We start from the raw sequence: 68033 nt of genomic DNA, 5'->3' as shown, positions 1-68033 counted from the left end.
TGTTTATTCACGTGGGCTTTTTGTTTTGAATTCTACGCTGATACACGCAAGGCGCCTTTTGGCGAGACCATTCCTACCAAAAAGAATTTAATTAAAAACAACCAATGCTAGTATGTAATTATTCTTCATGCTCCCTCATTAAATTTGGCCTTGAGATTTTGTCCTGTATTTGAATGTATTAAATTACAAGCCTGGGTTTCTCCGGATATTGTCACCTATTCCCCACTTTTACATTTCATTCCCGTTTTATAACTGAAATTTTCTTGAAACCAGTGACAGTCTATGACATTTCTCTTCGTGTCTGACCATGATTTTGACAAGTATGGTTTTTGGTAGAGAGTATAAAGTCAGTGAACAGAAATACTGTTCTTTCTATATGTTTTGTTACTTTATATATATAATGGAAGTAATTCTTACCTTGAAAACATTTCAGCTCGTTTGAAAGCAAGCTGTTTGGTGAGGAACACCTCTGAATTTTACACAGGTAAAAATACTTTCCATCCATTTAATTCCCTTAAACTATACCATTTACAAGAGCAATGTACTATTGGGTGGTTGAATTCATCCCACACATTAATGGTGGATACTCAGGGGAGATAATTCATCTTAGACTATACATACATGTTGAGAGTGTGGAAAACAACCACTGATTGAGGTCAGTTTTACGCACATTATTTATGTTTTATTTCTTGGAATACATGCTGTTTAGTGTCGTATTCACAGAAAAAGGACTTAATCTGGACTATGGAAAAAGCTTTACATTCGTTCTTCTTCTTCGGATAGGTACACTTTCTACATCTACATTAAACAAATGTGCTGTGTATATGGTTAATGTATAAAACTAATTATAATTAAATCATTGATCGGCATATTTAACAGCCAAAAAGTCGCTCCTGTGTGCGTCCAGGTACTCGATATTTTGCTTGGTTTGTCGTCTGGCTTAGTCTTTTGTAAAGAGAACATCCTGTCCCTATCTGCACTAGATAACTGTCCTATAGTAGGTAATATGTTATACCAGGGCGATGTTTGCACAAATTTCTTCTCTTGTGTAGAGAAAACGTTTGAACTTCTCGGCAGGGAGAAGGTCGATCAGTATGATGGGACGTTCTGACTGCAACTTGTTTCTTTAAGAGCGTCGCCCGATGCGCCTGACCCATGCTAAAGACCATCTTAATACAAGAATATTTTGACGTATTGAACTGAAGATAGTGTATCAGAATTTGAATCGACCTGTTACATTGTTCCATCAGGAGACCTGATCCAGCCTAGCGGATCACACAGGGTTACGACAATCATATCAAATACCTCTTTTCATATGAAAAATGTCAAATATTAAACATTATGCCACCCCGAAATAAAGCGTTTTTAGCACAGTGTACGTTTTGTCATGTTCTTTAAAAGATAGTGTTTGAACAGAAACAGTTTAATCATTAGACTTTCATATGACTACCCACTGACAAACTGGAACAAATGTTTTTTGTTTATGTAGCTTCTTTTTTGTTCTTCCAAAATGGTTGGACTACGTCTTGCTTGGGGGCTGCTTTGTTTAACAAGTCACCTGATTAGGATCACTTTCAGTATGGACGATCAATGAGAATCCCGAGCTTCATGTACACGCTAAAATTGTCTGTTATCAACTTAAAGCTGCTCATAATCCAATTCCACCGACGGATAAATTCACGTTAGACGGATCAAGCTGTGCTAGTGAATGGCATCTGTACAGCGCTACTGCAACGCTGTTGTTCTGGATATAAGAGATAACTTCAGGGAGATGTGCATCTTTAAACATTTGACGACCAGAGCTGCTACTGACGAAAGCAGCGCTATCTTCTTTCAAGAAGCTGTTGAGAAGGGAGTATTGATGTGCGATGCCTGGCTTGTGTCCTACATCTGGTGATCGATGGCATTAGCGGCCAGATGGGGATGACAACATCAGGAACGCCTTGTGGCTATATCGTTAAATTAACCTGCGTTAGAACGACTTCGGCTGCCTCATTTTCCCAGCGGAAATGCGACTAGATAAAAACAGGGGTCATCTCCGAGCAGTTTAACACATATTCACAGAAACGATTGAAGCAATTACGTGTTGCACATCAGAGAGAACGCCAAAACGATGTGCAGAGAGCACAGAATCCGAGTATATCACTTGGTGCCAAGGAGACATGGATATGTTATATCCAGCTGGGGAGATGAAATAAAGAAGCATTGCAAATACATAGAAAGTACATTTTATTGTGTTACACACATAATGGCCGTGTTACACTGTCAGATGTAGACCTCTTAGACACAAAATTTATAGATTTTCTGTCACGTTCACCGCTTATGGGGCCTTACGTGACAATTAGCTGTCGAGAGCGCTTGCGCCGTCTTACGGCCATTGAAAACCATTTGTCTTCCACCAATACCGCGAGCATACAGCTATAGGTAACACCTGAACAATTTTGACAGTAACTAGCTAAAGGGCTAAAGGTTTCCTCCTATATATTTAAACCGCAACTAAATGAATGGATCAGATAAACACAGATTAAGTAAGACTCATGGTGTTAGGGCTTCCGGTATAAGATTCTCCGTATCTGTCTCTCTACCACGCAGACAACACCCACGTGACTTGCCCTAGACGAAGCCTTTTCGTGTTGAAGCCTACTCTTCAGGCGGTAAAGATTTATAGCATCAGCGTTACGCACACGTAAATGTACGGTTTTCCTTCACCTCCAAGAAATAATCTTGGAACTAATATGTAAAAGCCATTTTATTCACGATTAAAATTAAGATGATATGGGTGTTTTAACCTAGTCGCGTAAGCCATGCAATCTCATCAACCATAGCGGTACAAATTCCTGCGCCTTTATATAGGCCTACAGAAATGGTGGACACATCCTGGATGGTGACTGTAGTCAAAACAGCCGGGCCACATTGTTTGTTTTCTATTCTAAAAATGTATTAAATTCTATGGATCTGTTAAAATATTTATCGTCATGTGACTTTTGCGGACTTTCTTTCCTAATGTGTCGATACAATCCTCTGTAAGGACGAAAATGCCATTATGATTTACTGAACATTTGATACTTATGCGAGATGATGTTGAATCACTGCAGCCACCATTATATATATATATATGTATATATATATATATATATATATATATATATATATATATATATATATATATATATATATATATATATATATATATATATATATATATATATATCCCCATGAGGAAATTAATGTCGCTTATTATCATCAGTACTTTCTGTCATTCAAGTCCTGGAGACGTCTGTGGCCTATTGGTCAGTGTGGCCTAGTCATTAGCATAGAGACCAGTAGCCTCTCACCACTGTGTTCGTTGTAAGTCCAAACCCAGCTCATGCTGACTTCTTCTTGGTGCGTTCGTTGGAAGGTCTGCAGCAACCTGTGGATGGTTGTGGGTTTCTCCACACGGTTAATCTTCTGATTTTGAAAAGCTCCATTTGAAAAGCTGATGCGTATGCTTTGGTAGCTAGACAATGCGTTTGAGACATATATTACCCGTTAAATACGTCGTCTCGGCATCTTGCTGCCTCACGTATGGGGGGCCTCCGTGGCTCAGTCGGTTAGCGCGCTAGTGCAGCGCAATAACCCGGGGCCTCTCACCAATGCGGTCGCTGTGAGTTCAAGTCCAGCTCGCGCTGGCTTCCTCACCGTTCGTAAGTTGGAAAGTCTGTCAGCAACCTGCGGATGGTCGTGGGTTTCCCCCGGGCTCTGCCCGGTTTCCTCCCACCATAACGCTGGCCACCGTCTTAAAAGTGAAATATTCTTGAGTACGGCGTAAAACACCAATCAAATAAATAAATCATGTACCCCTTTTTCCATATATACCTCTTCATCTGTTGGCCTTTTGACTACAAGCCGAGCGGAAATTACAGATTCTTTGGTGGCGCTGTACCGCTGTGAGCGGCTGTACTGCCACTGTGGACATATTTCACCACGGCATGCACATGTGCAATGTAAGTGAACCAGGTTTGCAGATGGCGCGAGCTCTGATCCTTGGGCAAACAAAATTTTGCAACACCTAACGTCAGAGTAATCTAGGATTAACGATTGATAGTCATGAGACTAGTGAGGTTGGTCATATCGGTGGGGCCTGATCAGGGTTATATTGCACGGAAGACCCAATATGCTGAATTAATTACTTTTATTTCTTCGGAATATGCAACCAGCTGTTTTTCGGCTTATGTAAGTAAACACTGATCCAGGCCTGAAGATCAGTCCTTCTCATTTACATAACAAACCACCAGCAAACCACCAGTGTAATGAATGCCGCTAAACAATTAAGCTGTAGCAATGCATGGTGCAAAAAAGATGATGTGTGAACAATAATCAAGTTAGTGATGGGTTAAGAAATTCCAGCGTAACCAATTTCAAGCCTAGGCAGGTTGATGGGTCAGTCTCGCTGAGAGATCACAGCAAGAATCTCTAAATGGCCAGAATGCAGGGAGAAGTGTAGTTATAGAGAAAAGGACGGCCAACATGCCTGCTTTGTTGCATCAGTTGGGAGAGTACGTTTCCCTCAGTCGTAACGTCACCTTGTGTATAGAACAGCCTATCTCGGCTAAAAAAAACCAAGAAAGAAAAATGGCGCGGGCCCTTGCTAAAGGCGGTTGCATTTTGGATAAATATTTCACAGAATAAGATATGAAACCATTTTGCTGCTGTGTATTTACGAGATTTTTGGTGAGTTCATTTTATATTGTTTTTTTCTCAGAAATAAAGAAATAGATTTTCACTAGTCACGAAAGCAAAGCAATATTTTATAGGATGGCAAGGACTTTTATTATTGTCTTAAAACCACATTTTGCTTCAGTTTTGGAAAGTGTTGTCTGCTTTTTTTTTAAGATACAGAGAGAATATATATTTGGTATTTTCTCCCTGTACTTACACATTTCCAAGCCTGCACCGTGACAGACAGGGGTCAAACCATTTTCTAGCCCACTCCTTGTCCTCAAAAGGGCCAGATATCTGTTTCGTTCTGGGTGACAAATCTATGCCTTCAGATCTTTTTTTTTATTTTTGGAAAACTATAGGGTAACTAGTGAACAACAATTTAACATCAGCATGTACGTGCTTAAAATCTCGTGATCAGATAAGAATGACGCGAACTTCCACTGAACAGATAGATCAGTCTGCAGAAATGTTGCCAATTCTGGTTGCACACCACAATTATCAATCCAGAGTTCGGAAGGATTAAAGTCTACAGTTATGGGGACCTGTTTTAGCCTGGAACCCTCACCACCCAACATGTCTCAAAGATCTATCTCCAATTGCCTATGATGCATGCAGTTTTGGGTTGGTAAATTTTACTGATTGCTCTGTGGGACTGAACGTTAACATGTACAAGTAAATGAAAAATTAATATTGCTTTGAGGTCATCTGGCCTGTTCCGAAAATCATACAAACGTATACAACCAGAGTAGGGAGCCTGCTTTCAGAGAAGTCACGATAGTGTTATAGTTAGCAAATAATCAGATGTAAGCGGTGAAATCCGGCCATTTGTCAATTTTCCTCAGTCAGGATTTTTTCCCAACTCTTCAAATATCAGGTCTTAAAGTGTTGCAAAGAATCGGGTTAAAAAATGTGCATTGGCGTTGATTAATGCCGTGGGTAAACCAGTCGAAGTCTCCTTTGCCATAATTATTTAAACGAACGACACATATGCAGTCTGTTCACTCAGTGCGATACAAATAATCTGAACTTTGCTACATGTACACCATACCTCTCTAATGAGTTCCTGAGATCTGGATCTATGATTGTACATAAACCATCAATTTGAATAATGTTATCTTCAAATTTTGTCAAAGTTTCCAGACAGTAAATTCTGACAGTCACCAGAACTTTCCATGGCAAAAACAATTGTCGAGTGTTAAATTTCAATTTCATCACGTGAAGGGTATGAAGAATATTGTCAGGTAACTTTGTGTTTTCGAGAAGCGTAAATCATCGGTCTTGTTTTATCTTGCAAACTGAGGTCTCAGGGTTACTTTCTTTTCACAATCCTTACAATGTATTCATCTGAAAAAATGTAGATGTGATCAGTGTAGTCCAAGGAGTTTTAAAGTGAAATTCCCTAATCGAAAGTAGAAATACCGAATCAAATATGGTGCTCCTTTTATTTCTCTGGTATGGTGAGATGCTTCGGGGATGTGGGGGGGGGGGGGACATGTTCACTGTATAGGAGATATGAAACAAAATGCGACTTCAATCTTGAAAAAACCAAAATAATGAAAAATTAACATACTAACACGTTTACAATCACAAAGAGTATAATGTTTAACCAAGTGCGTGCGAATGAGGTTTTAACTGATGTAAGTTGGCAGAAGGCCTTGTTTCATCGGTTACGTGTGACCACTTACCAATTACTACACTGTCGTCTCTACCTTGGTGTTACTCTCTAAGTTGGAAGTCTTTTATTAGATTATATGCCTGCATAAACCAGGATGCTGCTGCTGCTGAATGCTGTTACATTCACAAAGTCTAGTCCCTTTGTGTTGTTTTATTTATTTATTGGATTGGTGTTTTACGCCGTACTCAAGAATATTTCACTTATGCGACGGTGGCCAGCATTATGGTGGGAAACCTACGACTACGGTTGCTGGCAGACCTTCCCACGTATGGCCGGAGAAGAAGCCAGCATGAGCTAGTCTTGAACTCACAGCGACCGCATTGGTGAGAGGCTTCTGGGTTTAATGCTATCGTATGTTATATGTGATTACAACACAGTATTTTGAGTTATTCTAGACCAGGAACGTCTAAGAAATTGCAATTAACACCACTGAATGGTGCTAGAAGGCGGGTAATTTGCGAATATGTAAGCATTTACATGAACAGTTAGAATAAAACCCAAACTAAGGTAAGTTGACAAGGGGCTGTATTCCATCAGTTACGTGTGACCATTTGCCAGCTACAACACTGTCGTCGCTGAACGATTTTGCTCTCGATTACGCTGTAAGTATTTATTTTATTTTAAAAGATTTTCACTTGTGATTTTAGACTTGACCTTTACAATTGCCAGAGCTTGCAAAAACCACATAATAAGTTAAGTTTGGTAAGAGAAGAAAAAACTATTACCCAGCTACCAAAGGAGATTAACAACATTGAATTTATTATTTTAACACTAGTCTGCTGCAGTTGAGTTAACCTAATTGCATATATCGGCTATAATATATGAACACTTGTCACAGAATTACTGCTGATGTCAATATAGAACGGAACAAAGTCTTGGCAGTGAAAACCGCTTCCGGCTATAGGATTCCCAAAATAAGACATGCCAGGTTTGCAAACAGGAACTCGGTAAGGCAAACGGTCTGTTTGTGTCCGTAGTTCATGACATTTCAATTTGGTATAGCGGAAAACAAGAGGAAAACAAATATAGCCGGGGCAAGCATTTTTCTCATGATTCTTAACAAAGTTGTTCGTGTGTTGCCTTATACGCGTTGTGTCTCATTCCAGTGGAAAACAGTGTAACTCTCAGAATAGTTCTGACCTTTGCTCATATTTGAGTTGGCCATCAGAAGTGTAATTTGCCGCCATTTGGGCATTGGTATGAACAGTAGAAAAAAAAACCCTAACTGTAGCATACTGACAAGAGTCCGTATTTCATATGTCACAGATGAAATATGTTTATATGTTGTGATCATTTGCCAACTATCATATTGTCGTCGCTATACTCTGGTTTTAGCCCCTATGCTGTAAGTCGGTTTTTATCAGATCATGATTGGTTAAAAAAAAACATTCCAAAATAAATGGTGAATAAACATTTACCTTTACAATGCAACTATGTCAATCATCATACATAAAATGTTGTGAACGGTCTGTAGTTTCCTTCAAATCCCAAGATGGTGAATATACTATCATTAAAGCATTTGCTATATGCATGTTATTTAGAGTTATTGAGAATATCACCCACGTATCGTTTATCTGTAAATTAGTACGATCGATCTTAGTAAAGATTACTCTTTAATGACTGTCGCATATGCATAATCCTAGATTACCAGATTGTTTTGTCATAGTGCAACAGTACTTTTTCCAAAATGACAATGTCTTGCTTTCTGTGCTTCCATAAAACACATGCAGTTGCCGTAAAGATTCGTGATTCCTGGATTCTCAAATCGTGCACAGAGTAAAGTACAAATCCTCTAAGTGCTTAAAGCACAGTCTTCTGCTTAGTTTTCGTATTTAAGCTTCTCAGCCCTCTTATCTCCAAACCCACCTATCACTTAATCACCATCTCGAGAGCTAATGCATAACAGCACGAATGTACATTTATTTAATGATGTTAGATCTAGGTTTAAAGAGGTTTTTGATAACTATTCATTCTAACATTCATACAAATATATCAATGCTACATTACTGCATTTTTCACCAATCTTTCTCAGTATATCCTGACTGGGGTAAACCAAAATTAATCTTGAAACAGGACGCCATTGAACTTGCATCTCTTGCTCACAGTGGCCTGCTATTGAGGCTTGGTGATCAAAATCTTCGTTGGATGTAACAGAATTTGAGTCTATAGTCAGGTTAGGCTAAAATTGGGTGCAGTAATGAGAAATGTATAAATAATTATCACGTCTGAAAACCTGCAAATACATGCGCTTTGTTATTTAAAATATGTCCATATTTGGATGTGTGGTGTATACATGTATAACGCGATCACATGATCAGATGTATGGCTGAATATAGACAACAAAAATGTACAAAAAAAAGTACAATAGAAGTCTGTATACAGCGTGGAACATGAAAGAAAACATAATTTGTTTGGGAATCTGCTGTAAAAGGATAAAAATTTTAGTAATGAAATACGAATACATATGAAATCAGGGGAGTGACCTTTTAACACTGACCTTTCTATGTGATATAAAAATTGCGACTATCTGTACTAATTTACAGATAAACGATATGTGGATGATATTCTCAATAACTCTAAATGTGTCAGTTGTATACTTCCCATGATGTCAAGTACATGTCCTAAACGTATTGCTGTATTGAAAATAGACGTGAATAAATCAAGGATACCCCCCCCCCCCACCCCACCCAAATGCATACCACAAGCGAGACAAGCTGATGAAAATTTACCCGTTTGAAATTTATGGAGTCAGTCGTTGCTTGAGTTTGTTTCGCAGACAGGCAGGGATTTTTAATTCTACCAGGTATATCAAACAGGTGGAGTCTACATTATTACAGCAGGGAACAGTCGACTTGTGTTATGTCAGAAATGTTGAAAATATTGGCGCAATATGATTTGTCATTAACTGCGACACGACCATTTACGTAAGATTGTTATTATATACATGAGGTTGCTATCGCAAACTAACCTGTGATAAATTTACTAAGCTTAATATTGTGTGAAATACAACATACGCCAAATTAGCACTATTATCTTAAATTCATTACTGAACTCGAACTTATCGTAATAATCTACGAGATCAAGTTTCAACCAAAAATCTTTAAAAGTAAGGAGAAAAGTGCGGAAAACTTAAGCTGAGACTGACAGACTGACAGAAGAAGCAAATGCGTTGTCCTCTCGGCTACTACCAATAGGGAAGTAATGAAGCACACTTCCCACAATGCAAAAATATTTATCATGTGATGCAAGTAAAATAAATAATACACGAAGAAAAAAATCAAGCAAATCTAATCGAGTTTAGTAGACTCAAAATGGCATATGCCCCATGATATTCACGGGATGGGTATGCACGCTATAGTTTGACTGATGAGCGTGTTACGATAGCACAGTGACTCAGTAAAAAGGAATGGCTGTGAGTTCAAGTCAGCTCACGTTGGCTTCCTCTACAGTCGTACGTGGGAAGGTCTCCCACCAACTTACAGATGGTTGTGGCTTTCTTACCACTATAATGTTGGGCTCTGTCGTATAAATGAATAGTACGGCGTGAAACACAATAAATCAGATAAGTAAATCAGAATGTGTGTGAAAAGTACTCTTATCGCTGTGGTGTTATATTATGATTAAATTCTACACTTAAGTAACATTTGCAGTGTTTCTTACTGCCAGAGTGCTGTAAAAAGTAAAACATGTTCAGCTCCAAGCAGCTGCCATTATCCAGCAGTTGTCAGTGATCGCAATCTTGCGTACACCGGCTAAAACGAGTGCCCCAGGCTGCTCCCTGTCACAAGGCCGTTCTCCGCCCGTCTCTCATTAATATGGCGTCCTACACAGAACGCCGTCATACAAGCTAAAGTATGGCGATATACAGCGATGAAGTAATAAGTAAAGCTGACACGTGGAGTAAGTTATCTCCGAAAGCTTTTGAGTAAGTAGTGATGCAGTACAAAGTGTATTATTTATCAATATTACACAAAATATCACAGAGCTGTAGCTGTCAACAACATCCGTTTGGTTTCGTAACTTGATTTACAGCTGGGGAACGCGACCACATGGATATGCACCTTTGACAAGTTGTCCTTTACTAAGAGCTCAGTTCAAAACTCTTGAGTGAGCACATTAGTTTGTTCGCTTACTCTTCTTCATTCTTCTACATGAATTTCAGATATTTCTATTTTAGTTATTGTGTGTTCTTCCTCACTGTGATACAACAACAACAGTTCAAATGTCTCTGCACTGATCAATCCCTGACATGAGTACGGATTAATGGTGATAGTCGTCAGGTCACTTACATTTGATAGAAAGTGGGATAAAATATTGGTGAAATATCCCTGGGAATTTCTAAATGTGAATGTATTGTTTCACAATTAGTGAATACAAGGTGAAAAACAGGCATTTACATGATATCTGTTGCGAGTGGTGCCTCAGTACCCAAGTGCCTAATCTGTCATAGGTGCGATAAACAAAAGCACAAGGTCATTTATGGACATGCTAGAACATTTCAGTCCTCGGCGATAGCCCAGAATTCCACTCCAATCCAATTTTCTTAAAATGCATTTTTCTAAATTTTCGACTTGAAACTGTCCTCGAACCCATGTAAAGTCTTAGATGTCACAAAGAGCAGAATAAAAGACAAGAATTTTACCGAACTGTGTGTGAGTACCGAGGGTCATAATGCTTTAATATGGTCACGAGGATTTGTTTGTCCCACAGCGATGAAATCTCGATAATGCGCACAGGAAACAGCTATCCAGCTTACAGAAGTACAAAGTCAGGAGACCTGGGAGCAAGCACGGAGCGGCTCATACCATGGACCAGTTGTTTTTTGCTTCGTTTGGGGCTTTGCGGTGAGAGGCCAGAGCAAGGAAACAGAACTGGTTGACCCGGTGTCAGTATAATGTGACTGGATGGGGTGTCATGTCGGGTGTCTTCGGCAAGATACTTCAGTTGCGGAAGCACTTTGTTGACATGGACTCGCCCTGCCCAAAGAAGACACAGTATATGCACACATACCTAATGACTACTCGTCATCATATGACGGGAAAATTGTTAACTACGACGTTAAACCCTAAACATACCTATACAAACATGCAACTGAAATAAGTTAGAATTTAGATGTATACTTGTTTCATATGCTTGCTATTCATGCTTGCTATTGATTAAGGCCATAGTACACTGCACATGTTTTCCAGAACAGTGAGAAGTGTCTGAAATAAAAGAAACCAGTTGATTCACCACAAACATAAAACACTTTGTTGTGAAAAATATCAGTTGAATGCAAGTTTGAGTAAAAATCACTTCAACTATTTCCATAGAATCATTATCTTTGCTTTAGGGTAAGCACTGTAAAGTTATACTGACGTCATGTCCTGAATCTTGTCAAACAAAGCGGTGAATAAGGGACTGGTTTTCCATTGTGTAAGTCCGTCTGCTTAAAATCTCAAGAATAACCTTATCAGCTTATGCCATTTTAGCCGTTGTGACCGTGATTGGATGGCAGAAAGATAAGGGAAATCCTTTTTTGCTCATGACGGAGCTATTGTGCTGCCAGTGGAGGACGAGCCGTTGTCTGAGCTGACTATCAGACACAGTCGTGATGTTTCCTCAATCATCTTGTCGGTTCCTCAGCGTGTGGTCTGCTCATGCACTCATAGGGTTTGCTCGCTCTTATCGTGTTCTTCTTTGTATTCTTTTATCATAGGCTGCTCAACTGAAATAGGATTTGTGTGAGCTGACTGATGATCGAGGTCGTGATACACAGCTCTCCGCAAAAATATCACCGTGTAGAAACAGAATTTTACCGTGAACAGTTTTTCAGATTGTAGATGTAGATGTAGATTCTTTCTTTTTCTTTAATTCAAATGCAACTATCAGACCCGTGACCTATGAGTTCGGGTATTCAGATACAGGAACAACTGTGGCATTATGTCAGATGTTTTATTAGCACAGGTCGGTGCTTTACGAGCACCCGTAAAACTGACTGCCGTGCTATCAGATCGGTGCTTTGTGAGCATCCGTGAACCTAAATGCCGTGTTATAAGGTCGGTGCTTTACGAGCACCCGTGAACCTGAATGCCTTATTATAAGGTCGGTGCTTTACGAGCAACTATGAAACTGACTGCCCTGTTATAAGAGTCGGTGCTTGACGAGCACCCGTGAACCTGAATGCCGTGTTATAAGGTCGGTGCTTTACGAGCACCCTTGAACCTGACTGCCGTGTTATAAGATTGGTGCTTTGCGAGCCGTGTTATAAAGGAAAATTCTGGAGTAAAACGTTAAACACAGTCAACCAAATAAATTTGTTTACTGGAACCGTGCAGCATGCTTCAAACGGCTCTAAACCGCAAGAAACAGGTAACTTGCTACAGGAGCTACATCAAATAACATCGTAACCATACACAGGCATAGACTAGCCCAGATTTATCGACTTTATATCCACACGGAGACGAAGATCTTGAACATTGTTGGTTAACACATAAAGCATAATACACTATTCTGGTCAAGGAATTCATTTCTTTCTGACGCATAAAAACAGAAAATACACTCTTTGCTCTAGATGTTTAAAACATTACATTACAATTTTTGTTTATTTATAAAGGTCTGTGTTTGTGACTGTCAGGTGGTTTACACTTCTGCAATCAGGCGCAATAAAACAGGAGCTTCCCACCAATGCGGTCACCGTGAGTTCAAGTCCGGATCTTGCTGGCATCCTCTCCGGCCGTACGTGAAAAGGTCTGCAGCAACCTGCGCACTTGTTCTTGTAGCGACATGTTGTCTTATCACCATCTTTACACACTACTACATATTTTAGGATATCACTATCACAGAGGTGAAACTGTAAATAAATTCAAGTCTCATACAGTGATAACCCTCACACAAGAGGAAACAACTAAACATAAGTACTTCCAGATAATTCAATACATACCATTGTATAATTAAACCCAAACAGTACAACATATATAAAGTATACGAAACAATGTAAAAAACAACAGAATACAGTTTCTTACAGAGATTACAACAGATACAATTTCGGTCCAAGCACACGGTGTATCAAAGGCAAGTCTCAGTTCACGAAAATACATTTGTTGTCAGCTATTGTGGAAGGCATACTTTACACTTTGAATACTTTATACTATTTATGATTCAAATCCGCAGCATGACTAAGTATGAATTAAAGACACGTCCGTCCTTTCGAGTGAAAGAATTTGCCACGCAGCAACGAGAATATGAAATCTGTCATGAAGGAAAACAGAACAAACCGAGATGGGTTCTTCTGGTATAGCTCCAAACACTAACTCGTCACGAAAATGTTGCACGCATTATACGCTGCCCCCATTCAGTACGCGGGTTAACTAAGCCACATTTCATCTAAATACAATATAAAGAACGTATAACGAGTGTTGTATTCGGATCACGAAGAACACAGCTGGCACGGGTGCGGTATTTGGATCACAAAGAACATAGCTGGCACCGGATGCGGTATTTGGATCACAAAGAACACAGCTGGCACGGGTGCGGTATTTGGATCACAAAGAGCATAGCTGGCACCGGATGCGGTATTTGGATCACAAAGAGCATAGCTAGCATGGGATGCGGTATCCGTATCACAAAAATGAAACTAGCACTGAGTGCGGTATTCGGGTCTCAAAGAATGTGACTAACATTGGGTGCTGTATAGTCCTATAGCTAGCAGAGGGTAAGGTCTTCGGATCACAAAGAATCCACAGTGGATACATGTAGCACGAAGTGTGATATACGGATAATTAAACATGTGTAGCTAGTACTGGGTACGGCATTCGTGTCATTGCATAGCTACAGTAATGGGATCGGTATTCGGATCGTACACTGTATCTAGCACTGGATACGATATTTGGATCACAAAGAAAATAGCTAACACTGGGTGTGGTATACGGATTACAGAAGATTGCAGCTAGCTCCGGATTCACTATCTGAATCCAGAATGATGTAGTTAGCGTGATATTTGGATATCAAATAAAGTATAGCTGGCACTGCGTGTCGCATTCGGATCACAATCAACGTCATCAGCACAGGGTGACATATTCCGACCTTAAAGAACATATACATGCACTTGTAGACGATAACCAGATGACGTAGAACATAGCTTTAACGGGTGACGTAATCATATCACAAACAAAAAAACCTTTATAGCCAATAATGGGAGAGGCATTCAGATAAAAAGAACGTTACTATAGTCTATATCTTTTAGCCAGCCTGTAAGGGCACCACTACCAAAGAGTAAAGATGAGAATCAACTGGTTTGTTTAACTCTCAGATCAGCGATAGACCTTACACAAGATCAAGGAAAGAAACACGAAGACGTTTGAATGAGCTCAATACAAAGTAACAAAACAGACAGATAATACAACTGACAACAATATACAAAAAATGCAAATAATGACAAATATATATATATATATATATATATATATATATATATATATATATATATATATATATAGTATCTTGCAGCGTCAAAATCCGGATGGAATATTCCGGCTTCCAACGGCGAGTCAGTCCACGTAAATACAGAATGCACAATTAAGTTGAATTCCTCAATCTACGGATGACAGTCCGATAAGTGGCATATTCCCCAATTACATGCGAACGTGTAACTTCTCCGGGCGGACGGATTGACAGTAGCGTCCCTGATACCGAGCTGTCGATGCATGTTTCGTCGGAAATATACATAAAGTCACTTTCACGGTAAACTGAGATAAAATGTACACAAAGAAACAATGAGCGATACAAGCTCCAAAAATAACGTCTCCAAAAAATAGCAAGTGGCGAAACACAAGCTCACAAAGTGCTCTGTACAGAAAATGGATTACAAATGACGAACGTCGAATGTCGTGAAAGCCGATATCTCCAAACCCAGCAGAATCCTTCACAGTGAATGACACTAAATATGACTGCTCTCAAATGGACTCGAGGCTCGTAACAAACCTCCTGTTTTCAGCTACTCGTAAAATCAGTCATTCTTGCTGCCAAAATTGCATTTCGTTAGTGACACGTCTCCAGGCTGTACGCATTGATATTTTGTGCTTCTATATTATTCCAAGGAAATAGTTTTTCTATTTCATAACGTTAATCTCCATAAACCTGGTTTCAACACCTTATGCTGAACTGCCTTGGGTGGCCACATAATTATTCAAAAGCAAGTGGCAAGCTGGGCAACAGGCGTGAAGAGTAATTTGCATTACAAAAGATTCACCGCCTTGCGGTTAGAACAAACCACGCAGTAACACAGTCTACACTACTGGCTCAGCGAATAGACTGCATTTTTTTCTCTTTATAACAAAATTTCCTAACATCTAACTATAAAACCATACTGCTAAAACGTGCGAGCAATGTTAAATATGGCAGGATCAGAAACAGGGCTCATGTTAAATTCGATAGCAGCTTAGGTAACTGATGTCGACCTATGTCAAAGCATATTGAACTCTGGCCAATATCCAGCATGCCACTGGTTTTTGAATACATGTAATTATGACGACACTCGAGGCAATGAGTTCTTGGTGTTGAAACCGAGCTTGTGCACTTTAACATTATGAATGAGAAAACTTCATTTTCTGTGTAAGAATATAGACTTCCAACAAATCCATGTGTAGAGCTTGTCTTGTTGCGTGTCACTGACTAAAGGTAATTTTGGTAGGGAGTATTACTAACTTTACAGATAACCGCTGTAGGAGACTGCTTAAAGAGACTATAGCACTGGGATCGGTATGCCTATTTTGATCATAAAATAACGTACTGTAACTAGGACTGAGATTCGGATCAAAAAGAACATAGATGTATGTAACACTGAGTGTGATATTTGGATCACAAAAATGTATAGCTAGAGCTGGGTGCGGTAGTCTGGGCACAAGAAATTATTTATGCAATAATACGCAGTATATGCGCACACCTAATGATGTTAAACCCCAACCATTCATTCGTTCATTATAATTCCAATATTTGGTGCAGTATTGGCATCACTAGACTCCGTGAATGTTTCAATACTGCTAAATAATACGGTAATGCACGTAATTCGAATACTATGTGATTAAAGCACGGGCACAAAATCCAGAGCTACATGCACGTTAACTGTTACTGCAATAGTCGTATCGAAACTATAGCGAGCCTACCAAATCTCTGTCACTGGGGACATTTGTATGGGTTGGTTGCTTCGGTGAGACAAATCGCTCCACATGTATGACTTTCGTTAATCCCGTACCGGTATTACAGTCTATATCGATATGCCGAAGTTATCGCAGATAAGTCAAGAAAATGTGACTATGCTGATCCGCAGTTCACTGATAACTGACACATACTTCAGAGATGCAGTAGCTCTCGCGGTTAAAAACAGAATTGAGATAGGCAGAACATGCTGACGTCCAAACATGCGTGAATACTCAATACTAAAACCCACTGACGTCTTCGAGCTCAGTCTTGTTTGCAAATCGGCAGAAATCTAATTATGCAAATGATTCTGTCTATAACCCTTCCCGCCTTTGATATCTGAATTAACCTTGACCTGTATATGTCTGTGTTCGGTGTTCAGTAGCCTGATGTGAAGAATGTTAAAGGTGGTGAAAACATAAAAATGACATAAAGTTCAGATGAAAGAGTGCGAAAAGTTATTCCTAAATGTGGTCTTCAATATTTTTTTCCGATTTTTCCTTAAGAAGAAAAAGACGCTTGAAAATAATTTTTGTATGGTGGGTATTTGGGACCACCTTTTGGTATTTATAGTCTTTGTTTAATAATGTCAGAAATGAGGATGCAACACAGGTTTAATAAATATTTTTTCACTGTTCTTTTCAGCTAACAAATGTATTAAACCTCAATTGGGATCATATTTATATTTTTAATATGTTCATAAATATTATCATAATGTAGGTTAAATGCATATGTTCCGATATAGACAAAAAATTTACATTAAAATAAATTTATTAAACAAGCATCACATCCCTATTTAGAACATTATTATGCAACAACGATAAATAGCAAAAGTTTGTCCCAAATACCCACCATACAAAAATATTTTCAAATACCCTTTTCTCTTGAAAAAAAAAAGCCCCAAAACTATTCCACATCATATTTGCAAATAAGTTTTGACGCTCTCTCATTTGATTTTGGCAGGATTTTTACGTTTTCTTCTCCTTTAAAGATTAAGATTCATCGGAACGGTTACAGTCAGCCCTAAACAACTCTCCCTATCACACTGGCCTGTTGTGACTCAAGTACAAAGAAACACAGGTATGAAAGTTGGATGAGGACATCTCGCCCCGCGGGCGCGACGCGTGGAGGGTGCAAATCGCGCGAGAATGGTGTCGTCCTCGTCCCTTCGTCACCTCGCCCCGTGAGTCGCGAGCCACGGTACGGGGACAGTAGAATTGGCGTGCGATTTGCTCTCCCGTCGTCCCGGCTGTCCTTATCCGGCTTCCATACACAAGGGCTCATGAATGCGAATATGGTAGGTTGATTGAAAGCTACACGGACACCGAATGGAACATACAGAAGAAAGAACCAGGCAACATGCTCCTATTTTCCGTACATCGATCATATGACAACGGAGAAAGGAGTACTTATTTATGTATTACCTTCATTACCGCCTTGGTTCTAAAGAGACAGAGTGATGTTATATATTGCCATCATTGCATGAATGCCTCCACATAAAACAATAAATAAATCAGTTTATACGGATTTGTATATCTACCTGTCTTTCATTTTGGAAGAATGTACTCCATGATTCTTCTAGGTTGATGGTGAGTTTTATAATGAGTTTTATGGTGAGTAGAAATTATTATGGAAATTATTCAGGAATTTAAATAATGTTCCATGGAAGTACTGAACGGAGATCACCAAACAGGTCTTGGCAACGATATTAATTGTTTAAACGAACCTCCCTGTGTTGTATCCGCCTACATGAGTTCACTTAAAGAGAATGCTATCTCTATGGATATAAGTATATCCCAGACTATATTTGAGTACATTTTTATGCTATACATAAAGGATAAGAACACCGCATGTGGGCATGGAGTCCCTTCACCAAACTGGTGATAACGCAACCAAGCCTGTTTTGTCCGGGTTATTTATCACTACACGCCAAAGTAAGTATTTCCTTTTTATTTCTGTTACAGTTTAGAAAAGCGTCTTGGTGTTTGTTCATAAAAAACTGTGTTTGGAAACTAAAGATACCTGTAAACTAGTAATGTGGTGGATACTTTCCATACACACAAATAGACTAGTATAGTAAGCATGACTTAGCCGATAAACATGTAAACGTGTTTACTTTAATAAATATGTGAGATGTTTACATAGTAAACATGTGGCATTTGCCATGAGTGGTACTGAGTAAAAGTGGGACTTGCATGGCGAGACTGAAATACATTACTAGTATATTCAGCTTGTAAATGGCTTCATTTCGTGCAAATCTGGAATGTCTAGACGCTATTAGGCTGTGAAATATCGAATCAGGAGCTTTCGTATAACCCATAAATTTCATTCTTGCTGGACATTGGTGACGTCGTCTGGTTTTGTGTGCAATTCATATTCTACAAGAATTTAGCGAGTAGTAGGTTTCTGCTGTTGAAACTGAAACCCACATATCAGCAAGATTGTCATAATTCCGTATTAGCTATCGCCGTGTCTGTGCAATTATTACATTTTTTAATTTAAATGTTCGTTATCATTTAAATGACTATTTTGAAAGTATTCACGACTTGTCATCTAAGTTTGGTGGTATTCATCTCTAAATTTCTCCCACAGATGCTATACTTCTAGATTTTTTCCCTATTGTTAATTTTTCGCCAATGATATGGTGCAATTGAATTAAGCAAGAACACTGATATAATTCATACAAGCATTCATGAAAATAATTCTGGTTGACGGCAATCGTTATTAAGTATCTATCGACAGAGTACTGTCTTCTGAACTTCAAACTATTCATCAGATTGACTCGAAAAAAGCTTTGACACTACATGGATGTCGGAAATAATAAGGGACCTTTCATACTCTGGACTGCTGGAGAGTGGAATCCTATATATTCAAATCACCATGTTTATCATACTTTTACGGTACAGCATACTCATCATGAATCATCATGAAGGACATAGCTGTAGCTCAAGAAACCGTTTTATTTTTAACATGTTTTGAACGACTATTTTGCGCATGTATTACGTGTAAGATAAATAGTCTCATCAAAGTATTAGCTTATGGTGTTAAGGGTTTGCATTATGCTCGTGACGTTGCGATGCAACCAGAATAAATGCGAATATTTCGGAAAATGAAAGTTTATACCTGTAGGTTTATCAACCATCATCACGTACCACAGAGGGATAAATCTTGCCATCCAGCACGTCATGAAAAAATTAAATTTAATCAAAATCTCTATGTCGGTTTTGTATCCATCACGTACAGGCAAATTCTCTATAAAGTCTTAACGGCATACCTACATGTAGCTTTGGTATCGTTGATAAACAACGTACCTTGGGCGTTGGGATCACCAACTTCTCCAGTTTACTATCTTGGTCTTATCCGACGCCCAAAATAATATCTGATTAAAGAGAGCATCAAAAACTGTGATTACCAAACCTATAATAATACAGCACACACCGCGGAAATTGAACCAGAATGCCTTGATTAGGTATTTATATGTAATAATGGATCGACGGATGGATTGGGGTAAGATTAGGTATGTTTCTGTGTTTAAACAGCAATTAGATTCTCCTTCCATCTTCATCATTCCGTATAACCCTGCACCCGGGGTTTTTCTGATAGCAGCCCCCCCCCCCCCCCCCCCACCTCCTTTATTATTTGCAGGAATCAGGAATTATAATGCCACAAAGTCATATTAATTGAAGATCGTCTCAAACTGCGGAGGGAGACCAGTTTCTTCTTCATGGTTAATCCCCAAAGGAATTTGAGAACAAACAGTGTTGGACTGGAAAGCTAGGTCACCCCGAATCTCTATGCTACACACGGATCTGAAGCCTTAATCCCATTTGACAGGCGAAATGAATCCGCAATTCGATAATCAAATGTATGACATTCAGCTTGTAATTGCCTTCAATTGCCACACATGTGGATGTCTGGACGTGATCAAGTTGTCAGTACGAGATGTCCGGGCACACACTCTTTTTCTGACTCATTATTTTATTCTTCCTATGAAAAGAGTTCATGATTCTGAAGTTAGTTTCGGTAGCAAAAATTTTCACGTATATTTTATATATCCAGTTGTTTGACAGCATTGCTGACCATGTTGTCATCAACTATTTAACTCTCTGAAGATTTAACTTTAAAATATTAATGGGAAATTTTTCAATTCTTTAAGGAATGGTTTCAAAGCCTTTAACTAATGTTTGTTTGATATGAATAAGCATTTTTACCACTACACTTAATTGTTGCATGGAATTGGTATCATGTATTCATCACAACATGAAACAACATAAATAACATTTAGTTCTTACCAATACACAATTACTGGGTAATATTTCTTTTAACGAAAAGTCAAATATATCTATATGAATAAATCTTCAGGGCAGTTCGCGACTGTCCTCATATTACTTTCGTGATAATCTTTTTTATTTTGGAAAAAAGTGCTTGCAAACATCGATTTCCAAACATTCAAGGGGATTTAGTGAATTAGTGCCCTTAATTATCCCGAATGTGTTGAGGATTTCTTCTGTCACCATCATACCTTGTAAATGGCTCCATTGCTGGTATAGACTATTTCTTGTCCCATGCTTTTCTTGCCAAATGTCCTCCAGGAACGTGATTTCGGTTCACATATATAACCGGGGGCAATTACTAAAGTAGATCCGGGACACCTTTATCAGTTGTAACCCTTCAGACAGGACTATTTCCGGTAGACGTACTTCTCGTTAAAATAATACCATAAATCACGGGCGTAATAGCATTAGGTGAAGACTGACATGAGTTGATTATAGGCAGCGTGAGTTCTGTTCAGACGGTCGACATATGGACCATTAAACAGCCATGGTCCCGCTATCAACTGAGGTTATCCACACCTTAACAGCCAAGAGGCCCCCCAACCACATATCATGGATTAGTACGAGTAAGCCCAGTTACTTGGGACTGCTATGACCGATATGATCCACCGGGCGGCGAACTCTGGGGTGTTGAGACCTCAGCACTCTCTAGAGCACATATCCTGGTATCAGATATTTGTCGCGGGCATTCGGTAGAAGTATTGTCCGTCTTTATCGGTTATGTTAATCGTTCCTTCAGAAGAATGCTATTTTATTATAGTAAAAATCATCAAGATTTACTACCGTTTTTAAGCTAACAAACATCAAATTAAAACATGTCACGCATTAATCTATCTCCCATCAGGTAGTTATAGTCTATTTCTTTTAGCCATTCGCCTATTTTCAGTGTTCTGTAAAATCACTTCTACTCATTACCAAAACTGCATCTCGTTAGTGACACCTAACACCACAAGTTTGACATATTGATCTTCTGTAGGCCTATATTATTGCAAGGAAGTCAGAATACTTTTTCTTATTCATTTTGTTAAACTCCATAAAGCCCCGTTCATGCTACCCAAAACCACTCAACTTTTGTTGACTCAACAAGGGTCAACTTCAAGTTGAGTCGACAAGTTGAGTGTGTTGAGTAGGCTGGACTTTTATTCAACTCTGTTGAACGAGACTCAACACCATGTAGCTTTGTTGAATCGCATATGTGCATGTGTATTTTTTATTGTCAACAAGCTGAGTCAAGTTGAATGAATATAGCCAATCAAAGGGCGTGTAGAAATAAAGTGACCGTCTTAAGGCACGTGACCTGGGCAAAATGGCGGTGCCAGAGGCGAAAGAGAGAAACTGGTCTCACGATGAGACAATTTCGTTGATACTGGAGTATGGCCATGGCAACAAGAGCAGCGGATAACCCACGACAACCATTCTTCCGGCTGCTCGTCATTGTGTCCCATGCATTGTTGAGAAAGATGAAAATTCTCTCCTATTTACAGAAAGTTTAAAAGTTAAAAAAAAAACACAGTTTATAACACACGACTACAGTGTTGGACAATGTTGACGTATCTGATTTGTAGTGTGGACGGACACTCAACTTACCTCAACAGCATTCAACTTGCAGTTGCAGATAAAACATGGAAACTGTTAACAGTGGAAGTTTCCTCTTGTTTAGTACATATGACAACAATCACAGGGTAGTCGTGTGGTTTTTCAGTTTGATTTTCACCCTGCTGCCTTATTAATATTTTATTCTCGTGAGTTAATGGATTTGTGAAGATGGTAAATATTTTGTGGCTTATGTACATATATATTTTGGGTGTCCCATGTCGTAAAGCAGCAGTCAAAAAAAAAAAGAAAACAAATAAATAAATACATATATGTATATTTTCATCAGCGTTGAACCACTTATTGCAATGAAGTTTTTATTTTGTACGTATCATCGTGCCATCGCTCCGTACCATCGCACTATTGCTATCGTGGAACGGTTTTGTACTGTGAAGTAATCGATTAATTTCATAGAGCCATCGCTTCTTGTTACTGCGCCATTGAGTCTTACCATCCTATCACCGGTATCTAGATAGCCAGCACGTTACTCGTGCATCATGCTATATTACTTTAGTTCCGCTTCATCTATTAAACTGATTCGATTTAGCAAGTTTGGGGAAAATGAATGGTTAATCTTTCAACCAATAAACAACCGCAACTGAACATGCATTAAGTGAACGTTGCTAGACCTGATATGTTAATGGAGAAATGGAGGTAACTGCAGACCGAGCAGCTGAGCTAATGTGTATCCTCAGATTTATTTCCCTTGTTCAGGAAAAACAGTAGCGTGTCAGAGAGATAGTGATCGTTCACTGATTTTTCGGAAATTGTTTAAACTGTGCCATGTTGCGGGGTGGGGGGGGGGGGGGGGGGGCGCTAAGTGGTCGAGAAATTTGATGATGGCCAGAATTTAATGTTCAGGTACGAAATATAATCACTGTAAATAAGACGACATATTTTCTATTTATTAATTTCAATCTTTTGCTAAATACGCATGTAATCAATGACCATGAATTCCACTAATGTGTGTATAGACTTTTTAACTTGTGGCGTCACATGGGGGAGACAGCCATAACCCAAGCCAAGCACTTCAGGCCCGGCAGAAATGCTGCTGGGTTATCAAAAGGCAGCTTGTACCGCTCTCTCTCTCTATATGATTGAGGTCACTGGCGTGAGAAATCAAATCACGCGATTTTTCACTCGAATGATAGCCTAGGCATTCGGGAAGTCATGGCATAATCAACATTTCGGATTTTCCTGCTACAGAAAGGAATCTACAGACTACCAGTTCGAGCCTTTTCACGAGTCTGAGATAGACTGCCGTCATATCAATAATGAGGTCGGCAATTGCAATGACTCACAGACCACTAAAATTATTAGACTTTGCCACATACATGTACATATTCTGAGTATTTTTTTTCCAGCAAAAAAAAGTATATTTTCCAGCAACACAGAACTACTTAAAGGAGTGTTTTTTTTATCAAAAATAATATCGGCCTATACCGTGGCTCAGGGCCTCTGCATGTAGCTTACAGGCTGTATTTTCACTGCATTTCTTCGTCCTTTTCAATGGGAGACGCGGTGACGAACTACACATACGTAGTTCAAATGGCAGTAGAATTTGTTATTCTGTTACGTTACAGTGCGTGTGTACTTTATGTATGTTTTATGAGCACATGCACATTGATAATTGTGACGTAATAAAAGAAAGTACAAATGAGTTCACAGCTTTGGACCGTCTTGATACGGGCGTGAAGAAGTTTTACTTGTCCCCGCCCCCCATTGATTATGATAGATATTATTTTCTATTGTGAACAGTTAGCAGCACACCTGATCTACATTTAATGCAATCGTAAACACTGGTTGGTACAGTAGACACGAGAAGAAAAGTGGCTAATTAATAAATGGTAGTAATTGCCCAAAAGAATATATTTTCTAAATTCAGCTGGACTTCACGTAATAACTCCTAACGCATGTTCATGCTGCAATTGATATTTAGCCAAAAACATCACGATTGCGTTCCACTAAAACTTCATCAACACTGTAGAACTCATTATATTAAACCGGTGCTCTAAAAGATTATTGCGTACCGGTATGTTATTTTGTCGGCCTGTATAAACCACCGATACCCGATTTCATGGGAAAATAACATTGCAAAATGAATATTTTTGTTTGATATGTGAAGGATGGTGGAAGTAAGTTTTGACTAAATGGGTAGTTCACGGGCTCTTTATATTCACCACCATCAGCTGCTCAAACGATACACGTGTGAAAACGGGGAATGCCTGGTATTTTGGTCACGGTTACAGGTTTCCATTTACTATTAACTGTTAAACACACTCTCCTTTTAATTCAGAGGTTTTTAGAGCCTACATTAAGGATGTATTAATGCTGGGTAGTTATTTTCTTCTGGGCAAGAAGGTCTAAGCAGTGTCTCGGTCTGAGCTCGGGTCGAAATTGCTCTGATATCGAGTGTACAATATCACGAAAGCGTCCAGTCCTGAGGGGCTGGGTTGGCCCATTGATGGAGGATCACTTGGTGTATTTTGATATGCCAGTAGACATAGAAGTTAGTGTCGTCAGCTTTAGACCTTTTCAGCATTCTCTTAGCAGTGCCAACATATTTCTCAGCTAGGTCTCTCTTTGTGGTACATGTTAAAGTACAGGAGCTATTCGTGTTGTGTTTGGATCTCCATTTATTCATTTAGTTGGTTCATCTGTTGATTTATTACGTTCATGGACTGCACGAGCTGAATGCATGAAAAGAGAGATGACCATACTGTAGATTAGGCCACTCTGAAAATTGTTATTTCTCTCTCCGTGGTGCAGGGAAATCGGTGTACAAATAACAAAGTGTCATTACTCAGTGTATAACTATATACAGAGAATAAGGTTACTCCACATGAATAGTGCAACCATATTGTGTGGTATTAGGGTGCGCATGGCAGATCTCGTGGACACACCCATCTGATCTGATTCACAATTGAGTTTAGAACTGCCGGTGGCCGATTGGTTAAGAGGCTTGCCGATCAATCACTAGGACACACCACGTGCTGGTTCAATGCCGGTTTTGAATAGACAATTTTTAGATTCTTCTCTCTCACTGTATGCTCAAGCGACCATGGTGACAGTAAGTTTATTTCACCAACATGGTGTATACAATCTCGGTACATATTTTGGGCCTAGCCTATTTGAAGGACAGCACAATTTTCTTATTCCCAAGTCAAGGTAAATCCGAGTGCCTACACGCATTACCATACCACAGAATTTGTACATACTAATCATAACGCCTTTGATACCGTCGGCTCTAAAAGACTTAATTTGACACACATAAGTAATGTACCAAACGAGGCAGAGCAACGCTTTGAATCGGTAGGTGTCGAAAAATTTGGAAAAAAATTCTCTGGTTTCCTTGGAGTACCGACCCTTGGCGGGCTCGGCATTATGACGTCATTCGTTTTTTAGTCTTTGATACAGCTAAAACTATGTATAGGAGAGCAATGCGGGTTGCACCGTTCGATTTCTCGTCACAAAATACGTAGGATGAGCTCCTTTCAAATCGCATTTCAATCATTTTTTGCCTTTGAATGTGATGTGTGAGAAAGTGACTGTTCGTTTGTATGTTACACGTTTCCCTGTAAGCAATTTGCCGTACAGTATCCCAGAGCATGTGAAATCGTTGGCCTTTGTCAATTTGAATGACGGAGAAAGTTTTTTACCTCCAAGTCAAAGTAAATCCTAGTGCCGACATGTATTGCCATACAACAGATTTTGTATATAGGAAGTATAAGGCATTTGGTACTGTTGGTTCTTAAAGATATGATTTACCACTTAATCTCATAAAAAAGGTACTAAGCGATGCGGAGCATCGCACTGAATCAGCAGGTATCGAAAAATTGCAAAAACAATTCTGCTGTTTCCAAGGAGCGAGGACTGTTGCCGGGCACAATATTATAACATCATTTATGTTTTACTCTTTGCTAGAGCTAAAACTATGGATCGGAGAGCAGTAGAATTGCACCATTCGATTTCTTGTCACAAAATACGTCGGATGACCTCCTTTCAAATCGCACTTTAACAATTTTACTCACTATTTATGTTTTAATGAAGTTGGTGATTAACATAAAATACATGGTGGTGCAATGCCTTTAGAAGTGATGTTTAAGAACGCGACTGGCTGTTTTTACGTAACATTCCTGTAAGTAATATGCCGTTCAGTAGCCCAGTACATATGAAATCATTAGGCCGAGCTTATTTGAAGGACAGAGCAATTTTGTTATTTCCAAGTCAAAGTAAAACTCATTTCCGACATTTATTACCATAGCACAGATCTTGTAAATAGCCGCCATAAGGCATTCAATATCGTCGGCGCTAAAAGACTTAATTTAACACTCAACCACATAAACAATGAACCAAACAATGCGGAGCAACGAATTGAATTGGTACAACAGCTAAAACAATTGATCGGAGAATTTCTCTCGTTTCCAAGGAGCAACGCAAGGAATTTGCACATAAGCTGGAAAAGTATCCCTGGTTTTCAAGGAGTACGGACCGTTGCCGCACACTCCATTATGACGTTATCCATGTTTTAATCTCCGTTACTGCTTAACCTACTGGTCGGGGGGTAATACCGTTTCCATCATTCCATTTATTGTTACAAAAATACGTCGGGTGAGCTCCTTTCAAATCGTGCTTTTATGATTTAACCTACTACGAATGTTTGAATAATTTGGTGATTGACATAAACTACAGCGTGATGCAATAGTTTGATATATAGTGTATAAAAAAGCGTCTTCTTTGTGTGTTAAACGTTCCTCTATGAGTAATATGCCCTTTTGTAGCCCAGAATATGTGAAATCTTTGGACCAAGCCTATTTAAATGACCGAGCAGTTTTGTTACTTCCAAGTCAAAGTAAAAGTGAAGGCTTTCCTGTACGTATGAACCAACATTGTATGATGTTAAATTCAAGACAACAACTCGGGAACATCGCGTTAATAAACAAAGAAGTTGTTATCTAAGGTATGATTTTGACCCTGTTTATCATCAACAGAACTTATAATTGTCATTGACAGAAATGATTTAATTTTATTTCTTTCGATGAGAGTTTATATTATATATTCTAGGTTTTCCCTACCATACATCTGTTACCTCCAGGGACGAAATTTGTATAAATTTTTTGTTACCATTGCGTTTAATATCCCTGTCTTTTGTGTTTGCCACTTATGTTATAGAACAAGCCCACATGGGGTTCACGTGGCACTCAATAACATGTTACTTATGCCTGTACTACGGCGGCCAGCATTATGGTGGGAGGAAATCGGGAGACACCCGGAAACTTTCGATATGATATTGTAAATATTTTATTGAATAAAAGTTTAAGTGAGTTTTTTAACATTTTATTTGTTTTTAACCACGTGGTCAAGAATTTTATACTTATATGACGACAATCATGCAGGTTTATAGTTGAAGAAAACCGGATTTTTTGGATACATAAATAAAGTGACATGAAAGGCTCTCCTAAAAATGTTCGTGAATTTTTTTGTTTTTTGTTTTGCTGGAGTAAGATCGCCAGAGTTGGTCAAGCTTGTCAGATTTTGAATAGGCACAAAAACTCATGTTGTGTATAATCGGTAGTCCCACGGGCTCAGTGATCAGACAATGCCACAAAATGGTGCTCATGTTTGCCTCCCCAGCAGTGGTATATCACAGGAATGAAAGAGTCTCAGATCTCTGGAGAAACATTGACGTAAAATGTGACTAGCATATACATCCATCGCGTGTTAGTTCCAATATTAACGTGTTTAAAAATATCCCTGCTTTTAGAAGTTAACAAGAAATTCGCGCCTCCCATTATGTTGGAATCTTACAGAGACATTTTCATCCAGTTCTTTTTTTTTTTACTACGTGGTACATGGAAGACTCTTTATATACAAGTATCTTTGTTATGTCTTCTACTGGTATTTCTTCCACATATTGCTTTCAGTATACTTCGCCCAGACATCCTCCAATTCTTGTCTGATTTAGATTTTGTACTGGACACTTGGCCAGCCTTACTGGTAGTATCTGCATCCAAAATTAAGGCATTGACCTTAAGAAAGGCAAGTAAAGGCCATTCATGAAAGGTAAAAGGGGTTAAAAAGGTAAAATCTGGGATATGGACTTGTTGAATGATAAACTGGTCTTTCCTTATACAAAACACCAAATCTGGTCATGTTCGGTCAGCAATACTCGGAGACAGCTTACCGTGTCTTCGCTTTTTCCGCGTAGACCTACGTATGGGGTAACGCGAGAAGTGGAATCAGGGCCCCATGAGCAGTTCCGTTTCTCGAGAAGTAATTCTGTGCATTTTAGAGTGCGAAGTCTTTTTCGCTGCCAGCGTGCCATCTTTGGTGTACTGGTGTATACTTTGTATCAAAATGATGGAAATTCTCTAAGATTTGGGCAGGTATGAGTTTTAATGATGAAAGTTTGAAATTATGGGCGAGAGGACACAATGAGATAATTGGTTGGTGATGAGGCTGTGAGTGACGTCCCCTTTGTGTTGCTAGGCACCCTTGCAGATACCGGCATGGATCAAGGTCCAGATTTTGACGCTCAACCTATGTCAGATTTTTATGGCTGCTTTCATACAGGCTGGGACAGGTATTCAACAAAGCTTATTGTCCCCCGGAATGTTTGGGACTGAGCTACAGCGCTAAACGTTAATATTGTCGCTTATGGAAAATTAATTGGAGCTGAGGCCAAGTAAAGACGTTCCGAGTGTTGCCGAGAAATTTCCAGCATGGCGCATGATTGACAGAGGATGCCCGTAGGTCCAGTTTTTTGGTCCAGTGTATGCTTGCAATACGAAATATATCACTAAACTGAGTGAGTGCTTGGGGTTTAAACGTCGTACTTAACACTTTTTCAGTAATATGACGACGAAGGAGTCCCTAGAGAGCATGTAATCTCTCTCCTTGTTGCAGGACGGATATCCACCACTCTTTTATGCTGCCTCACTGAGACGACTTACCGAAGGTAAGTAAGCTGCACGGCCCGAGTCATTACATTTATAGGGGTCAACCAGTCGTTGCATTATCCCCTTAATGCTGATGGCCAAAATTTACATCTTCTCCTTTTAATGTCTTAGATATGACCAGACCCAGGATTGACACTGGATCTACCGCTCCCGAAGCGGACGCTTTACCAACTGAGCTATCGCGGCCGGTATATCGCTAAACTGACATGTATGCATCGGTCGCAGAAATGGACAGGGATTACGGACATCGACGTCATGCATGGGACAACAACATGTCGTATTTCTGAGGACACCACACTTAGGACCAAAGAGTGTAGGGTAGGTCAATGTTTGCATATATGACTATGTTTCTACATAAACATATCGGTGACATATTTAGAGCGCTAGGTTTTAATGATACATCCAAAACACGGAAAACAATACTAGCATAAAAGAAAGTTTACATAGGAATAAAGCTCATAAAATAAAATCGAACATAGTTTGTTTTATTTCTTCAGAATGTGGTTTCAGTACTCGCGATCGAACCAACACAGCCAATTTCGTTTTTAAAGCATGTTGGTATGTGATAAGTGTAGAATTTTAATGTAACCTTGCTCCAGCTCTTGAGTAGGCTATTTCCGTCTGGTCTCGGAGACTCAGATTTGAGCGCTGCAGCCGATTGCAGTTGCACGTACACATTTGTGATCTGACCAAGAGAAAACACGCAGGAAACACAGTGCTAAAGTATAAGGAAATCACTGAGCTACTGTTCAGGCCATTTTTATTTAATCAGCAGACGATGGACTTACCAGACCTCCCCTTACTTGTACCGGTAATGTGTAACTTGATTTAATGTTGTGGTACATACAGGATTTGCTAAAACAGTGTCTCTGGAAACAACAACAACATAGTGCACAAGAGTGTAGCCGCGTGTGTGTGGCGCAACTGAATTACAGTCAGAACCCCCTCTATCAAGAATGCCCTGTACCTAAACGCCTTCTATATATAACGCATGTTCAAGCTAGCGGCATGGGCATCGATGTATGTCTGGGATATATCAATATATCATTGATTTTTACAATATAGCCTATACAAGTGGTTAAATGTTGCTATTGTAAAATACACATTTCAAAATTATTTCTGGACTTTTGTAAACCGATTGCATGTAAATATGATAGTTGTTGTATAGAGAAAAGAACAGGACGATCAAAGATTGCACAGTTAGGGCTACTGATATATGTCATGTACTTCCAACAATACCTAGGCTTATTGGGATGCGTACATGGCGCTCGCTGACTGACCAGTGTTGTTATAGACCATCAAATTCTAGTGCGCGACTTCTTGGACACCCTGTATATTGTAGCTTACCTCGCAAGGAGCAGGTGGTGATAACTAACATGGAGCTGAATAGGCAAAACGCTGATTTTTTGCTGTTTCCTAATCTTTAAAGGAGAAGAAAAGTTAAAAACATGACACTATAGGCTGAAAAGAACACAGTTTTTTTTCTATCTGGTGGTGCCTACTGCATAATTTTGTGGTTTTTCTTTGCCATACAAGGCCTGAACACGGCAAAGCTGGCATAAATCGCTGAGTCCATCGCGTCCTCCATCTTTAACACCCTGTAATTTATGCTGTTGCCTCTCAGCCAATGAGAGACGTTAAAACTGCCAGCTTGTTTGTGTAAACTCAGTACCTACGTCCAACATTCCGGTTTCCCGATCGTCAAGCAGAAAACGAACTGCACTGTTCGCTACCTTCTGGGAAGAAGAGTTCTACCAGAAATGTACGAACAGCACTTTGGCGGTTACTGACAGCAATTCTAACACAGAAGACTTCAGGACTAGTTCTTAGGCAAAATAGAGTCACCCACAGCAGATTTTGGCACTGACTTTATTTATAATTTATCAACTTGAGATACATATTAGAATTTCTTTTATGGCATGCACCTGCGAAGAAATGCATATATGAACTCTTTTCAATGGTATTTCATTGATATTTAAATTTTCTTCTCCTTTAAAGTAGAACAACACAGAACAACTATCATATCTGACATGTCTGAAGGCTAGTCATGTTCTGCTTAGTTACTCTGATTACCTATAAGCTATATTATTCATTTTTATGCTAAAGTCTTCTTCAATGCCTATCTCAATATGGGCTAAATTCATTTTGTTTTCACCGCCAGTTCTCTAGTCTCCTGACCAAAGAGAGTGCTAATGATTTGCAGTTATGTCATAGCTGCTCTGAGCCAAACTGTGAATAAATAAGTAGGTTGCTTACATATAGTAACTCATACATATGTTCAGGTATTAAAACCAACAACACAGACTACAAATGCGCTTTAAAGTGAGAACGTTATGGATAACTGACAATTTTGAACAACATAGCGAACATCAATACTTGTAGATATTAGATGAAATGACTCGGTTAGAACTGTCAGCAGTACAACTTCACAAACTCAGTTATATGCGAACATCTTTCGTCCCTGGTGAGTTCTGTGCGCAAAATTATGCTTCCCTTGTGTGGGAAGACCTGCGAGCATGTGGCATAAGACAAATCGCAGGAGATTGTATGGTTATATGAAATAGAAACAGGGCTTTTGTTCCCCTTGAGGTGGACAGCCTGGCAGTGAAAACACATGGATTTACATTGTACTGTATACTACAAAATGAAGATCCAGAAATGCTCAAATAGGTTCGATCTCATCGTTGACCTCTAAGTATACCCAGTCAATGCTTGCATATCTGAAGCTTTACATTGCTGTTAGTACATTGTTAAATCAGGTGTCCGCTTCACTCCTGAGCTAACAAGGGTGGGATTAGCTCCACGAGTGAAGTTTACACCAGATTTAACAATGTACAAACGTACCCAGCAGGTCAGCTTCACTCACTCCTCAGATGAAAGCAGCTGTGTTGGAAACTTTGCATCATAACAAGCACTGACCTGGTATATTTATACTGTACGAGGAGATCAAACCTATCTGAGCATTTCGGCATCATTGTTTTTGTAGGTTCCGGTTATCATATGCTGTAAATCCATGTGTCTTCCCTGCTCGGGTTTTAATCTCGGAGGGTCGAGAGCGGGGGGGACGGGTAAAGAATTAGCCTTGTTTGTATTCATCATTTCTGTGCAATCTCCTGTAATGTCACATGCCACACCCTCGCAGGTCTTCCCTTACCTTTCACACACGGGAGAAGCTTAATTTTGCACACGCAATTCACTGAGGAGCAAAGATGTCCATAAATGACCAAGCTGGAAAATTTGTATTGCTGACCGTTCTAAGCGAGTAGCTTAATCTACAAGTTATCGAGTTCTTTATCTTCTTCAAAGTTGTCTGAGTTATCCCCAAAGCATTTTCACATGATAATCTATTTAATGATAATGTCTTTGTTGTTGGGTCACCTGAATATGTACATGTATGAGCTGCTGCATAAGCACTCTACTTATTTATAGCTAAACAGCTACCTCACAGAAAGTTCCAAGTCACACGACTGCGAGAACTGCGTAGTCCTGTCTCATTTGTGCCAGGGTTGGCTGTGACTCTGTACTGCTTGGTACATTAGCACGTCGTCAGATCAGTTGTGCCACACACGTGCGGCTAGGCTGGGGTGGATGGGTGAGTGAGTGAGTGCTTGGGGTTTAACGTCGTACTCAACAATTTTTCAGTCATATGACGACGAAGGAATCATTAGGGTGCATGCACGTGTAATGTGCCTCCTTGTTGCAGGACGGATTTCCACCGCTCTTTTATTTAGTGCTGCATCACTGAGACGACTTACGAAGGCAAGTAAGCCGCCCCGCCCGAGCCATTATACTGATACGGGTCAACCAGTCGTTGCACTATCCCCTTCATGCTGAACGCCAAGCGAGGAAGTTACAACTTCCTCTTTTAAAGTCTTAGGTGTGACTCGACCAAGGATTGATCCTGGATCTACCGGTCCTGAAGCGGACACTCTACCAACTGTGCTATCCGGGCCGGTAGGGGTGGATGGGAGTAACGCAGATAAATGTCACTGTCGAATTGCAAATGCCCGAATTTACAGTGTGGATCACATTTAATCAACTTGGGGAATGTACCAACGGAATGACCTAGCTACCTACATGTGCACGATATGACTGCTTTATAGTTCTGACTTTAAACGTCGTGTTTGGAAACTACCTACCTCTCAACAATCACCAAGGATTTGGGCAATTCAAAACATCGCCTTGAAACAGGGGCACTTTGCCATGATAGAAGAAAGGTATTGATGCCTTGACTAAATGGCATTACCCCGCTACCAGATTTGTGAGGGTTTGGGCAATATCCTAGGTGTATGTTGTTGTTGAGAGGTTGGTAGTTATCAATCACAAATAATAGACATGACTCTGTCAAATTTGAGCTATAAAAAGAGTTGTATTGTGTAGGACTATACCTACATGTGTAGTTCAATTAAATTAATTGAATGATGAGGGCCATGTTCAGAAAATTTTGATACATGTTCGTTGTATATTTGCCTGCGTTAACTTTAATCCCTGACCTGAAAACTCCTATCCACACTCCATACATGTAACTGCTGTCCTGCCTAATGCTCATGCTTATTGATTAAACAACATATCAAGCAAATTATTCTACTGGGAGGGAACATTGTGTGATACAAAAAGATCTGTGGCTGTATGACTGATCGCTGCTCAGTCTGTTATGCGTAATAACAATAGGTACAGTCTGATAACTGGATGAAAAGCCTGGATGGACGTAGAAAAAAAAGCAATGACAGAGTACCATTAGGCAGGTATAAATGCAGTGAAACCATCTTAAATTGTGGCAAACTCAGCAAATTTGGAAAGAAGAGATTCCTAGGTGTCCGATACATACTAACTTTGTGTCATTAAACGTAGATTTTAGCACTGTGTATCTTGACCAGACAGGGGTTTATCAAAGGGAATTTGAAGTTTTCTTGTCCATCCAGGTTTTGCAGCCAGTCATTAGGCTGCACCATTACAATATATATACATACATATATACAGTATATATATATATATATATATATATATATATATATATATAATGTTTTACTTTTAGCCCTAGGCTTTACATGCACATGTACTGTCAATTTCGTTGACATTAATAAGGTTATCAGCAGGATAGAGCAATGTCACTTACCTTTTTAACAGGAGTTGTGTCTGAACAAAATCCTTCTAAATTGTGATATGTGGACTGGCAGAAGTTGTACTAAATTTTCCTTCTGTTCCAAAACTGCTAAAGTAGCATCCTTGTGCTCATGATGAATTTATTCTTTGCTCGAGTAGTGAGGGTACGGTATTATTAATCTACTTTACAACTTGAAAGTCTGGAAGCAGCGCGGAACAGAAAGCTGAAAACTGCTGATTCAGCAGTTGCTGAACATGTTGAACATGTTCTACTTTTCAATTCTACAACCCTAAATTACAGCATCCAGTTAATCCTAAGGGTAGCGTGCTTGTGCACTATTGAGCAGTTTGCCCACATTCAGTCATTGCGATGCATCACATTAAACAGGTCACGTGACTGTCGCATTGCTACATCAGAGCTGAGACTGGACGCCAGTTGTAGTTTACCTACCTGTATCGAAACTGAAGCCGCTGATACACTGCCAGACGCTCACTAGATGTTTTCCTCATCTCATACTTTTCATGGGGCCTTCTGGATAAGTGGTGGATGATGATGTGTAGCCATTTGCACAGTCCAATCATTTTACTGGTATTTGTTCCTTAAAGTCACCAATATGGTATGCGTACCTTAAAGTCATCAATATTGTATGCGTACCTTAAAGTCATCAATATGGCATGCGTACCTTAAAGTCATCAATATGGTATGCGTACCTTAAAGTCACCAATATGGTATGCGTACCTTAAAGTCACCAATATGGTATGCGTACCTTAAAGTCATCAATATGGCATGCGTACCTTAAAGTCACCAATATGGCATGCGTACCTTAAAGTCATCAATATGGTATGCGTAACTTAAAGTCACCAATATGGTATGCGTACCTTAAAGTCATCAATATGGCATGCGTACCTTAAAGTCATCAATATGGCATGCGTACCTTAAAGTCATCAATATGGCATGCGTACCTTAAAGTCACCAATATGGTATGCGTACCTTAAAGTCACCAATATGGTATGCGTACCTTAAAGTCATCAATATGGTATGCGTACCTTAAAGTCACCAATATGGTATGCGTACCTTAAAGTCACCAATATGGTATGCGTACCTTAAAGTCACCAATATGGTATGCGTACCTTAAAGTCTCCCAGGGAAATCTCATCAGTAACTTGCCAAAGGTTGGTGGTTGAACAAAATAAAATAAAATTGGTACACATATACTTTGTGACAATTTCATTGATGAAGCCTATTTGATTTCAGATTTCTGCATTTAGTGATTACATCCAGTGCTCCATATGTATGACTTTACTGAACAACACACACACAACACCTTGTGGGCATCGGTACTGTGAGAAATGTATCAAGGAGTGGGTGGACCGTCAGCACAAGTGTCCCTGCTGTAACCACCCTCTGCAGAACAATCAACTCATGAAAGACCACCAGTTTGACGGACTTATAGGTAACATACTTATATAACCGTATCTTTCTGTATTTTTGGCTAGGTCTTTGATTTATTTACTCAAGAATATTTCACTTATATCACAGTGGCCGGTAGTAGAGTGTGGAGAAACTGCGGGCTCGAGGAGTTTTGTGGTTAGTATTTTCAAAACAGAAGTATGCATGTATATCAGATGTAGTTATCAGAAACCTGTTAAAAATGATCATTATGGAGCAATATTTTACTAAATTGTGCCATGTCATATACATGTAGAACTTTACATAAGGTGCTTGAACACCCATTAAATAGTCAAAAAAAAAAAAACAAAAAAAAAAAACAAACAAGGATGTAAAATTATGTACAGGTCTTTGTTCTGAACTAAATTCCAGGAAATTTGATAATTCAGGATACAGTGAATGGCCCTCCAGACAGGATTACATTTTGATCAGCTCAGTCTCCGGTTTTGATAGCTTTTTCATGATATGGCCCAAAGCTAAGGGCAGTGTTAGGTTTTACATACCTGTAGAGCTTCATGATCACTCTTTGATCAAATAGATTACACATTAATACAGTCTCGTTTGAAACAAAGCAAATTATCTTACAACCATGATCAAAATGCCGTGTATTTAAATTTATATGCTGTAATTCTTCAACATTTTTCGCATGTTTGCAAAGTGTTTATTCAAGCATATTCTGAAGGCGTTACTCTGTGTTGATTGATAAAATTATACTTTTTGTGAAGCCCTGTTACTGATCTCCAAGATCAAATTAAAAATGTGCTTAAATTTAACTGAAAGTTGATCTTAAATTCATATATGCAGAAATGTTGAGGAATTAGTGTACCTTGCAGATTCTGTTAAAGTATGTTCAATCTGTCCATCCCACTTTCTACTTTTGAGCTGTGTACATGTATTTAGAACGGTTTTGTAAAAGATGTGAAAACTTGTTAATAATACAAAGTTTACATGTTGGCATTGTGTGCGGTCTATCTATTTTTACTTAAATTATGTTTGTGTCTTCATCTCTCCAACTTTCTCCATTTTCCATATTGTTCCATTTCCAGCTGTGTATGAACGTGCAACTTCCTTTAAAAGATGCATTTAGCTTACACATTACCGAAAATCTTTTCAGAAAATCATTGTAAATACTGTGCATGTAGATACGGAATGTTTCTTGGAAATACATATTTAATATGAGGGAGCATTGTCATAGTCTACTTTTTCTCACATTTAACAGAATTGTTCATCTTTCCGTTTCTGATTTTCCATAATCCTGTGTTATAGCCTGGGATGTATTCAGGCGTTAATTGATTAAACTTTTTGTAATGGCTTACACATTGTCATCATGCATTCTCATAGTCTGGTGTAATATATATATATATATATATATATATATATATACATATATATATATATATATATTATGTACATGGATGTATCATTATTGATTTATGTTTTCTTTGGCACTAGTAATTGGTTGATCTTTTACTTTCTTTCTCAGCATGTGTATTACAGGAACAAGACAAATCGGAAACACAGTATTTTGAAAGCCTTATATCTAAAGGTTTGTAACAAGTACATTGTAAATGTTCATTCATGTTTGTTTGAGATTTGGATTTTGTTTTGTACATGTATATCTATCTACGTGTTCCAAATAACACATCAGTTCTCAGTGGATATGTCCAAGTACATGTGTTGTGTACATCATGAGCTGGTGTAATTTAATACATATACATACATGTATACAAATACATATACATGCATGTATACAAATACATGTACATACATGTATACAGATACATGTACATACATGTATACAAATACATATACATACATGTACATACCTTAATAATTTATATACATATACATGCAAAAAGAAAACTAACTTTATGTGGGAAAACAGGTGATAGAAAACATGTGGTGCCAGTTTACATGCAATGGGGCCTTGGTGACAAAGCTTTGCCCAGAAGGTCCATGACTAATCGACAGTCACCGGCCCTGATAGCACACTTGGTAGAGAGTCCACTTAGGGAGCGGTAGATCCAGGGTCAATTATGGGTCAAGTCACACCTAAGGCTTAAAAAGAGGTAATGAGATAAAAGAGCAGTGGAAATCCGTCCTGCAGCAAGGAGGCACATTACATGCACTCTAAGGATTCCTTCGTCGTCATATGACTGAAAAATTCTTAAGTACGATGTTTAACCCCAAGCACTTATTCACTCACTCACTAATCGATCGTCACACCATCTTGTGAATCATCAATTATTCTGGAACACGGCTGTCCTAAAAAGAGAGGATTTAATCAGAGTGAAATGTTCAAAATTAATGTAGCTGCTGGGAACGCAGAACACCAATACTACCAAAGATCAATTTCCTGAACATTTATAGATCGTCATGGGTTTCCCCTGGGCTCTGCCTGGTTTTACTCCCACCATAATGCTGGGTGCCGCCGTATAAATGAAATATTATTAAGTAGGGTGTAAAACATCAATCAAATATATAAATCAAAACCAGGTAAGAATGTGAAAAAAGTAAATACATAAATGATTGAGTTGGCGTCCTGATCATCAGAGCAACATCAGCTGAATGTCAGGAAAGGTTATTTGTACCAAACTATGTATTAGGTTCATTCTGCTATATGTTCTATTAAAACAAAAATTCAGTAAATAAATGCATTAACATAATTGTAAATTCCAATTTAAAATATGAGCAGGAAACTCCAGCCTTTGTTAGTCGATTATGCCATTGTACAGAGTCTTTTGTATGATATTAGGGCAAAAACTGGTGCCCAAATAATACCCTGATCACCATGGAGACAGGACTATACACACTGTAGATGATTTATCTTGTGGGTGTGGTTTATTACTGTTGAGAAGGTGTGATTAACTGAGTGCTATTGATTGGTCAACTACATTGTTATCACTATATCTCACTGATTTTAATAAGAGATCATTTCTTCAGATATCTGCCACTCTGAACTACTAAAACCTCATTCGCTCGAAACATGATACAAAAGTGAAAATGCAGTTCATGTCTTTTTAACCAGGGAATGAGCACTGTTTAATGGTAGGATAGTACAAAGCAGAGTTGGTGAAACTTAACAGTGCATACTGTGGCTCAGTTGGTTAGCGCGCTAGCTCATGCTGGCTTCCTCTCCGGCTGTACATGGGAAGGTCTGCCAGCAACCTGTGGATGGTTGTGGGTTTCCTCCAGGCTCTGCCTGGTTTCCTCCCACCACAATGCTGTCATATAAGTTAAATATTCTTGAGTACGGCGTAAAACTACCAACCAAATAAATACATAACAGTGGATACATGTACCTTATCACGGTTTATAAATTCTTTAATTTCTACCATTTCTTATTATTACCCCTACAAATGTTTCATTTCTTTGATCCAGTAGTGGTCCATTTCCATAAATGTACCTGTAGCTTCTGTGCCCCTCAACCAAGGAGTATTGTCCGATTTATCAACTCTTGTACATGTATCAAAGTTTCATGAACTAGTTTATATGTAGCTTCATTTTAGACAATGTTTAGTATAGCTTTTACTTGATACTTTGTTGTAGTCTTGGTTAATGGCACCATTACATCTTCGGATATACTGAAGAAAATTTAAAACATCTTCACCCATTCATGCATTGGCTGTTAAATCATCATGAACACACAAAAGTTTGGAGATCTGAGACAACTTTAAATACACTTTGTCAGTCTTAATTCTCGTAATCTTTTTTGGTAACAAACATTGGGTTACATTGAAATAAAGTGATGCCATTTATGAGAAAAATTGCCTTACTGATACGACTGAGTTTTGTGTCTTGTTTGAATAGACAGTGTCAGCTGGCCTAATCTATGCAGTCACATTTTAGCTGACACTGACCACTGACCATACCTATCTTTTCTCAACAACATTTACAGATGTTGAAAGAAAATATATATTCTATGTTCTAATTTACAAAAGTACATCTGTATAGTCTATAAAGTCATCTGTGATGCTTGTTCCTACTTGGATTTAATATCGATCTCGCCTGAATAATATTATTTTCTTTCCAGCCACATCAACAACTGCCAATGAAACTTTCTCTCTTCAGACTCCAGTTGAAAATGTTTTGAAAAGTAAGTACACACCGACTCATTGTTGCTACTTTGTATATTTGGTGTAGACTGATGCATCATTTCTGTGGATAGAAATCTTACCCTGAAGATAAAATACATGTATTTTGTAGATTTTTGTAAAAAAAATGCTGTCATTTTGTGAAAGAAGTACATATACAAGTGGTATGACAAGTGGAGTGCTTACATGAGTACAAGCATGTTTAACATGGATTGGTGAGTTTCATTTTTATGGGTCTATTGGTGAGAATCGCCAGAGGCCCATTATAGAGGCATGAAATAATATGAGGAATTTGCCGGAAGTAGTTTCACCCAGGTATGCAATGTCATTGAGGTTAATGAAATGGACTGTGTGTTATGGTGAAATATTAGTTTCCTTTCGTGATGTTTTCTTCATTGTTTTGTTGGGATTTATGTGTTATAATTATGCATTGAATAAAAATTTTAATTATGTTTGGATTCGTGCCTTTATTGATTACTCGTTTAGTTTCGTGTTATGAAATGTTACAGAATGCGATTACACTATTTTGAGGATCGCTCATGTAACGGTTGCTACCTTGATTGCCTGTGATAACGTTTGTAGCAAAAAGATTTACACCATGTAAGGTACTTTACGTTTATGTACTTCACAGCTTCTAATAATATTTAGGCCTAACTTACGGCAATCGAGTGCTTTGCGAGTCACCAAAATTGTGAAAATAAAGAATGTGGAAGTTATCAAACACGGGTATGCTATTTGACCTGGACCCCAGTGCAGCGGATAAGGGGCGTGTAGGCATAAATGCCCTTAAAAATTAGGTGATACGCTTCTAAAATTAAAGCAGACGTACTGACTGAATACACATGACAATTTGTATGTAAGCCTAAATTCCTGAAAGCTATAGTGTACATGCGAGATTTAAGGCAAACAGTCTTGTCAAAATAGAAAGTAGATCTAAACAGTAGTTTACGTGCACGACGCTCTCCACGACGTGTTGGTTTTCATAAACTGAAGATGACGTAAAAGGCTCAGGCACCACTACCCGCATTCAAGGAGAATGACTATTGTGATATTTGCATTTGTGACGTTTTCAGGTGTTTGCCTTGGAGAAGTTGTAGCAAGGGCTAAAAAATGGTCACAATTTGTACAATCTTACAGTATATCGTAATATGACGTCCTGGTGCTCTACATTCGCTTTAAACATGCTAAAGTCATGTCATGATGAGGTCGGGCAGGGGTCCTCCATTATAGACAGAATAACTAATAGGCCCTTTATGGGTGGAGAAGACCAATGAATTGTACTAGACAGCAACAGTAAAAATAGAAGGGTAATAGACCCATTCCACAGCCCTTGGGCTCTAGTTATTGTATTTGTAAACTTATTCAAATATTGAGTCTGACAGATCCTATTCAGGGGTAATAACTCTGTATGACTAGTCACTGGAATTTTTCCCTTCAGTTGTTCCCATTCAGTCATGTCAGTGTGTGGAGGTTTTCAGTGACGTTTTATTATACAATTTCTGTTTTATTTTCACAGAGCATTTGTTAAGCAGTTTGGCAGCACATGAAAAGTTTTGTCAGGTATGTTATATTTTGCTCCAGATTTAAAATTTCCCATAGCATGCGCATGTATATACCACTGCAAGCTACTCTGTATAGTTTATAAGGGTATACATGTACGTGTGTAATCATGAAAAAACCAGTGAACATCCTCAGCAGACTGCATGGATCAGTGGTTAGACTGGCCGCATCAAGGTGGGGAGACCTAAGATCAAATCAAGGTTGGTTCACATCAAAGACTTACAAAATGGTACTTATTGCTGCATGTAGAGAAAATAGAGAGGGCAAAGGAAGTGAAAGTAGATGAGAGTGATGCGTGTACTATACATGTACATGATAGGTGGGAAAGAGAAGGTAGCAAGTTTTTGGAACGGGAAGAAATTTTGAAGATTTCAAAAATCGGGTTAGTACATGTACTTTTTAACTTGTGTTATATAGCTGTGTTATATAGCTGTGAAGGGGAGAAGGTGTACAGCAAATGTAACCAATGACATCAGTATTAAACTGGAAATAGTGTAAGGGGGAGGGGCAATATTTTGGATATTATGAGATTTTTACATTTTTTTTAATTTGACAGGAAATTTCCTGTTGCTTATCTAAAGTCCTTCATGTCCTCTATTTCCTTGCCGAGCCATGCCAAGTTTAGATAACTTGATTTTGTTTATAAAGTCACTAACTTGAACAAGTAGCAGTCTTATCAGTGCATTAAATCCCAAAATTTTATTGAACTGTTTTTTCTAAAGAGGCTTTAGAAGTGTATGTAAAGTTTGGTCTAAACCTAGGAAGTTAGTTACCAGGTGTTTGAATTATTCTAATGTCTTTTTTGCCCTTCACCCTAACCTGGCCATAAGCTACAGAAATATAGACAAATACCCTACGTGTTGACCCTTTGACCCTCACGGACAATTAAGTTGAGAGTAAAATATGAATGGTATGAATGCTGGACTGTATAATAGCAGGTAGTAAATGGTCTAAGCCTGACTTCATGTACTTACAAACTTGTCATATCCTGCCTCCATACAGGTACTTCCAACTCTGTCAAATGCTCATGGAAAAATGATTTCGGGTTCAAAAAGTGTTGCTCTGATGTCATTACTTTGATTCTGTCCATTTGCGTAGGACCAGTAGAAGCTTCTCGTGTTTTTGTTGTCCAGAAATCCAATGCTTTGATTTGTTAGTTTGAATTGGAACTTTGATGACCTCTAAACCTACCCATTATCTGGTTGGTTACTTTGGAAGGCATTGGGGAAAATGCTCAGTACATTTGACAGAGAAGGAGTTCTGAGTTGCTTAGCTCGAAGCTATACCCCAAACGAGAACATAATATCCTTTGAATGTTGTGTTGATGATTTAAGATTAGACAAAGAAGTAATTAATTGCGCTACCACACTGGTTGGTATTACAGTTAATTTATTGAATGCAATTGTTGAAAGTCCATGTATTCAACTATTACGAAAACTGACTTAAATGAGAAAACCTTTTTACATTGAAGTATATAGTACACAGTGCACAGTTTCTTACATAATGACATTTGAATTAAATTTTTGTCTGTATAAGTTTATTTTTAAGTTCTTTTAAATTCACTTTTAGGTTTTATATTTTTTTTTTTAGATTTTTGCTTTTTTTGATTTTTGATAAAAAGGTTTGATTTCTTTTCAGTTATTGTACAGTTTTTATCTGCTTGTCATGAGATGGGATGTATTGTTGTTATACTATACCAATATGACAGCTTCTCTTCACCAAGCCAGAAAAGCTACTCTTTTGGCGGACTTGTGGCATGCAGCTTCTGAGCTTGTAATTATTAATTAGTTTAGACTTGTCATATTTCTTCCCAATCCTAAATAACAACTTTTATACAGAGAATGGTACATTTTAACAGTTTTGGTTGGAGTTTTGAAAAAAAAAATGTTGTAAATTTGATCTTAGTATGTTGCATTATATTCTCAGCATACATCCCCATCTAGGTAATTTATATTTATTAGAGCTTCATGTCAGAGGCAAGTTGTTCAGTTTCTAACAAGCCTTGTTATGATTCCTTAGGAACTGAAGAAAGAATTTATCAGCAGGACACAAAAACTTGAGGAGGGAATGAAGAGAACAATTTCAGAACTGGCCCAGCATGGTTTGTCAGAAGAAGGTATTGTGAACGATAAAGGTATAGATACTGTAATCAAATAGCTGGGTTAGCGGGGGCAGGAGCCTAAAATGCATATTAATGAGAAGACAACAAATAGTATGATCTGACCCCCTGAGTTATTTTCATCTTGGAATATAGGTGCAGATAAATTTATACAGCCACATTTTTTTGTCCTGATGTGCTTTACATGGTATTAATACGGAATACTTAACAGGGCATGATGTGCGCCACGTGGGCAACAGGAAACATGATGTCGCATCACTCATGCTCCTCACACATATGGTTATAAGGCAAAATATGTGATTTTGCTTCCTTTGAACTGTCATATATTGGTTCTGTCACAAACATATAAAAAGGTATGCTTTTTAAACAAAAACGTCTTATGGGATAAACGTCTTATGGGATACTTGTACTTCATCGATGCATATTTTAATACAGAATTTGGGTTTTGTGGTTTTCAGAGAATATAAGCAGTTGAGAAAGCGCTCTGAACCTGTCTACAGCTACATGTACTATCTACAGTCTCTTGTTCATACATGTATGTTTGTGTCTTAATCATAGAGCTTCAGTCCCAAACAGAAGACTTATTGAAAACACTTAAGAGACAGAAGGATGGATTAAGTAAAGATTTAGAATCCTGTGTGCAGTTAGTGGCCACGGCATATGACAAGTACGTGCCGTTCTATCATTTATATGAAGTGCATTGTGAACTGTGCGACCTGTTCATTGATATACATGAGGAAAAAATCATGTTTTTTCAGGTTAACTGACAATCTAGAAATGTAGAAAAATCCAACTCAAGCTTTTATTTTGAATCAAATTTATCTTGTCTTTATCTCCTGTTTGAAAGATTGCAGGCATATTAAGGCAAGTGTAAAAAAAAGTTAACTGTAACAAAGTTGGGAGACCAAATGCAATTGTATCGAAAAAGTTAAAAATGAATTTACTTTTTTGAATGTCCTGGTGTGAATGATTTATTTATTTATTTATTTGATTGTTGTTTAACGCCATACTCAAGAATATTTCACTTGTACAACGGTGGTTGTACAACTAGTGTTTGGGTAACAGTATTATGATGGGAGGAAACCGGGCAGAGCCCGGGGGAAACCCACGACCATCCACAGGTTGCTGACAGACCTTCCCACTTATGACCGGAAAGGATGCCAGCATGAGCTGGACTTGAACTCACAGCGACCGCATTGGTGAGAGATTCCTGGGTCATTACGCTGCACTAGCGCACTAACCAACTGACCCTCTGGTGTGAATGACATTTATCTGCTTTTGAGCTTAAATTCTTCATAGTAAGGCTGTCTTGCAGGTATATGTAATGGCTTCACCAGGAAATGTTGTGATGCCATGGATGTAGGGAATAGGCTCACCCAGAAATGTTACAACACAAAAATTCACGTATTCTTTGAAATTATCTCATACTTGGCGGGTATACCTTTGTAACAATACAACATGGAGGTACATGAATGTGGATCACTAAATTGTGCTACCTTTTATGATTTTGAAATGACGTAGACCGATCAACGTGCATGTATTCTCGTAATCAATTCTCCATCAGGATTAAAACTGATGAATACTGTGGGAATTAATGCACAAAATGGAAATATAACTGGAACTTTTATCTGTGATCAAGATAGATATCTCGCTTCACTGCGAAGATGTTAAAGTACAGTGTACATGTTGAAATTATTCTTACTGAAAAAGGTGCTGTTTTGTACATGGATGGTGTATCAGATATAGTAAAATATGTAACATTTGTTATCTTTTTGTTATCAGACATTTGTCAAATCACATTCCAACTGTGGACATCTTGCCAGTGAAAGTGTCAGTATTCTTACTGGAGAAAGATGTAAGACTGGATAACATACAGCTGAAGCCTACAGACAGGTGAGTACTGGTCTCAGGGCATGCAGGCTCACAGAGCTGACTTTAGTGGTCTTTGATCTATGTGTATTGTTAACTTGTAGTGTTAATTCTGAACTTATATTTGGACTTACACACTACCTTTCAATTATGTCATGAGCGTCTTGATGTTAAAATAAAAATCTGTAAGGTCAGTCACAATTTCAGAGTAGTAAAGTGCTAAGTCTAGCTATGTCAGCTTTGAGATCCTGGGAAGAGGTACTTAAATCATTATGGATGGAGGTTATCTTGTGAGTTGAGAGGTGACAGTTAACCTTCAGGCAATGGAGTACATGTACTTAATATAGCTGACAGTTTATAAAGGTCATTCGTGTCATTAGATGTTGCAATTAGTAGCCAGTCCTATGATAACTGACCTTCCAAACTAATTACTGCTGACATCTAGCTATTAAGATCATTAGATATTTATAGTGAGTCACCAGGTGTAGCTGTGATAACTGACCTTCCAGACTAAGTATTGTTGACATCTAGGTATTAAGGTCATTAGATATTTATGGTGAGTCGCCAGGTGTAGCTGTGATAACTGACCTTCCAGACCAAGTATTGCTGACATCTAGGTATTAAGGTCATTAGATATTTATGGTGAGTCGCCAGGTGTAGCTGTGATAACTGACCTTCCAGACCAAGTATTGCTGACATCTAGGTATTAAGGTCATTAGATATTTATGGTGAGTCGCCAGCTATACATGTGATAACTGACCTTCCAGACTAAGCATTGCTGACATTTAGGTATTAAGGTCATTAAAAATTTTTGGTGAGTCGCCAGGTATAGCTGTGATAACTGACCTTCCAGACTAAGTTTTGCTGACATCTAGGTATTAAGGTCATTAAATATTTATGGTGAATCGCCAGGTGACTGAGTATTATTAGGATAAGGCAAACGGATTCACACTATATAAATTCTCGTTGACAAACATTTAACACCATGTATTTAACACCCTAGGTTTGTTGGTCAAGTAATAAAACGACGGGGCTTTTGTCAGCCAGGGTTTTTGTCTGCCGGGGCTTTTGTCCTGGATTCCTGACCTTCAAACAAGTAAAGAATAGATTTTGACAAATAAGATCATTGGAAAATACAGTGAGTAGTCTGGTCTGTAACAAGAAAGACATTTGATATTAAAGTAAGAAATCAGACGGAAGACAGCGGATATATGATTGAGATAATGTAAGCTTTCTTATGACCCAAAATGTTCAGATGCAACCCATGCTTATGAAAATCTGTCAGTGCTATTGTCAAGGGCAGTTATTTAGCATCCTTTTTACTGATATTGTCAGATTCACATATCTGTGTGTGTTTTCAAACTTTATAAGCCTCCAAGCCAATGTAGTAGAATTACTGAATGACTAGATGCAGTGTCATGTTTACATATTGTAGACTTATGATTAGTTTTTCTTGTAAAAATAATGATGTAGCATTGTCGTAGACATAAAGCATAGGGAAAATATACACACTGAAATGTAGCTTTTGTTAAGTTATGTGGCAGATATTTTGATAATTTGGTGGGATGCTGTTATGTATCGCTTCATTGGTGTCACATGTGGTCCAGATGTCTACATGTCTATATCAGTAAAAAGGATGCTAATCACCACTTCTGAATATATTTTCTATTAATAAATGGACTGTTTCCCTTAATACAATTTAGTACAATTAATTTATTTTCATATCTTTTTCTGTTAAAGTTTATCTGACATCCAAGAAATAGTGGAATTGTCCCTGGCTGAGAGGAATGACCCAATTGTATCCATGGGTGATGATGTGCAGTGGCTAGTGTTTGGGTAACTTTGTCTTTATCAGTGCAGCTTTACACCTTTTTTGTCATATTGAATGGTTATAATAAAATTCAAGCATATCACAACCTTTCTCTCATCTGCTATAATCTGTGGTTTAAATTATTTGCCTGCCAAAACAAAGACATCCTCAAACTCTGTATTAAAAGCAAATCATTTTCTGCTGTTAACCATATATATCATGTAAATATATATTTGTTTACATGCATTTTTATAAGTACAAACCCAAACATATGGTGACATTTGGTACAAAAGCATGACACAGTGTAAAGCTTTGGACCACTTTGTGAAGACATGCACCGACAGTAACAGATGTGTAGGCCTTCACTTTCACTTTCACTAGGATACCTCATGTCATGAAACTGAACACTATTGTAATTAGACATCTTGTGTATTCCAATATTCCCATGTGTAACAATAGGAGTAAAGCCCCTCTGTAAATGGGAAAGGTAACCTTTTCAGAAGTCTACATATCTATCTCTAATTGAGTCTACTTTCGTCCAAATCCATGCAGGCATTATCAGTTATACATTTAATCCATGTGATGTGTTTTGGAGGTCATCTTGGTGATTTTTTTCCTTACGTTTTTGGTGGAAGGAACATTCAAGCCCGTAAACATATACAAGTATGTTTATTTTGGATTTTAAGTCTGAAATTGCGATAAAAAGCTTTCTTGGTCATGCTGTGAAACAGAGGAAATCTTTTGATTATAGAAAAGAAAATGGAGCATTCATTTAATTGGTTCAGCTGTCTGTGGTTCTGACCTGACCAATCAAATGTAGGAAGGCAGGGTTCAAATGTTTTTACACTTGAGGCTGAGACAGAGACAATATTGTGAAGTCTTGTACAGGAAAATACATGTATGGCAGTGTAAAATCATAGTTGCCAATTACATGGAAGAGAGTAAGGTCAGATCTCTTTATGATGGGTAGCTCTATCTCATTTAGTCATTTACACAGGCCTGTGACTTCATTCCTATTGTTTACAGTGTAAAACTCATTTTTTTTGTTGTGCAGAGCATGTTAAAAACTGACAGTTTGGAATGTAAATCACATGTAATATAATGATGGTTTAGCAAATTGTTGTTTTTCAGACCGTTTGCAAAGGGAAGTAATTGGGAAATGCAGGCTGTTGCACAGGATATAATTGAGCACGGAAACACGAACCACCCAGGTGTATGTGTGATACAGGACAAAACCATGATCTCAGTCCAGTACTGCATTGTAAGTACATGTACATACCTCACCATTGAGCAGGTTATTTAAATAGTTTCCTGAGTTCTCCCTTTCCATCCAGGTATTAGGCCTGAGCTGAACAGTTTAATGGCTTATTCAGGGCATCCAGGTTTACTACTTCTGTGTTGTGTGCACAAGCTGTACACATACTGTTTCAATCATACAATACATTTGCTGAAATTATAAGTGCTCGAACACTAGTTAATTATATGAGCTAGAGGCCTTACACCGCGAGGCTAGACCATCTTTTCTACATATGTGTATGTGCATGTGTATATCTTGTACATGTACATAGATTAGGGGATAGGCCGTCTACTACATGTACATGTACATAGATTAGGCAATATTCCGTCTACTACTTGTACATGTACATAGATTATGGGATAGGCCGTCTACTACATGTACATGTGCATTCATTAGGGGATATTGTCTACTACATGTACATGTACATACATTAGGGGATAGGCAGTCCACTACATGTACATGTGCATAGATTAGGGGATATTGTCTACTACATGTACATGTACATAGATTATGGAATAGTCCGTCTACTACTTGTACATGTGCATATATTAGGCAATAGTCCGTCTACTACTTGTACATGTGCATACATTTGGGGATGGGCCGTCTACTACATGTTCACGTACATATATTAGGTGATAGTCCGTCTACTACTTGTACATGTGCATACATTAGGGGATAGGCTGTCTACTACATGTACATGTGCATACATTAGGGGATAGACCGTCTACTACGTACATGTGCATACATTAGGGGATAGGTTGCCTACTACATACATGTGCATACATTAGGGGATATAGTCCAATACATGTACATGTACATACATTAGGGGATAGGCCGTCTACTACATGTACATGTGCATATATCTGGCGATAGTCCGTCTACTACATGTACATGTACATACATTAGGGGATAGGTTGTCTACTACTTGTACGTTTACATACATTAGGGGATAGACCGTCTACTACTTGTACATGTACATACATTAGGGGATAGGCCGTCTACTACATGTACATACATTAGGGGATAGTCCGTCTACTACTTGTACATGTACAGCATTAGGGGATAGGCCGTCTACTACATGTACGTGTACATACATTAGGAGATAGGCCGTCTACTACATGTACATGTGCATATATTAGGCGATAGTCCGTCTACTACTTGTACATGTACAGCATTAGGGGATAGGGCCGTCTACTATATGTACATACATTAGGGGATAGGTTGTCTACTACTTGTACGTTTACATACATTAGGGGATAGACCGTCTACTACGTACATGTGCATACATTAGGGGATAGGTTGCCTACTACTTGTACATGTACATACATTAGGGGATAGGTTGTCTACTTCTTGTACATGTGCATACATTAGGGGAAAGGCCGTCTACTACATGTATATGTAGTCTGAAGTCCTGTGACAAATGCAGGCAAATATTTATACCCTTGGTGGATGCCCAAATTAAGTCAATTGTTTCTCTTCCTAGTCATTCCCCATGAGTTCCTACTCAACCCCTAATTTCTTTCACTGAATCCATCAGATGTGTTTTTCATACACCTACATGCTGAATTCTATATTTGATGTAAAGAAATGATCAGCATTATTTTTTCTGTTATTTTTGCAGAAACCTAATAGTGACCTTGTTGTCTGGGGAAATGTGAAATGCAAGAGTGACTTGCCCAAACTCTGCTTTGTGAAGTTGTTCTCACCAGGTGAACAGAAATCAGTGGACTACTTTTCCTGTAAACAGTGTGGCTTTAACTGTAAGTTGGCTCAGGTGTTTTTGGAAACGAGAATCCTGTACCCGAGAAAGTTGTCCAATCTAGACTACATGTTTCTCAGAAAGTTGATCAATGTAGACTGCCAGCCTGGAAAGCACAGTTGGTAGAGCGTGCTTGGCATTCAGTAAGAGTGAGTGAGTGCTTGGGGTTTAACGTCGTACTCAACAATTTTTCAGTCATATGACGACGAAGGAATCATTAGGGTGCATGCACGTGTAATGTGCCTCCTTGTTGCAGGACGGATTTCCACCGCTCTTTTATTTAGTGCTGCATCACTGAGACGACTTACCAAAGGCAAGTAAGCCGCCCCGCCCGAGCCATTATACTGATACGGGTCAACCAGTCGTTGCACTATCCCCTTCATGCTGAACGCCAAACGAGGAAGTTAAAACTTCCTCTTTTAAAGTCTTAGGTGTGACTCGACCAAGGATTGATCCTGGATCTACCGGTCCCGAAGCGGACGCTCTACCAACTGTGCTATCCGGGCCGGTTCATTCAGTAAGAAGGGATAGTGCAACGACTGATTGACCGGTATCAGTATAATGGCTCGGGCGAGCGGCTTACTTACCTTTGGTAAGTCGTCTCAGTGAAGCAGCACTAGATAAAAGAGCGGTGGAAATCCGTCCTGCAACAAGGAGGCACATTACGTACACCCTAAGAATTCCTTCGTCGCCATATGACTGAAAACTTGTTGAGTACAACGTTAAACCCCAAGCATGCACTCACTCACTCAATGTAGACTACATGTTTCTCAGAAAGTTGTTCAATCTAGACTACATGTTTCTCTTTTAAGTATTTGCTGTAAGTTTCTTACAGCAGAAGATACGACCAGGTTTTATCTGAATGTCCTAGATTCACATATGGTTGGTTGACCATGTTCATATTCTATTCTATTCTCTGTACATCATAGACAGTGAAGATGTGCATATCATTCTACCATCATGGGTGTATATATATATATGTATATATATGTATCCACAATGAGTGACCCGTTTGATGTAATGGGTTACAAATTGCATATCATATTTATCGCATAATTTTTTTGGAATGGTTTTAGATGGTTGAAAGGGAAGACAAAGTGAATTTGTTTAGACAAGTATGTAAGTGAGGTGTGTACTCATATGGATATATATGTGATATGTGTGAACAGAAAACACAACACAGTTCATTATAGTGTGCAATAAGAACATGACTTTTTTTCTTCTAAAATATCAGCATTCATAACTGCTCATTTATCAACATTTGGCTGGAAAATTGCGATCTATGTCCAGCAGGGTGGGATTTCAAAAAATCAAACTGGACGAAATATTCACCTCCGAACTTATTATCTGGTCTGACTAACTATCATAGAACTTGAAGGATGCAAGGACATCCATGATGTTTCAAGAGGGTTGATTTTGGTTCAGTTTTGGACTTTTCTATGTGAAGGTAGACGAATGTGTTTAAACAAGAGGTCACAGTGGGAGCATTTGTTGTGTAAGATGTGACAAATACAATGAACTGGATCTGAGAATACCCTTGAGGTACACCACTTACAGGTCATATACATGAGACAACTCCTTGGAGCTCTACAAAGTTGTTGTTAAAGTTCAGTTTGTAGGTGTTTTATTTTTGTGACGTGAAAAGTTGAACCCGAGGGATTCTGCTGTCGTTGACGGTTAAACTTACGATGTTACGTGTTTGTGAGTACCTAGTGTCAGGTGCTTCATTTCCTGTAAACAACCTTTTTTTTTCACATTGCATAAAGACCAAGTCATTTCCTGTCCAGTGGCCCAAAAAGCTAACTGTATGATACCAAGAAACTACTGTCATTTTGATCTCTAGCCTGGCTTTTTTTTCACTACAGCATTAAACAATTGCCATATAAGTAGTCAGGCATGCAGTTGTACTTTTTCATTGGATAAACCTGTCAAGGAAAAAGTGAGGTGACCATTCAGAATTGTGGATTATTTATAAATTATATAACAAGTAGAACATTGAAATCGTACACCACTGTTGTTATATTACTGACACAGGCATAAATATGGGATAAATATCGTATTCCATCTCCCATCACCTAAACAAACATGGACTTGATTGGCTCACAACAGTTCATTGATAAAACGTAAATGAAAAGCTACACGAGTGCCAAACTACTTCACTTTATTACATGACTAGTGCAGCATCCAAGATATGTTGAGTGTCAATACTGTATAGCCATAGATACTTTGGAATTGCCTTTCATCAGGTCCTGCCTGATGGTTATGTAAGGATAGTGTTACCGTAAGAGTTTCTGAATGTTCTTGTGTGATATATTGAGGCCTATTTCACCCAGGGTTCTCAAACACATAGATATACACACCACACTTGTGTCATTGTCACTGATTTTCCAGTGACTCCTGGAGATCTTCCTTTGACAATCATGTTAACTAATTCATAAACTGAACAATTATCTGCTACTCACTTATAATTGTGCAGATCATAATGTAAAAAAAAATCGCGCAAATTTTGGTTTGTGTGCTGCACAACAATATCAACATGTTTCAGTTCTAAAAATTGTGAAAGCAGTATTAAATTGGATGAGTCTGAATACCTGCAGAATTTGTCACTAAAAAAGACTCCAGTTTCAACCTCTACTTGTACCATGTACAGAGTCAGTGGAAAAAGCACACAACAATGTAACTATGATGGATTTGTCAAAAATGTACTTGTAACAGTATAAAAAGTTAGTAAATAATGATCAGAATAACAAAATGTGCAGGAAAGCGTCACAATCTCAGTGGTGGGTAGGTTAGTGTTTGCGCATGATCTTGCCATGAAGACTGGGATATTCAGCTGGGATCCATCTGTACTGTTGGTATACAGATGGTTAGGAAAGGAATGTAAATGTATAGAGCTAAAATCCACTTAGGCACACCAGTTTTTCCTAAAGTTTCATGACTTTCCAGCAAATCATTATAACTAAACTGGAAATAACTGTCTGTAGTCGCTATAGACAAAAATTAATCTTTTTTGTCAAGAAATTACAAGGCTTTGAAGATAGAAAAACTGTGCCTCTATCAGGGTAACCATATTGGGAACCTACATGCATGATTCCATTAGTGGTCCATTAGCCATCGAGGATGCAGATTTCTGCGAAATATCCAATGTGTCAATGAAATGTTAGTGCACAAACATTTCTGGTTTCTGTTACAGGGGTGTGTCGATCCTGTATGGAAATTTGTCACCAAGGTGAGTGGTGCAGAAATTCAGTGCTACAACAACAGTTTGGAGAAAAGTTAAACATTGTATCATGGTAGTGGTATGTGTCTGTAAAACCAAGTGGATCAGTCATGAAATATTCAAAGCCTGTGTCAAGTATATCAGTGCTATTCTGTCATAAACCTTTACTGGTATATGCAATGTAAAGCTCTGTACTCTGTAGTTTTCCATTTCGGTTTGCATATAGAAAGTGTCTGAATTGTAAATATTTCAAACTTAATTGTTAGATTTTGTGTTCAAGACTTTGTACACTGGATGTGGTGGCGGGTTATAATGAATTGAATGTATTTTTTGTTGCATCTGCCTGTCAGTTTGACAAACATGCAACTTGGGAATAATTGGTTCTAGAAGAGATCCCTGACACTATTACAAGTATCTGGGAGCCTATGCTGCTGAACAAACTAATGGCTTATGCAGAAAGTCTACTAGCTCATGCATAAAGTCTACTAGCTCATGCATAAAGTCTACAACCTCATGCAGAAAGTATACTAGGTCATGCAGATTTACTAATATAAAGTGGACTGGAATTTTTATAGTGTACATGTACTAAAATTCTTTGTTTTTCTCAGGTCATAATGTGGTCCCCTACATCATGAATCATCAACCTACATGGTAAGTGTCTCGATGGCTTAAAGTAGGTTTACGTGGGAAAACCTGCGGATGGCCGTGGGTTTCTCCCGGGCATAATGCTGGTCACCGTTGTGTAAGTGATATATTCTTGAGTACAGTGTAATACACCAATCAAATGGATAAATAAATAAAGTAGGTTTAAAAAAGTTTATACCTCCATGGTGTGGCATTTGTATTCGAAGCACAACAACAAGGATGCACGTTTTATTTCTGTAGGCTTACAGGCTTTATGAAATAAACAAATTAACTGTGTACAGGTAATTATAACATTACAACAGAGCCCAACCAGCTATTACGAATTTTACTATGGTTCAGTATTTTCAAACATTTCTGATACCCTGCTGGCACTTTTGTCAGTTACATGAATACAGGAAAGTTCATTTATAACAAAACGTCAATCATCGTAAGTATCCTTATGATACTCTCCTTAAATGCCTTATGCTGTTTAGAAAGTAGTGGGTAAGGGGAGTATCAATTACATTTTTATCCTTTTTTTCTTCTTCTTACATTATTTTTTAATTTAGAAGTGTTAACAAATTTAAACTATTCATGTATGACATGGATGATGAAAGCATTGTTAAAGTAAATCTTAAGGGTGGCATCTTAATTAAAAAGCATTTATTATTTGAGCTCAAGTGCACACATATAGACCACAATAACAAGAGAGGGATGTTCAATCATTTGTGTGTTATGTGCACATTTAATTACTGTAAATTACAAAAAGTGTATATGAAGAGAATCAATGTTAAAGGTTTTGAATAAATCTGCCCCCAGCATTGTGACCACCAAGTCTTTGAACCTATTCACCCTGTTCATAGATAACTTTACACATATACCTCTTGACCTTTATATATATATATATATATCCTAACATTATTTTCCATAATTAATTAAATGTGGAATAATTAAATAATTTGCCAGGATAGTCATTTTCCACAAGGTACATATATATGAATTTCAGTTTTTTATTTTTAGCTCGCCTGTATGAAGTAAGGAAAGATATTGTGAGAAGGGGAGAAAATGTCAGTGTTAGTTAAGCTTTTGTATTTTTAGCTACTGTATAATGGGCTTTCCTACATTGATTGAAGGTTAAGCTTTTTTTTTTAGCACCGTAGACTAATTTATGTCTTTGATTGGAGTTATACACCATATGCAAGAATATTTCCCTTATACAACCAGGGCCAGCATTATGGTGGGAAGAAAATGGGCACAGCCCAGGGAAACCCACGACCATCTGCAGGTTGCTTGCAGACCTTCACACGTACATCTGGAGAGGAAGCCAGCATGAACTGAACTTGAACTCACAGTTGCCACATTGGCGAGAGGCCTCGGGGTCATTGCGCCACGCAGGCGTACTTACCACCTTTGCCATGGACATCGCCTCCCTATTCTAAGGTATTGTATCTAAATGTACATACCTGGATAGTTAAGGTCTTTTCGCTCCTGTATTTTGGGCACTTTCACATGGATTGAAGGTTAAGCTGCTTTTAGCTCCCTAGTCTAAGGTACAGGTATGGTATGTAAATGTGTATACTCCAATGGAAGGTTAAGCTTTAGCTTTTTAGCTCTTGTACATTGGGCTCTCGTACTCAGATGGAAGGTTAAGCTTTTTGTAGCTCCAACATAGCAATAGAAAGTTTACGAGGGGGCTCTTTTTTATATTCTTTTCACTATCATGTTTAAGAGATCATATGATGGTATGTACATCTACTGTAAATAGGGCCTACAGATGGAAGGTTGAACTTTTTTTGTTTGTTTTTAATAACTTTCATTGGCTTTGTGAATTGTTCTGTGTCATTTGTGGTTGATTTCCGTGTAAAAAGTTAATAGTTATATAAACTTTACTTTGTTTTCTGTAGCAAACACATCTTTCTCTAGAAAGCCAGCCAGCAGGGCTCCAATTTCTTGTACATAAAGCCTCTGTGACTCTTTTTCAAAGTTTATAGACTCTGCCAAATTTACCTATTTGGTATAATCAATAAAATGTTGATGCTACAATTTTTGTGCACAGGCCTACCTAAATGTAGGAGAACAAAAAGCGTATTGATAACCAGGTTCATCTGACGATTTTATCAGATTTGTCATTTTTCTGTTTTGTCGACTTCCTCTGCTCTCCTTTAAACACGGATTTTCATGTAGGGGTACAATTTTTTTTGCAAACACCTATCTAGAGAGGCTTATTGTCTTTAGCTACTTTACCAGATTTATGAAGTGTCAAAGTTTGCGTTTTTGGACTTCATTTCTCTGGTATGCACATTATCATTAGAAAGCTTTCCACACCAATATTAGTACTATGAACCTTCGACAATTGCCCGTGCCTTCCTAGACTGTGATTGAATGCTTGAACCACCAACATAAATGGTGACTTATCAGCTGAGTATTGGCTCAGCCAACCCTAGGATTATATTAGCCAACCCTAGGATTATATTAGCCAACCATAGGATTATATTAGCGAACGATAGTACATGTACATCGATTGTGGCTAACGATCTGCATATCAAAGACCAATCCAGTGAGTTTATGCTTGAACTCGACACAAGGAAGTCTTTTACTACCAGAGCTGAACATTTGTCCAGCCACTCATAGTATTGCAATTGCCACCCAGAATACACAGGTTACAGTTCACAATTTTACTACCAGAGCTGAACATTTGTCCAGCCACTCATAGTGTTGCAATTGCCACCCAGAATACACAGGTTACAGTTCACAATTTTACTACCAGAGCTGAACATTTGTCCAGCCACTCATAGTGTTGCAATTGCCACCCAGAATACACTGGTTACAGTTCACAATTTGCCACTGCTCCACAATGACCTCTTTTCCTTCGCCTCGATTTACAACATATAAAATCACTGCTGTGCAATCTTTATGCATATGATGAACAGTGATATTTGTGACAGTAGAATAATTCTGATCTTTGTGGTTAATTTATTGGCAAGATCCTAGCAGTATCTGATTAGAGAATAATCTCTGTGTATGATAGTGTCACTCGATCAGTTTTTTTTTTTTTTTTTTTTTTTTTTTTGGGGGGGGGGGGTGTGGTTAGAGGTCAGCATTTGAATACACATGCATCACCTTACTTGAACATTATGCAGTTTTAAGATTTTTTGTACCTTCCTGAGCCTCCGACAATGAAAACAGATTTATTCTGCTATTCTAAAACAACAGTTAAAATTGGTGTGGCCCATTTTTCATTTTTGTTGAGATGGTTTTCTCAAACTGCAAAGAAAATGCTGGGCAAAGGAGTGACGTTATGGTAGTTCTGATTGTTTTTTGTTTTTTTTGACTGTTTGGTTTGCCATTACACCTGTATGGGGTTGTATTAAAAGTGACATCAGATCCAGTTACAGATTACATTTATTTTTACTGTGCAAACAGGAGTTGAGGTTGATAACGTTGTTTTTATGCATCAGCCATTCTTGCTTTAATGCTGTCATGGTAAATTTGTACATACGTGCCATACATAATACTTTGATCATGATACTATTAATAGACTCTCTCATAAGATCTGTGGAAAACAGTGGCTCAAAAAATAACAGGACCAATTTCAAAGAAAATTTAATGCAGATCTATAGAGAATTCAGTGATGGCTTTTTACAGATGGTGCCTGATAAGATAGTGCTCAGTGTGACTTTTAAAATTACCCTATTTTCTCAGTCAAAGTTTACATTTGGTTACATGTAGTTACGTCCAAAAAATCACAAAGTAGATGACCTGTTTGCCCCGAGAGAAAACTGTTGCTTCATGTTTAAACCCCCGTGCTTGTTTTGCTTGCAGGGCTTGTTGCTATTGTCCCAAGAAGAAGACCTGCATCATCCAAGATGTCAAGTGAGGAATGCTGTTTTTGAACATTTTCTGGCATAGGTATATGCAATCCTTTCCAAGTTGCATACAAATAGAAAATTCACGTTTTGTCACCTCAGAAATGTTTTATGTTCAGTGTTACATACCGGTATGACATTCCTGATGTTTAAATGTGTCAAAAAGGTCCAATTGCAATGTGGGTGTTAACATACACGTAATGTAGATGCGAGTAGGAGTGGCGTAGCAGAGGTGTACTCCTATCTTCTCACCTGAACTGTAAGGTTAAAGTTTCTGAGCGGAACTCTTAATTCATACATTTTAAGATTTCAGAGGTGCATTTTGTTACATGTAGGGTACTTTTGTTTTAATATTTGTGAGGTGTATCAGAGGTGTAGTACTTATGCCTGAGATACACTCTTCTCCTCCTCCTTAATTTTTACATTTTGTAGGTGTATCTGAGATTTTCTTGTTGTCTTCATACCATACTATGTTTCAGAGGGTTACTCTTCCTTCACTCATTTTACATTTGTCCACAAGTATGCCTGAGATGTGCTCCTTTCTTACCTTCAGATATTTCTTTTGCTTCTTACATCTTTATAAACTTTCCAGAAATATATCTGAGGTGTATTCTTCTACTCCCATACCTTACTGTGTTTCTCAGTTGTACACTTTTCTGTACGTGTACATTTCCCAAGTTCCAGGGGTTATTTCTGTAATTTTCTGACTTTAAAGTCAAAATTTAAATTCTCCTTACGATCCGTAGTTTTTGGTACTGGAAGTTGAAATTTGGACATGTTTGCCTCATGGTAACATTGATGAGGGGGACAGAATTTTAAAGTGTCAAGTCGAATAATAAGCTTTAAGATTGTATTTCAAAATTTGGCTTAAATCGGAGGTGAGTTTGTTGAACCAGCCACTGAAGTACACCTGTGGTGTGTTCTTCTCTACCTCCATGTCTTACCATGTTTCTTAATTGTACTTTTCTATACCGTCATGTTCATTTCTAAGTTCCATAAGTTTATCTTATCTGATCTTATCTACCTTCAGTCTGTATTGATGCTTTTTGTTTTTTGTCTACAAGTGCATATTTCTAAATTTCAGATGGTTATCTCAGTGTGTGCTTTTCTCTTACCTTCATGCCATACTGTTAATGTTTCTCAGATTTAGTTTTCTCCACACACATACATTTCTAAAGCTCCTGAAGTGTATCCAAGATGTGCTTTTCTCTACCCTCATGCCTTCACTATGTTTCTCAGCTGTACTTTTTTGCTACAAGGTACATTTGTAAGTTCAAGAAGTGCATCTGAGGTGTGCTCTTCTATAGTGCCATACTGTTAATGCTTTTCAGATTTGCTTTTCTCTACACATGCACATTTGTAAGTTCCAGAAGTGTAACTGAGGTGTGCTCTTCTATAGTGCCAGACTGTTAATGCTTTTCAGATTTGCTTTTTTTCTACACATACACATTTGTAAGTTCCAGAAGTGCATCTGAGGTGTGCTCTTCTATAGTGCCAGACTGTTAATGCTTCTTAGATTTGCTTTTCTCTACACATGCACATTTGTAAGTCGCAGAAGTGTAACTGAGGTGTGCTCTTCTCTGCCTCCATATTGTACTAATGTTTCTCAGTTGTACTTTTTCTATACATGTACATTTGCAGATTCCAGAAGTGTAGTCTGAAGTGTATTATTTTCTACCTTCATACCTTACTTTTTTCTCAGTTGTACTTTTTCTACACATGTACATTTTGCAGGTTCCAGAAGTGTAGTCTGAAGTGTATTATTTTCTATCTTCATACCTTATGTTTTTCGCAGTTGTACTTTTTTCTCTACATTTTTAGCTCACCTGTACTTAGGCTCATGTCTTACCCTGAGTGTTGGCGTCCAGTAAACTGGGAAAACAATGTGAAACAAAATATCCTTTATTGAGCTCTGGTTTTTTTCAACCATACAGAGCACAATAACAAGAGGGGGATATTCCATTGCTGATGCTCTGTGTGCATATTAATTACCGTAAATCACCAAATTCCTGATTTAGTGTATTGTGCATTCAAATGGATGTTAAACAAAATGCTAGAATGGTATCTCAAAAAGTACAGTACTTCCGCTTTGGGAGGATTTAGATCCGGGGTCAGCCCTGGGTCTGGTCACACCTAAACCTTTAAAAGAGGAAGATCTAACTTCCTCATTTGGCGTTCAGCATGAAGGGGATAGTGCAACAACTGGTTGACCCCTATCAGTATAATGGCCCGGGCCGGGCAGCTTACTTGCCTTCAGTTAATCGTTTCAGTGAAGCAGCATAACAGAGTGATGGAAATCCGCCCTGCAACAAGGAGGCACATCACATGCACTCTAAGGACTCCTTCGTCATCATATGACTGAAAAATTGCTAAGTACGACGTTAAACCTCAAGTACTCACTCACTCACTGAAAAAGTACAGCATGTATTGGCCTGAAGTTTTATATGTATATAAAGCAGAATGACACAAGGGGGATATTCCAGTGCGGATGCTCTGTGCGCATATTAATTACCGTAAATGACCAAATTCACAAATTTATTACTTTATGTATTGATCAGAAGTTTTATATTTATGTTTCTCCTAAAGGCGAGCCCTTTGGTAGCCTTGTACCAAGTCTAAGTTATTTTATTGATGTTTTAGGCTGCACTTAAGAATACATGTAGTTTTTCTATACACATGTACATTTCTTAGGCCCCCCACATATATAACTGATAACCAAGTTGCAATTTTAAATGAGAGGAGCATGCATACTCATATCAAGTAACCAGGCCAGTTTCTCAAAACCATCACTGACTGAAATAGAAATTTGAAATGTAATTTATGTTTGGTCCCAAAAGAGTAAACTTTCGACTATCTCATGAATGTTTATATTGTATGACAAATGTCAAAATTTAAAGCTTTATTGTGGTACCTCTAAGCTTTCCAGATGTTTGGAATTGGCTGTCTGCGATATGGATTTCCCTTGATGTCAGATAATTTCCTGCAGTAAAAAAATTTGTTAAATTTGTCGGTGTATTAAGATGATGTTTAACAGGAAAAAAAACAAAGTTTTGAAACAAGAATAATAATGGTGATATCAGATTTCTGCTCAAAGGTTAATGTAGGTGTGCTAGAGACGTTTTACTTGTATACTGCATGGACGCCTCCTAAAGGGTGTTGTGTAGTACACTACTTACCTTCCATTCTTCTTCAGCACCCCTGCAATTGATGTGTAAATCTTCTCTCTGTATTGTTGGCGTAAACTTTCAGAACCAGTCTGTACATGTAAGACACCACTAATATTGTATCGGTTATGCATTGACTTCAGATTAAGTTATATATATCTATTCTTGTTATTAGGCCAAATGTGATGGTAACAAAATTTTACCAAATTAAATGCTGTTAAAATTCAGTCTAAATTCAGTGTAAAGCGTTTGCTTGCTTTAATGGGGTGTGACTAAAACCCGTTCGGTACCTCTAAGTTCACCGTATGACAGTGCTAATACCATGCAGCCCATGGCAGTACTTGTACAATCCAGTGCATGGTAGTTCTGGTACAATCCAGCACAACCTGGTAACAATTTTTGCCCATTAAAGGTAGTAAGGCTTTACTACATGTTCATGTATTTACCTGGACTATTATAGACATATTTATTTGATTGGTGTTTTGCACCCTACTCAAGAATGTTTCACTTATACGAGAGTGGCCAGCATTATGGTGGGAGGAAACCCGGACTCTGCCCCGGGGAAACCCACGACCATAAGCAGGTTGGGACTATAATAGACATGCATTACATAGTTAAGTGCGTTCTAATGTTGCTTCTTATAAAATACGTGTGTATAATTACGGTCTACATGTAGCTAGATATAGTGCAGTCAGTAAATGCAATAAAGTGCCTTTCAGTTGCGTATGTACCGGCGCTTAAGGCATCTTTGCCATCCAATTTAATCCAGAGCGGCGTGTGATAGTCGCGAACCGTCCAGACAAGCCAGTACATTATTTGTCTGTTCTGTTACCCACTGGGCACCTGCCAATCCGGTTCCACACAGCCCAGCACATCTCAGAGTTCTATATGACACTGCTGTAGTCCGTTTCTTTTAATTTGTCTCCTATATTCAGCTATCTGCAGTACACTCGCAACCAAAATCGCCTTTCTTCAGTGACACGCAACACCACTTTACCTTTACACATCGATATGTTGGACGTACATATTACTGCGAAGAAAATGAAGTTAGAATACTTTTTCTAATGTTAATAAGCTTGTTTTCCAGACGAAGACGTCATTGCCTCGGGCGATGCCATAATTATTCAATAGACAATGACAATGAAGAGGTTTTTGTTTTACAATAGCTGCACACCAAGTAGTTACGCCAAACTCCACGACGTAACAAAGTGTACACTATACTCACCGTGAAAATATACTACGCTGTTTTTATAACAGAATTTCGTAACATCGAACTCTGTAGATCTACTTCTGTGAGATCATATCGCTATAAAAGATAAATTATACTTTACTTATTAAATTTATACGTGTATTATACTGCAGTTTAGGTAATTTGTGTTGCTCGATCTCCGTCAGAAGATATTGGACTGCGGCCATTATCCAGAATGCCTGCATTTTTAAAATAATATGACGTCACTCGAGGCGTGTCGAAAACCAGGTTATGAATTGTATGACCAGCACGCAAAAATATAGCTGTTGTATATATCATCATGTCTCTATAGACCTATACATACGGCATTGCCAATATGACAACCTTTGCCAACATGAAATATATCGTTGGGTTGGGGGGGGGGGGGGAGGCTTGCACTGCTGTAGTGGTTAAAGGCGCTTGCCTGTCGATTGCTTTAGTACGAACGAGGCGCGGTGTTCAAACATGGCCATTGCGAGTGGAGTCGTGTAGTTTCACTGTTCTCACTATTGACTGGGCCTAGGTGACAATATGAAGATGGTGACGCTCGTGTTTGCACAGGAAGTCGGCGACACTCGTGTTTGCATAGGAAGTCGGTGACGCTCGTGTTTGCACAGGAAGTCGGTGACGCTCGTGTTTGCACAGGAAGTCGGTGACGCTCGTGTTTGCACAGTACAACGTCAGTTGAAGACCACTTTTATATCTCCCTCAACGAAGTTAAGTGCGGTGAGGGCTATACTGGAATCACTCTGACTGTCTGTGGACTATTTGTACATACATCTCCCAAACTACGGAAACTGCTGCTACCGATCTTGATGAAACTTACATTACATCTGGACTTGTACATGCTTAAGTTAAATGGCACTCGGCTAGTTAATATCATTATTATCCCCATTTGGAACGTTTTCTAAATAAGGATGTTTTTACATGTATTCTGATTTTGTCTATGCAACTCCTAAAATATTTCCTATCTCCTATTTCCATGAAACTTAGCGTACATCTTCACGATTATCTAAACTTGTGCTGGATTAAGTTTAGTTACAATCGGGTAATTATTTTCATAACTACTCCCATAACTATTCACGCACTTAGTTTTAATAAATAATGTTTTTAAATAATTTAATAATGATGTTTGTTTTTTTTTTCATATACACAGATGTTTCCTAAGCGACTCCTGCTGGGGTCTTGCACCGATTTTTCTGGAACTTCATGTATATCTTTTACATGTATATCATCTAAACCTCTACATGCTAAACAATAATGACAGTCTGGGGTACATTTTAGACATCCGGATTCTAGTTGTCTTCAATCAATACAGTGTACGTATAGATCAGAATGTCGCATGTGGTGAAGTTGGTCAATAACTTGTTAAAATGTTGGTGTTTTTCCCCTGGGCACTACCGGTTTCCTCCACCCACAAGACTTACCCCCATCGTACGAATGAAACGTCTTATGTATTATGTTAAGTAACAATCAGATGTAAAAAAATATGCACAAATCCCAAGAGATGCATTACAAGAAACGTGTAGATGGGCAGTCTGGGGATTTTGAAATACATAAACCATGTCAAGCATCCTGTATTGTTGATAGCGTCTTGAGCACCGTGGAAAAACAAATTAGGTCTCAATACCAATTAATCTCCAGATTCTCAGAAGATGCACAGCAGGACCCATGATGTACAACCCATATCCAGAAGACATTTATAACAATCACAAGCGAGTTCACCCAGCTTCCATTCTTAATGTCGACAAGATAATTCCACAGAAATGTAATCTCACAAATCTTCCAGATCCCCAATGCTTGTCCAGTTTTTCTTGAACAACCCTCATTTTAGGTAAATCCTCATTCCGATTTTCTGATATTTACTTACACCTCCGCTCTTTGGCCGGAGCTGTTTTGAGTGCTTCCGATAAGAAATGTCATGTTTGGCTTTCTATTCACTATCAAATTGGCTATTAAAGAAAACTTCTTTGTTGCTCAATCCATCATTCTCAGTAGAGCTCTTATCTGATCTGATGACCACAGTAGTGTCTGCCAAAGGTCATCTCTGCACCTTCCACCCATAAATTTGCCCCGGAAGTATTGTCAAGTGGCTCTCCATCTCGACTTGGCCTTTAGCGACCCAGGCCTCTTAATATCAGCGTGCTTGATCCTAATACGTTGTCGTCGTTTGTCTGTAGCTACTTCTTTTTCATGCAGCTTTTGTATACAGAATTTTAAAAACTAACAACGGCACAAAAGGTTCATCTAACAGCGCCTGCTTTGTGCATTATTAACGAAGGTACACTGTGATTTGCAAATGTTTTTCAGTGTGTTACTGTTTCGGTTACCTATAGCAACTATTGAGCTCGACCAGTTTTCCAGTGTCATCGCTGACCGAAAGTAAACTGTTACTTCTGGAAGATGACTTGTTCTTGGCGAGTTAGATCGTTTATTCTAGTGGTGCAACTAGCGTTGCTTCGGCTGTGGCTCTGTGTCATGTAAGGTTCTCGGGTACTTGGCGAGGTGTTACCTTCTGGTTCCCCCTGTAAAATAACTGACCTTTCATTTACATACATCTGCGGATGGATATGGGAATAAGTCAGTACGTTGTACATGGCACAAGTCTCTGGTGTAAACCGTGGTATTTCGACACAGTTTATTGGTAGGCAATCCAAATAAATTACTGTGACCTGGATCAGAAGTAAAAGATGTGCGTATGCACTGTCTCTGGTTGCTGTAGTATAGTGCCTAATTGCAAAACCGGGCGTGCAAAGAACATCACAACCACTAACGAACAGGTGCTTTTTCCGCAAAAAAAGATCCCGAGGCAAATGAGGGACGGACAAAACCGATTGAACGAAAAAGTGACATATCTTAAAGGAATACAGTTCCCAGTCTTTACATATCAGTTTACAGATGGTTTGCCTGTTAACCTATACCGGTACTGATATATACAGCTATACATACTCATACACACGTAGGCTTACTGGTTTACAGTCTTATATAAAGCCTGTTTCAAGCCAAAGTAGATGAAATTACCATGCTAAGCCTATCAAAGCCTACACTCAAGATCTTGTGGAAATTAGCACTATGATATTCTGGGTTCTAATTATGGACGCAACACAGCATGACTCCACAGTTAGATCAATATTGTCGCGAGCGTCGGTTACATATAAAATCGTAATCTGGCAACATTATGACAACATTACATCCCTCCTAACATTTGGAAATAAAACATGAGATCTTAGTCATCATAGATCTGCTGTTATGCACAGGGTATAAATCGAAATACCAAAATTAACTGTCCGTATAGTCAAACTCCGACTCTTAGGCTTTGAAAAGCAATGGAATGTTAAGCACTTTATGTACTGTACTTGTTAATAATTAAAGGTACAATTAAAACAACTAAAAGTCCAAATTGTTCGTTATTGGCGCGCATCAATCAGAAATGTCATTCACAAGGTTATATAGCCTCTGAAACGAATCGGTGGCTGTCGTCTACGACTGGAAACTCGTGGTTGCACTGATTCATCATGGCTGTGAGCGGGATTGGCAAGGTCTTCGTCATCAAGGTCAATGTCACTGATGTGATTGTTGGTGGCAGTATCTAAACATGTGTTATTAGATTTCAACACTCATAAATGATGAGTTTCTGGTGATGGAGTGATCTCCATGTTTAGCGGTGGTCATTGATCCTTTCACTGCGGTGACTTTATACGGGTTGAAGCTGAACAGAGGTTTAAGGTTACCCTTTACCTGGTTGCGTAGTGGTACGATATCACCAACACGAATGGTCGCTGGCTTGGCCTGTGCGTGAAGATCAGCATAATACTTCATTCTCTGTTTGGCGCTATCGTCTTTTATCTGGATGTCGGATTGAGAGACTGGTTGGGCTAGTTGTGGTAAAATCGTGTGGTACGGCCTGTTGAATAGTACTTCAGCAGGTGGTATGTCAGTTGAAATGTGGGGCGTTGCACGGTAACTTCTTAAGAATTTTTACAGTTCCTGTTTCTATGGCTTTCCTTCAGCTTTAGATGCACGCATGGCTTTCTGTAAGGTCTTGATGAACCTTTCTGCATCACCATTAGCTCTTGGCCAGTACGGGTGATTCTCCGATGTTTGATAGCTAGGTAATCGAAGAACTGGCGAAACTCTGCACTATTAAATGGAAGTCCATTGTCAATTTTCAAAACCAATGATATACCATGTATGGCAAATATCTTGTCAAAGGCGGGAGTGGTGAATCGCGCAGAGGTGCAAGACACCTTTTCTACTTCAGGGGGAATATTCGCCATAGACAATCAGTTAGTAGTCTCCAGAGGGTGATGGTCCAACAAAATCTGCACAGACGTTTTCCGATGGTGCTTGCGGGAGCGCAGTCACCTTGAGCGGTTCTCGACGGGAAGAGTTTTCAGGGGTTACGGTCTGGCACGGGATACAGTTGTGAATGGTTGTCTCCACGAGTTTATCGACACCAGGGAACCAAACCTTTTGACGAAGCAGTTTCTTTGTTTTGACGATGCCATAATGTCCAACGTTGGCGAGGTCGTACACATGAAATCAGGCTGATATCCAATGCGGGAACCAAACAAGAGGATATTTCTGTCAGAGCTTACTAATAACTCCGTGTGCACTGTAGCAAAAGGACTGAAACTGTCTTGCTGTGGTGCTGTCAAGTTTTGCGTTAACAATTGGTTTTTAGGCAGATTTCGATTTGTTGCTTTTAACTAAGCCCATTACAGTTCGCAGTGGTGGATCGGCCTTCGTGGCGTCTTGCATTTCTGCGAGTGTTAGGGCTTTCGGAACTGCATGCTGCGTTAGAAAGTTTATGTGTTCCTCAGCCATCTTTTCTTCACAGCTTGGAGCGTCTGGTGGCTGAACAGGGTGTCTGGACATAAAATCTGCTGGATTGTCCTGTCCTGGGCAATATGTTACGTTGTACACTTGAACAATACTTGAGTATACTTGAAACCTTAAGATCCAGCGTTCAATTCTAGCAGGAGGTTTCGAGCTGGCTTTATTGAACAATGGAATCAGGGCTTTGTTTTCTGTAACAACCGTAAATTTTCGTCCATAGAAATAGAGATGATTGTGTAGTATTCCCCAGGTAAGACCAAGTGCTCCACGCTCTGTTTGACTGTATCGTTGTTCAGCAGGCGTGAGGGATCGACTGGCATACGAGATTATCTTGGTATGGGAAGGGCCTTTCTGAGTGAGTATGGCTCCAATTCCTACGGGACTTGCGTCAGCTATGAGTTCAACAGGTTTTGATGGATCATAGTAGGCCATAACACTTTGGTCAGTTAGGGCAGCTTTAATGTCCGTAAATGACCTCTTCTGCTTGGGTCCAGGAGAACACTGTTTTATGTCTTGTTAGATCGCCCAGTGGCTTTGACAAGGTCGCAAGATTGGGGATAAAGCGAGCACAATATTGTACCCTGCCGAGG

General features: G+C 38.6%; 1 protein-coding gene across 5 annotated transcripts; it reads left to right on the top strand.

The window, feature by feature from the left end:
• The first annotated feature begins 30114 nt into the window (after positions 1-30114).
• LOC135472298 (tripartite motif-containing protein 75-like) lies at positions 30115-62914 on the top strand. Of its 5 annotated transcripts, XR_010444519.1 has the most exons (16): positions 30115-30252; positions 35086-35161; positions 35800-35998; positions 37478-37540; positions 40028-40090; positions 41605-41648; positions 43668-43764; positions 44326-44434; positions 45550-45660; positions 47377-47472; positions 48578-48707; positions 50365-50503; positions 53696-53731; positions 54331-54373; positions 55571-55786; positions 58169-62914. XR_010444519.1 is itself a non-coding variant. In XM_064751743.1 (14 exons), the coding sequence occupies exons 1-14, from the start codon at positions 30220-30222 to the stop codon at positions 58221-58223; spliced, it is 1218 nt and encodes a 405-aa protein (XP_064607813.1). In that variant the 5' UTR covers positions 30138-30219; the 3' UTR covers positions 58224-62914. The 5 variants fall into 5 exon arrangements, 2 of the variants coding, with proteins under 2 accessions (XP_064607813.1, XP_064607812.1); XR_010444518.1 differs by lacking the exon at positions 35086-35161 and having other exon boundaries at positions 30138-30252; XR_010444520.1 differs by lacking the exons at positions 35086-35161; positions 55571-55786 and adding an exon at positions 51579-51630 and having other exon boundaries at positions 30138-30252; positions 58169-58198.
• The last annotated feature ends 5119 nt before the right edge of the window (positions 62915-68033 follow it).

Source organism: Liolophura sinensis, chromosome 8, assembly GCF_032854445.1.
Source record: "Liolophura sinensis isolate JHLJ2023 chromosome 8, CUHK_Ljap_v2, whole genome shotgun sequence".
In the NCBI taxonomy this organism is placed as follows: domain Eukaryota; kingdom Metazoa; phylum Mollusca; class Polyplacophora; order Chitonida; family Chitonidae; genus Liolophura; species Liolophura sinensis.
Note: the sequence above shows the minus strand (reverse complement) of the source record. Positions and strands in the feature narration are given on the sequence as shown.

Excerpts from the sequence above, each read along its gene's own strand:
- LOC135472298 (XM_064751742.1), top strand. The coding sequence starts at position 30,220 with ATGGACTTACCAGACCTCCCCTTACTTGTACCG. Across the intron at positions 43,765-44,325 it reads GCATGGTTTGTCAGAAGAAG|AGCTTCAGTCCCAAACAGAA; the intron begins GTATTGTGAACG and ends TCTTAATCATAG. Across the intron at positions 44,435-45,549 it reads GTGGCCACGGCATATGACAA|ACATTTGTCAAATCACATTC; the intron begins GTACGTGCCGTT and ends TTTTGTTATCAG.